Genomic DNA, 72,089 nt, shown 5'->3' on the forward strand with positions numbered 1-72,089 from the left:
TTTTGAGATGCCAAGTGCCACAACTCCCACAATTACGACAGAATCCGGAATTGTGCCCTGCCCAAAAAAAACCCCCTTCATACTGTGGGAGGAGATAAGGTCCTCATGGCGCACAAGTGATAGGGAAAGGCAGTGTTGATTGCTCCTCTCTTGGGAAAAGACAAACATATTTGTGGGATTCTCTTCCCTCAAGGACATGGGTGTACTTTGTGGTAGTGTGCAAGCATGGGGAAGCCCTCATCCTTGTTTCTCATTGGGGAAGAATTATGGTATGAGTTGTATCATGAAGGAAGTAATACAGCGGGAATGACCGGACCTGGCAAACAGTGATCCAGGCGATTGTAACAATGACCTAAACCAAGCTGATGTTGGTGTTTGACACTCAAATGTGCTGCTCTTTTGTCCTGAACATCCATCTTGACTTATTATGGTGCCCAAGCCATAGCCTGTTTTTATATTATATTTATATATAAATATTAGAAGGCATAGGACAGAAGAATAATAACTATCTGTTAAGGGATGGGGATAGCAGTCAGTGAGAATGTACAAATCTGTATGTTGGGTATAAAGATGATTTAAGTATGTAATATAATCTATGTTGCTAAGAAGGGGTTTCAGTGAAGAGAATTAGATACAAAAATGATGTCTAGAAGATGTATAAATGTATTAAATTCTGTCGGACCCGAATATGATGCAAATAGTGTGGAATTAGGCATGGAGATTCTATTGGATCTGGCTGATATGGAATCAATTTTCCCATAGCAGCCCAAGGGCTTTATGTTATATTAGGTGTTATGCTTTGTATTTGTAGCTAGAAAGGTGCTGATGAAACACCAGAGTCTTGGCTACTGCTGAGCACTGCTTTCACATATCAAGGCTGTCTCCAAATCCCACACTCCCCAAAGACCAGTAGGCTGGGAGTGCACAAGAGGTTGGAATAGGACAAAGCCAGGACAGCTGACCCAAGTCGATCAAAGGGAAATTCCGTACCAAATTATGTCATGTCCAGCAATAAAAGCTAAAGGAGAGGGTCATTCATCGTCAAAGGAGGGGGAACTCATTATTAAGGCATTTGTCTTGTGTTTTTTCCATTCTAAGAAGCACAAATTTTTGTGCTTATTCTTCAGTTCAAATCTTCCTTCTTACTGCTGTCATTATCCCATATGGATCCAATCATGATATACAAGATATTAGACATTCAAAGACTTCTGTTAGTACACATAAATTTTCTTCTGCTGAAATCACATACAGGTTCTGAACCCCTTTTGGAAAGATTGATTTGCTCATAAATTCAGGAGTTCATGTATTATATTTAGCATGATGGGGACAGAGTAGGATGTCTTTTCCCTTTTGAATGAAATTTAGATAAATAACACTCATAGTTTATGAACAAACAAGAAATACTTTAACAACCATGCAAATAACTGAGAACCATTCTCATAGAAGTCAAAAGAGAAACTTTGTATTGCCTAAATTATTATGGAATTGCAGCTGAATCATATACAAAGTATTTAAATGGCAAGGGAATAACAGAAAAAAATGAAAAACAGTTGATAATATCTGAAAGAAATTCAGTTTCATATCCGAAAGAAGCCAGGAATGATGAGGTAGTCAAGAAATACGGCATTTTTTGCTCTTGAGAAAAAAGGTAAGCAATGAGAACAATCATCAGCTTCTGACTCACCACAGAGAAGAGAGAACATTTTGTTTCTTACTGTAAAGATAAAACTCACTGCTATATCTTGTATGTGATATTGGAATTTTCCAGTATCATGAAGCCAAATATCTGCAAACAGGGGGACTGTGACTATCCAGGGAAATACTGAGAACATTTTCTAGATGGAGTCAGTCACTAGAAGGAGTCACACAGGAATAATGTGGAAGGTGACCTGCTACAATGACTGGGAAGAAACATCTGAAGAGAAAATTTGAGGTAAACTCTAAACTGTTGCACTACCTTTGCATAATCTCTTATGAATTTTTGGAGACAAAATCCTGTTAAGAAGCATTGCCAAGTCTGTCTCACACATGGCCTGCTTTGACAGGTTTCTGTTCTTGAAGGTCTGACCTTCCTTAAGGTTTCCATTTCTAAAAACAGCAGGAACAAAGCAAGAACAGAAACTTTCTGGTAGCAAAAGGAACAACTGAGAACTAAAACATGCATTCAGTTGCTGTAGGAGATTGCTCATGTGCCATAAGTTCTCTGCGATTGTGAATCTCATAGGTATGGCTGTGCAAGTGAATTTTTGTGGAGGAAATATTCACATTTGGAGCTCCAGTTTACATTTCATCATTTCATTAATTTTGCTTGTCTCAAGAATTCTGACTATATACAAAAATGGAAATCCTGATTTATGATACACAATTTTGGCCACAGTCCCCTGCCCTCATGAAGTATTTAAATTCTATATGTATTATTTTTTTTTTTAATAATCTCTAAAAGATTGTTCTAGTCTAATATGAGATGGCAGAACTTGCTTTATAAGTGAGTGGTCAACAACTGGGAGTCTTTTATTGATATCTTTGTACACAAAATATTTACTAGTTAATTTTTCACATCAGTCCCTTCACCTCAAATATACTCTGTTACTCCATGCTTATAAAACAGAGAAAAATATTTCGGGGATATTCTAAAAAATGTATTTTAACAGCCCTTTCATAGTATATGAAGTAGAAAAACCAGTACTGGGGAAACTCAGTAGATTAAAAGTTGCTGAACACACAGATTTTAAATTTACTAGAATTAAGCATTAATCACATTCAAAACAAGTTTTAGTGTATCTTTTGGTCTCCCACATGATATAAAATAAAGTTCAGGAAATGATCTAGATTCCCGCAGTAAAATTTTCAGATTAACATCTTCAGCCATTATACCCTGTTTTAAGGCTGCCAAAGCAATTCTTTGGCATTTGAGCAAAAACTGTTCTTTGTTTAAAAGACAGAATTATTAAATTACCTTTAGTAATTGAAAAGGAAGAATACATGAGTTATAGGAAGTCTAAGCAAAAGTAAAATCATATGATCACATTCAGTAAAATAAACTTACTTGATAAATACCATATGTGTGAGTTCTGTTGACCTTAACTTTTGTTGAGTTAGCATTAAAACTACAGGACCACAATTCTCTATTTATAGCTAGACAGATTCACAACTGTCTACACTATCCAAGACTGCAAAAATCTTTATCAATATGTTAAATTTTAGAACAAAGTATCTTTTGTCCTATCATTGTATAAATATTTTTCTATCGTTTCAAATTTAAATATTGCTTGCATCCTATGAAAGTCAATCAAATAATTTCAGTGTTCCTACTTTTCAAGTAATTTGCTTGATTTATGATACATTGCTGACAGAGTTGACAGAGTACTTCAGAATATTAGCAGCATAAAAACGATAATGTATACATGCTAATGTCTGCTGAAAAATTAAATTAAGGCAAAATAAAACACTCTTGTGCTCCATGATGTGGTTTTTATATAGGCATGTATTTGGGAAATCCGATTCAGCGCAAATCTCCAAATACTCTATATTTTTAAATAGCTTTACAAATTATTTCAGACGTGTTGAAAACAACAGCTCACACCCAGAACTGAATAAGTCCTTCTCTATCATTGACAGTACTATCATCTATCATTGAGAGAGGTGCCTGTTATTACAGGCATCTCTGCATTGTACTTAGCCAATATATCCTAAAACTAGTTAGAATTTTTGTCACAAAACATTATTTTTCTGATGGCTATTTGTGACTTTCTAATTTCCTTCCTTTATGAATTTATTATGCAATATATACTAATTTATTTTTGTGTTGATATTTGGCCTTGGTGTAAAGAGCTAGCACCCTTTGGGTTTATGCCTTTGATGTACATAATATACAAGAATTACCTTCCTTTTCAACTTTTATTTTTCAAAAGTATTGAATCCAATTAATTTATTCACATAAAACAGACTATCAACTCCTCAGAACTTTTTATACTCCGAAATCACACAGGGAAGGTGTGGCCCTTTTGAGATCAGTTAATACAGCATAGTTCGTCTCCTCTCACCTGATTCCAACTGAGAAGTTCCCACATACAGCAAAATACATTTAGCTTCTTCTGGTAAATTTTTTATTTTCATTCTTGAGAACTTGTGCTTTCAAGACTTTTTGCCCTCAGTGTGCAATATTCCAATCATTCACTGGTGTGAGGCCTTCGACTTAATGAAGTTAGAAAATTGAAGCAATATATTCTATTCTTTATGCCAAGGCTATTAATAAAAGATGTCCACTATATATGCCAGCAACATCACTAGTTAGCCACCCAGCATCTGATATGTCCATTTTCAATACTTTCCATGACAGTTTTCTCTTTAGTAAGCTCCTCACATTTTCTTTCTCATCTGTCTTCCTTGGGTAACAGCCTTTCTCTAAATGAAGTAGAATAAATGCTTTTCTGCTCTGTAAAAAGACTAATTACATGGTTTGGGTTTTTTTCTCGAAAATCAGATATGGGAGAAGATATTAAATTGGTTTGATTTTTGGTAAGCTAACATTGGTTTAAATCTCCTTTATTGTTCACACAATTTTTAAATAATTGGTTTTTTCAGCAATGTATTCAAAAACTTTTTATCTTTCTGAAACTGCTTTTATTGGCCTGTAGAAGCTTAAATTAACATATACACATAGATGCAATTTGAATTCACCAGTGAAGAGGATCCTTCAGACTTGTTATATTTACCAAAGAAGTCAGAAGTTTTGCTACTGGAAAAGGGATTTCCTTTTTCTGTCCTTTCAGAGGTCCAGGGTATAGGATTCTCCCCCCTCCACATCCTTTGGATTTTTGATCTGTGTGGGATAAGATATTTCCCAAGTTTCACTCTCCTGATTTATCTTGTCTTTTCCTCATTGGTCAGAATCCTTGTATTTACTAATAAAAAATAGAAGTATGAACTTAATTTTTTATCTGGAAATTTCTGATTGGTTCTCATTGAAGTTTCTGAGTTGTTTTTCCTCATGATATCTCTTTTTTTTCGGTTGCTTGAACTGAAAACTTTTCTGCAAGGAGGTCTGTAAGCTTTTGAAACAGAGGAAATCCAGCACATAAGTTATATGGTAGAAGGAAGAAATAGGAAATAAATATTTTCCAAATATTTTAAATTTAATTAAATGAGACATAACTGGGTTTATCATGAGAATTTTTCTGTGTGCTTCCATCTCAAATTTGTGACTGAGCGAGCAGGATCAATTCCTTAAAATAAAGAGTATGCTTCCACATCAGGTAGGTGCTCACTGCTCATGCTAGAAGTTTAGCATCATGCATGATGCTAAACCATTGTTATTGAACACATATTTGTCTCTTGAGGTTGACCATTGGGGAACTACCTTATGTCACCTACAAATCAATGTTCAGGATTTCAATCAATGTGTCTTCATCTGTTCGTGGATAATCTAAGTAGAAGTGTAATCAATGTAGTAGGACTTAGGGAAATCCATCTAAGGTCATTCAAGTCAATATCTACAATTCACTAGAGGTATAATTTATATGTAAACTTTAAAGGCTTATAATGACTGTTTTTAGCAAAATTTTATCTCGAGTTGACTAGTAGAAAATACACTTCTTTCTAATACTAATTATTTAAAATTGCACTGAATTTACTAACATGTTTTCATGTTCATTAACAGAAGACTTTTTGTAGATGAGGTTTTGTATTTTTTATATTGGTTTTGAGTTATATATAGCATATTTTGTTTTAACTTTAAACTCTCATGTCCCAGAATGAAAGTGGACACACATATTCCAAAACTGCCTTAATATTTTCAGGGGGCAAAAAAAAATTAAAAATAAGGATGCAATTAGTATAATATGAGGATAAAGTTCTTGGCTTGCCTTAGAGCAAGGAAATCATGTCTTCAGGTAATATTTTTCTTGCACTCATTTCTTTTTATGACCAGAAAAAGTTAACAAGATTCTACTTGAAAAAATTAAGTTCTGAAGTAGAAGGAAAAAGAGGTACTACATTTCCTTCTTTTCTCATGAGCTAAAAAAAAGGGGAAGATTTGAAAAAAAGAGGTTAAAATCTATCATTTAAAACAAAAAACTTCTCTGGGGAATATAAGATAACTGGCAGTTTACAAATTTGGTTTTCAACAGCTTATCTCCCAATGTTTCTGCAGACTTTCCCATATGCTCAAATTTCATACCCTACTTTCCCCCACCCTTTAAGTATAATACTAGTTCAGCATGCCTTCCTTCTTGTTCTTTTTCCACAAGCTCCCTAGGGACTTACATATTTAAATCTGAAATTCATAGAAGAGGCCATTTGGAACATCTGGCCTGGCCACTTGTCTATTGGAAGCAAGTACATCAAGCTCTGAATCTGTAAAAAGATTTTGTATAGCTTTTAGAAAAATATCTAATCTCATCCTCAAGTCTTTCAGTAAAGTGAATTACTGTATCAATCTATTAACCATGATGAGATCTTACTTCTAGGTCTTCCTGAGAAATTTCTCAGTTAATTATCATAAGAAATAATAAGCAGGGGTGCCATGTACTGCAAAGTAGTTTAAAAGACTAGCTTACACCTTTCAAGTTGTTTTTGACCCAATTTGAACCTCACAAAAAAATAACTTCAATATGATGAAAGTTTTTTACCACCCAGTAATCATTTTTATTGATTTTTCTTCTGCCTTCCAAAGGTTTTACAGAAATTGCCTTAGGAAAAAAAAGCTGTTTTCTGTATTATACCATTTTCATAGTGTTTAAATCCCTTTTTTCCCCCCAAATTCATATTGAGTGTAAGAGATTTCCCCTAACTTCATTTTCCTAGCTGAGTTTCAACCGTTTATTTTCCTGAAGACTGAAGGTATTTCTGTGATCCACAACTTCAATAAACACAGCTAGTAAACTCCAAGCTCTATGCATGTTCCATTGGATTTTCACAGCAGATATTTACATTTTAAAACTACTTTTCTCTTCAGCCCATTTCAACTAATTACTGCATCACTAAGGTTATAAATTCAATTGTTCTTGTTACTATTTTTTCTTTCTCCAATGTAAATCTTTTCTGTGGTTTGTAAGTAAGGGATACTTCTACAAGACAAGCATATTGAGCTGATGTATGGCTCGGGGCAATTCATCTACATTTTTCTGATACTATAAATCCATATTTACATCAATTGAAGAAAGGTCAGCAGAGCTGCTTACAAAGTTTGACTTGCTGCAGTCGGTATTCATTCAAGACACAGCTAGAATTGTTATCTGTCTTCTGCATAACTCACTTTATCAACTTGGCTGGCAGCTAATATTTTCAATGATAAAGATTTTTAAAAGCAAAGTTTTTACCAGGAAATTATTTTTTTTTTCTCCTTTAAATGAATATTTTTTCTTCTGTTTGTGCATTGCCTTATTTTCTGGATGTTTTTCATATTCCTATCATGCACCTAGTTTTCTTACTTTCCTCAGAGAACAGCTGTATTTTTTAGTAATCCTGACATCTGAAGAAGGAAATTCTTACCAAAGTGATCATCTGCCAAAAATGAAGCATATCCTGTAAGAATTAGCCCAGCAGTGTGCCTTCAGAAGTGATGTGTAGTTCATGTTCCTAATGGTGCAATAGTTCCTGGCTTACTCCTGATAGACTTTTCTACACATTATTTCTACAGGAGATAAAAAATATGGAATAAGTTTTTCTTGAGTAGATTTTTCTTTGAACGACATTAAGTTGCTTTATTTTCTCATGAATAGACACATTGCAGGCATCATAATGGAAGACATTTTATGAGTAAAAAGAGGGCAATTGGGACACTGGATTTACTCAAAAGTACTGACTTGTAGCAATAACTCATAACTACCCTGCTTTATTGACCACAACTGAAGATGACTTAGAACTCTCTCTACTGTTATAAAGGGATCTCAATATGTGAATAACTTTGAACTAAACTAATTTTTTCTCAATAGAAGCATTGCTGACTTGAGCTCATGAAAATACTTTTCTCCATAATGTCAGAAAGGTGGTTTTTCAACCTGCAGGAAGCCAAAAAAAGGGCTGCATTTCTTCATGTGTTCTGGTTCCTATGGATGCAAATAGAAATTGAGGGGTTTTTAATCTGCTGTAAATGGGTAGTGTTGTTGTATCAGGATAATCAAAGGACACCAATTGTTTTGAAAAAAACATTGTTTTGAAAAACCAGTTGTTTTGAAAAAATGGTCTAATAAACTGAGCATGTTACTTCTAATTAGATAGGGTTTATCTCACAAAACATTGATTTCTGCAGCAATAACAAATATTGAGTTTAAAACCAATAAAAACTTGCATTACACTAAAATAGAGATATACTATACATCTTATGCTTTAAAAAATAATTTTAAAATAATTTATTATTGAGATGAGCTCATTTTCTATTTCCACCCCTTCTGAAAGTATTTGGAACTGCTTTCTTCCTGAAGTATTTAAAAAATTAAAGTTTTTGGTTTTGATAAAAACTGAAAAAAATGTATAATTTATACACTTTGTGATATAGAGGTATGTTTTGTTTGAAAATTTTGTCTTATTTTTTGCATTATTTATTGTCTGGCAAAATCTTGTACACTGAGGTTTTTTGTTAAATACAGGGACAAGACAAGGAAGCAAATTTCCTTTAAAGCAGTTTCACATATTGCCACTTGTCTATGAACTCAATGCAGTCTGACTCAAATGCCTTCTCACATTTTGTAAAGATCATAGATTAAAACTTAATTTGATATGGCAAGATCCATAAAGAAGAATCATCTTTTTAATGGCCCCTTCAATTTTGAATTACACTTCAAAGTAAAATTTTAGGTTAGTAAAGAGGAAAAAATATACTTGTAGGCCCCAACTTAGTATCTAATTGCACAGGACAGAATTAAAAAATTATATTTTGCCATTTTCATAGTATAAAATCATTCTAAGTCAAGAACAATAACAAATTTTAAAGGATTCATTTTTCAATAGAAAAAATACAATAAGCATTTTTGTATGATAGCTTGCGGTCTATCTAGAAAGGACTTTTGTGGATTAAAACATAGTGAAACTTGCTTTGAATTACCCTATATTTCTTTAAAAATACGATAGCTCCGTTAGGATTTCACTTTCAGTTTTAGAGCTGCTTTGAATGTTAACACTGACATCTATTATAAGAGAACTGAATATCTAAAAAGGGAATTGTATGAATAGCAATGTCACTGGCAAGATTTCACACCAGAACTAGATAGGTAATGACTTTTCTGAAAAAGGAAAAAGTGAAAAAAAATCACAATACAGTTAAGGTTTCCAGCCTTTTTACCTGCTATACCTGCTTCTGTTGATAGACTTTTTGATCATCAGATGATAAAAGCAAATAAATGAGAGGCCTTTCTTATGCAATTTCTCTTCTTGAGTGTAAATGGATATCAGATGGGACCCTAGTCTTTTTGCATAATTAGTGCTCCACAGCCTTCTCTCTTTCTAGCACCCACTCAATGTTACAGTAGTTTCATATTAAGTTGAAGAATATGCCTGAAAGCAAGATGATAGCTCCAGCTAAACAAACTTGAGGAGGCAGTAATAATCACAAAGAAAGAAAAAACAGGAATGAGATCCTATTAGGGTTTAATGAATACTGGGAGTCAAACAGAAGTAAAAAAAAATCAGTAATTTTTATCCATGAGACAGTATGAAGATTAAACTCTGTGCTTTCTAATTACTGGGTGAAATTCCTGTTCCACAGAAATCAGAGTCCAACAAAAATTTAAATAGCCATTTCAGTCAATAAGGAACATCTGCACGAGATACAGCAGACTTATCAAGGAATTACTATTTTCCAGTTCCATGTTCCTCTGCTCAGCAAAAATATCATACACAAATTGAATATGAGGGAAGAAAATAAGTATATTATCAATTTTTCATGTATGGAAGCAGAACTCTTTTTCAATAAATATCTTCAACAATTTTTTTTGGCATCTGAACTACTTCACCTGAAAATATTTCACTTCACTTTTCCCTGAAACACTTCTGTTTTCTTAGTTTCAATGTCTCCAAATATCTTTTGTTTCCAAAAATTGTTTCACTTGTTGAGTTGTAGATAGAAATTTTATAGATAGAAATAGACATTTATTCACAAGTGAATTTTAAAATTAGAAACATGGCACTACTTCAGTACACTTTGGAAGTGAAAGAGAATAAGTGAAGCCTGGGTAGCACAACAATAAAGTAATGTAAGAAGACTTGAATCAACTGAAGAGGCTTTTGGTAGGATGTTCACACTGGTATGTCCCTTGAGAAGGGGAATCTTCCCTCTTCCATGTCAACAACACCTAGGGAATTAGTTTAAAGGCAGTGGATGCATAGGCAATTGTCACCAGATATTTGTCTCAGACAAAAGGGCCAACTATCTCAATGAGTTGAGTTTATACAAAGACATTAAGGACTGTCCAAAGGAGGGCCACGCGGATGGTGAAGGGCCTTGAGGTGAAGCTGTATGAAGAGTGGCTGAGGTCACTTGGTCTGTTCAGCCTGAAGAAGAGAAGACTGAGGGGAAACCTCATCACAGTTACAACTTCCTTGTGAGGGGAGGAGGAGGGGCAGGTACTGATCTGTTGTGATCAGTGACAGGATTAGAGGAAATACATGAAGCTGAGTCATGGGAGGTTTAGGGTTGGGTATGAGGAAAAAGGTTGTTCACCCAGACGGTGGTTGAGTACTGAACAGGTTCCCCAGGGAAGTGGTCATGGCACCAAGACTGACAGAAACATTTAGACAACACTCTCAGGCACATTGGGGTGTCCTGCGCAGGGCCAGGAGTTGAAATTGGTGATGCTGATGGGTCTCTTCCAAATAAGTATATTCTATGATTCTACAGTTTATCATGTTTTCAAGTGAAATATCAGAATCAGTCATTGTCACTATTCCCTGAGAGGATGTGAACAAAAACAATGCCTCTCAACTTAAGGATATGTATGGAAAAGTCAGCGGGAAAACATCTGGCATATCCATGCAATAGAACATAAATTTTTTACACCAGGCAAGTCCAAGCCACCATCCTAGCTAGGATCAGTACCCAGTAAGGAAAACATGTATTGGTTCATTGACACTTTACCAAATACTGTTAATCTGACAGGCCTTTCAAACTGTGAATAATAGTCATGACTCCTTGACGTGGCATCAGGAAATCAGCATCCCAAAGGGATAAATTATATTTGCTTCTGTTTCCTAGTGATCTGCTGAAGGAGCAGATCCTGGATTCCTGAGAGCCTTTCTCACAGCATCAAAAGCAGAAAGCTGAAAAATCTGTTTTCAGTTGCCTGACCTTTGGAGGAAAGAGGTCAGAATAAGTCTGTGTTTAAATTTCCCAGACAGGGGAGGAGTGACAAGATTGGTAAGGGTTTTAGAAGTCTCGGTTCTGCAAATGTTAGGAAGTTGTCTGGTTTGCATTATGGTGACCACTACATAGAACTCCAATTTTTGTTGACTTTTTTTCCCCTGGAAAAATTGTTGCTTTCTGCTGAGAAATTGTGGAGAAATAAATGAAATCTGAGTAGGAGGAGATGTGTGTGTGAGAAAGACTGACACTGTGAACATTTTCACAGTGGAGGCCTAATAAAAGGGAGATTTGGTGCACAGCTGATCTGAAATCATGCCACATTCTGATGCCAGATTTTGAAGCTTACATTTTGTATTCAGAAATTACTGACTTCTTTCTTAATCTGTGATGTAAACATAATTTGGTCCTACCCACGGATGCTGCTGATACATCCTTTAAGCATTTGGGACATTTATATTGAGGAGAGATTTGCTTGAGGCTGTCACAGGAAAGCCCTAGATATGAGTTGAGCATTTGGGGCTAACCTCATAAACGTTGTCTAGAGACTTTTTCTTTCCTTTTTCCCTAGCAATATAAGATGAAGCAAGGTCAAGGAGGTTGTCAAAAGGTTGCAGTACAGTGAACCTCTTACAGTGGTGGCCATTATGTTACCTGCTGTGAACAAGTGAAAAAGCATAAATACATTTAAAGGCTGATCTTGAAAGAATTGGTATTAGGATAGCCTGAGAGCTTCTCTATATAAAGTAAATTTGTTTCTTATTGAAAAAAAAAGGTAGCTTAGATGCACTCTACAGTAGAACTCCTTCTCAGGCCTCAACTCCACGTTTGCTAGAATTTTATTTTTTTTTTTATTTTTCCTTCTGAACAGATGAATTTTGGTCTTGACCAAGGTTACTTGGAGCCTGCTCTTGTTCTGCCTCACGTTTTCTGTGATGGCCCTGATTTCATCTTTGTTCTTTTAGTTGCTCACATCCCAGTAAGTTTATGTCTACTGCAGTTTCCAAGTTAAAAACATCAGCATTACTGCGAAATATTCACTCATTCCAAAATAATGTATTTGTAACTGAAATTAATTTTTTCTCTCTTCCTTTTATATCCTTTCCTTTCTTTGATGTTGGCAGACAAAACCTTTCTTGTGTCAGTAATTAACATGCCTCATTTATAGTACTCTTCCTCTTCTCTCTTCCTTGGAAGCCACATTTGGGCAGGTTTTAAGCAGATCTCATTTTCTATGGATACCCTTTAGCTTTTAATATTTTCTTTCAAAAGTTGTAAAAGAGAAGTTTAGTCAAATTGCCTAATGGGCTGGAACAATATTTAATAGTGACCCTTTTCTATGTGTTTTCCTGTAATGAGAATCATTACACTTTTGGGTGAAGTACTAAAGTTGTCACTAAACTAATATGTGATTTCTCTAAGGGAAAACTCCTGGCAAGTTCTTTCAAGCTCAATATTTTTTTATATCCAAGTACACTGTAGAGTAGAGATCTGTTAATTGAAGGTCTCATGCCTCTGAATGCATGGCAATTCATGAGCAGCTCAACTTTTCAGCAGTAAAAATTTATTACCCATTATTTACACTTGTTAATAGAAAGCCAATTCAGATCAGAAGGTTCAAGGACACTTTGAAAACTCCTCTGAAAATGTGATATTGTGAAAAAAATTTAGGTGAGTCTTTAGATAGTGTGGATTTATTGACAATGAAATTTAAGCATTGACATAATAACATGAAACATGGCAACTTGCACAGACGTGTAGCTCATCTGTTTTCACATAATGAAATTCTATGCAGTAATTTATCTGCAAATGTATCCACAAAAATGTAGCTCCAGTTGTAAGTTCTACTTTTGGTTTTAGCTAAAATGCCATATTAGGTGGAGAACAGAAGGAAATATTTTGTTTTGGATCATGTGTGCAGCTGCCTTGGTAGCAAGCGGACTTACGCCTGCAAAAAGTAACCTCTGTATATGGTTTATAACAACTTCCTTTGGACTGAAGCATCAGCCTGACCTCTCAAGGGCCAGGTTCTGGCATGTTTATTTTCATTGAGTAGTGTGTATCCTGTCCCCAACAGTGAGCTCAGAGGATGCTGATGACTAGGACAGAGAAGTAGCCATGTATTCAGACCAGGAACCAAGCCAGAGTTACTAAATCTTGTATCCTAGTTGATATTCTCAAGGGCAGTCATCACCAACAGTAGTCTCTGAATTCACTAGAGCTTAAGATTGCTTAACAGCTACAGGAAATCATGCCATGTAAATTTAACTGCCAAAAAAGGCCTTTAGAAACCTGATGTTAGGTACTCACAATTAAAAAATCTGACCATAAAAACTATTTTGATCCAGGATAAATTCTGGTAAATCTGAATGATTTCTTACACATAAGTTGCCTTTTCTTGTTTTTTAATGTACATTGAAAGGAAAAATTTAGCTGGTTTATTTCCAGATATTGAATAATGCCTTTTCTACTTGGACTCTAAATAAAAATATTGTGTTTTTCATGGCTTTGGAGATAAACCTTGTGCATTTTAACTGTAGAAACTGAATCATCAATTGTTTAAATGAGCCTGCTGCTCACATGTGTTGTTTGTTTTGGTTTGTTTCATTTTTCACTGGCAAGGAACAAGGGGGCTTTCAGTGCACTAAGCTGTGCAGCCTTCTTACCTTTCTTCCTAATAAAAACTTAACACAATAGCAGGAAGAAAAAAAGTGAAAATTAATATTAATTATAAAGTCGACTTCAGAATTTCTACTCAAGTATATAAATGTTCTGAAAGGGTCAGAGGTAAGGGTAAATATTCTACCTTAGGACTTATATTTTCATATTGTTGGTTAGTGGGTATATGGCAGGAAACAAAGAGGAAGAGACTGATTATCAGAAAGGAAAGAGCATTTTAATATTTCTTCTTGAATTTTTGAATCCATAAGTGTTCTCTACAAACAGGTTGTATTATCAACTGCTCATTGGCTCAACAAAGCAACGACAAAATGCCAGCTGCAGGAGCTATCCTGGCTTTCCTGCAGCATATTTCTGTCCACAGAGGTGATGGAAAGATCTCTGCAAAATTAGAGTTGCTGATGGCAGTGTCGGCTCTGGTCATTACCTACATCTGTGCTGTCCAAGCCTTGCAGAGTTAGTGAACTTAAGCCATGTAGAAACTGAAATTAAAGGCACCACTAACATGCTTCGTCAGCAAGAGCAGCTCCAGCCATGACCAGTGTTAGCTGTACTCCATACTAGAAGAGATAATATCCAGTTTGTCATTGATTTACTAAATCAACAAAATATATGAAGACAATTGTAGCGGGTTGAGTTTGAAACCGGGCGGAAACACCAATTAAATGTAGTGGTTTTGATTCAAAATATTCATTATTTACTTATTTTCCTTCTGTGAGATAAGAATTAGGAGAAAAGCAAAGCAGGCACAAACCTTAAACAGTTGCAGTACAATGAAAGAGCTTTATTACCAACAGAATTAAGAGTAAAGAGAAAACAACAAAACAAAATTAAAGTAAATTCCCCCCCCTCCCTCTTTCCAGCACTTCTCTCCTTTTATCCAGCTCACACAAGGGATAACAGAACATGGGATGTTAGTCAGTGTTGCAGTTCTTGAAAAGTCTCTCTCTTATGCTTAAGGAAAAAAGGTTTTCCTTCAGTTGCACGTGGTTCCCAAACTGCCACCAATAGCAGACCCGCCCGGAAACAAACAGTCTGCTGTGTGTAGAACATCTCTCCCATGAAGAATTTCACAGTTCTTTCACACTACAGAACATGGGCCATCACATGGGGTTATTCATCTTTTTAAGGATAAGTTATTTTGGCCTGCACACAGAGGCTTTTCTTCGCCACAAGTCTCTAACAGCCTCTTACTACTTCTATATAGCCTGGCATAGGCACTCTTCACAAACTTCATAGGCACACGTTGATTCTCCACCCCCCCCCCATGTTCTTCAAATGGATTAAAGAGACAAACAGTTTGTGGTATTACAGTTTCTTACCACGGCATGCAAGAAGGTTTCTTTTAAGCTGCGCGCCAGAATCGCGGCACCGCCCTCTTTTCTCCCGTCGCCACGCTCAGCTCCGTCCCACGTGACTCACTTCTCTCTCTCTCTGACTCTGAAGCCGCCGTGTTGAAGGGTGTTCTTGTTCAGGCTTTACGGTGGGGAAAGCCTCGCTCCCTTTGTGCTTCTGGCTGCATGGTGTCCTCTTCAGTTCAGCACGGAGTGTGCTGGCTGCAGACAGGAGGCTCTGCTGGCTCCGCATGGAGAGGAGAGGGACCCGCCTGTCCCCAGAAGCCGCGCTGGATGGGTTTAGCTGTGAGCAGTCCATGGCTGGTTTTAGCTGCCTGTGGCTCTGGGACAGTCCCCCTCAGTGACCCAGGGTCCGTGCCGCAGCGTTGGGAAAGGGGGAAAGGGGCAGTGGCCCCGGCCCGGCCCAGCGGGGCCGGGAGGCTCGGAGCCCCCCCACCTTCCAGCAGGTGAGCTCCGACCAAAAAGGGAAGTCCCGCCTTTCGGTGCGGTTTAAATATGTAAATTGTGAGAAGCGTAATTGGTCTTAAAGACTGTCCATCAACTCAGGGTCAACCCAACACAACAATTCAGTTACATATTATTTCCCACTTGCCTGTACTAATGGAAACATATTGTGACTAGTGAGCAAGAAATTTTCAACACTGTTGATTTGATTTTTTGCTGTCCTCTAACTTTATAGTGGGGATTGGCATCCTCGTGTTTTACTGCACTTGAAGCCAAGATCAAATAAAGTTTCAAGTTTATTTCCTAAAGGTCTGGCTGTTTTTGAGATGTCAGGGAATCCTGATTGCTGTGAAATGAGGGTGAGGTGAGGCAGTTTTCCGAAGGGCAGGTCAAATCTGATTGTTGAAATTCAAAGCTCTAACAGGCAACTCCAGGTATAAATCACAGAAAAAACATGAGCCAGTAACCCAAAAAGTCTATAGAACAACCAGCAAGTTTCAGAAAAAAGAGTTTGTAGAGAGCTTTTTTCTGAATGACCTTTGATTCCCAACTGTATTGGGAATAGTCTAGGTGGGATCTGAGCGAGGAGTTGAAAGAGCCCTCACCTGACTTTAAGGTGAGAATGCTTATATAGGCACATAGAGACATAGTATCTACCTTGGGGGAATGCATGTGTTAGAAGCATTACATTTGAACTGTTTAAATCCTCCCTCTGAGTTCATCATTATGAAGCAGAATAAACCTTCTAAACTGCTTGTCTTTCACTGAAAGTACAAACAAAATTGTTCACTTTTGTACCTTCATTAAATGCAGTTGTTCTGGAAATCAACATCCTCCTGAGATATCAAATGTGCAGATGCCACTTGTGTGACAAAGTAGATAAGTAAAACATTTTTTCTACCACACAGTTTCATATGCTCAAGTTTCCCAGTTGTAAGGAGGAATGATGATAGTTTCTGTTTATTTTGCATTTGCTAGATATTTGGGGAAGGACTTTTTTCTGGTTTTGCTGACGCACAATCCTTGCAAAAGCTGTGTTCTACAAAGTGTGACTTGATTAAGAAAAATTTCCAAAAACCCTCATGAAGAAAAACAAATTATTCATTTTATTAGTAATCATACTGATTCTTTTCTGATGTTCAACTTAAAATGTAGTTTCCTGTTGATTTCTTTTTGCACCTACTTTTATTAGTTTTCTTTGTCAGCTACTTTAAAGTATGGTATGTGTTATCTAAGATTATAACCAGCGAAAGGTAGGAACAAAATTACATTTTCTGTTCTTTCTTCTCACTTTCTTTCAGAGAAAAGCTGACTTAAAAACTAAGTGCAATTTTCACCTTCTTGGTTTTGGCTAAACTGCAGAACTATGCAAGTCCAGCCTTCCGCCCTGTTCCCTTGCATGCCAGCTTACTGGAGACACTATTTTCCCTTCCTTCCTGTTTTGGTGATTAAGTTTGTTCCAGTGAAATTCAAGGCACACTGAAGAAAAATTTGTACCCTGATCTTATCCTGATGTGCATTCAGGATGCAGATAAAATATGTCAACACAAACAGGTTGAGAAGTTCAGCTGAATCACACCTGATTCAGATATCCATAATTCAGACAGTAAATATGCTTAATACACAGCCTTATGAAACGCATGGTGTCCTGGTACCTGAAAAAACTTGAATTAATGAGTATCTATGAGTAATGCAGCCTCCTAAATACAACAGTACTCTCTAGCAATGTCCTGAGGCTGTTTGGTACTGCAGAGTTGTTCTCAATTGATTGAGGATTGCTTAGGTAACTCCTCCAGGGAACAAAATTAGAATACTGCAACCCCACAACTTTAATTAAAGCCAGTGCTGAGAAAGAGAGAACCATAAGTGTTTTCCCATCAGTCTACCACCTTTCCTTCACTATGTCTGCTCTACTTCTCTCTATATAAATATTACTATGTTAAAAAAATAAATAGAAAAGACTGACTATTCCTGTCTTACTTTTTGTAACCAACTAAATGTTTTTTTGTCAGGGCAAGTGAGATCAAGCCATGAAAGCTGTTAGTTAAATACAGGGTCTGCACAGAAAAATGCTAGTCTCTAACTTTGTATGTTTTTATATCTCTTGTAAACGTGACATTTGTAAGTGGTACTGACGGAAACCGCATACTAAGTTCATGATCTTGAAACATAATTCCCTTTTACTGTAAACAGCTCCATGTGCTGATTCTGAAAGGAAAAAGAGGTGAAAACTAAATATATCTCTCAATCTTCCCCAAAGCATGTATATAAAAAGCCTAAAAGTAGTATATGACAAACAATGAAGAAATCATGCAATGTGATAAGATACCATTATGCTAATATCTAGATAAATTGCATTATATAGAGCAGATATTCCTTTCTAAAAAAAAAGAATGTCTGGGAGACTTAGACAACTAAATGTGTATTTTTGTTTTTTCTTGATTTGCTGCTCTTTGATTTGGTAAATTTTTGGGATCTCCTTTACCTGTATGTGGTATTAAAATCTAGGCTGGTCAGATTAGTCTATCAGATGTCAAGGAGGCTTATACATGTAAGTATCACTGTCTTTTTACCTTGAAACCATACCCTTTGACAATAGAAATCTTTTAGGAGGAAGAAAAGTTTAGACTTCTTCAGCAGTCTTAATGGCTTTTTCATTAATTTTCCTTAAAGTACAGTTTGAGACATTTTTGTCATACATTGTAAAGAGAATTAAGTTTTTTTTTCTAACTGTCTCACCTCTGCTTAAGCTGGGTTTTTTGTGTTTTTTTGGGGTTTTTTTTTGTCATCCTAAGCTTATTGATATCAGGAAAGCCTTGCTATATCTAGTGGCTGATGATTCCTACTATTTATTTGAACAGCGTATTAGAGACAGATGATGAAAAATACTGCAAGATTTCCTGATCAGGAGAAAAGGATGAATATTACTTTGGTTCTTCCCTGTGGAAATACTGATATTTAGAGAGCTCTCTGTGCAATAAATGTAGAAGATAGGAAAATCTCTTAGTAGAACATGAAAGCCTTTAAAATTGAAAAAGAAACCTCCTTTTAATTAATTGTTCTGTGGCCGGTCACATCGGGGCAGCTCTTTGTCCGTCTTTGTCTCTTTTACTCCCCTCCACCCCCCCTTTCTTGTAATAAAAGAATAACTAAATTAAGAGAAGGACTTTGACAAAATATGGAAGGGTAGAGGTCCTTCTGGGTATCTTGTGAGAAACCAGGTAAGAAAAATCCTGCAAGGAGTCCTGGGTTTCTAAAATGGATCAAAACTATTGGCTCTGGTTTAGTCCTTGCCACTACGATGACTGAGTGTATGGCCGCTCCTGAGAAGGCAACATCCTACTGGGTGTCAGTAAGGCAGTGAGATCTGAGCTGCTGCAGTCTTGCCCTATAAATAGCATAACTGACTACTCATTCTCAGATGAATCCAAATGGTATTTAAAAATCAAGGTTGACTTTTAATGATGAGTTGTGGTTGCCAAATATATCTGGTGTGGCCTGCCCTTTTATCTCTTCCTGTCTCTTCTACAGAATTCTTCCTGTTATACATTTTTTCCCTATTTTTTTACACACTCATTTGCTAGTGAAATCTCTCATTACTATTTCACTTTTGTTGATATTTTGGTTAGGTTGTTATAACATGCATACTCAATCCACTCTTTACATAAAAGGGTCTTGTTTAAATACAAGCCAAAATTGTGCATTGAATAATTTACATACTTTTAAAAGAGCAGAAGAAAAAACTAGACAATAATATTACTGCTGACAAAATTGTATGTAGACTGCTAGTGAAAAACATTGCTGTGACAGCACTCAGTGTTTAGTTAAAAGCCCCCAAATTGTTTTGCTAATGGTCTTGCTATCCACAAGGGATCGCATATGCCAGACAATAGTAGTTCCCCCTGTAGCTCTTTTTAATGATGGCCTCTTATATGAATATGCCCCCTAATCAGAAAAGCTTTTAGATAGATTAGATTGGATACTGATTACAACTGGAGAGGCTGCTAAAATTTCCATGGAAATTCTTATTTATGCTTGTAGTACTGTAACTGGGCATAGACCTGCTACATCTGTGGGGCTCTGGGTTCCAGGTATCCAGACTCTGCTGCATCAACAGTTTTCAGTTTAAAAAATCTGCTAGCAGAGGTAGAAATAAACTCAAAATTGATTAATCACCTGAGAATTTATCCAGCTTCTTGAGTGTATTTTACCACAAGTACTGATTTCCATACTGTGTCTCAAAATACCAAATTTTGTAGCTTCTAAGCCATACATTCCACCAATGTCTTGAGGTGGATTTTCTTTACATAAAAAGTCTGAGAATTGTTTCTAAATTCTCTTACTTTCCTTTGTGTACAACTGTCCTTACTTCAGGAAGGATCATGTAACAACTCTGGTACAGTGTATGTTCCCTTAAATTATTTGGAATGTTCATGACCATCTGTAGGGAAGATATATGAACTCCAAAAATTTATATCATTAAAAAGTAAGACAGTGTTGATGTTTGCTATGAAGAAAGATGGAGTCTTTATGCAATAATGCCTAATCTCTTCAGTCAATTAAAATTCAGAACTCCACATATTTAATAATGTAAACTATGCTCATTTCAAAATGCTGTTTTGTTCAGAGCTCAAACATCTTTTTCTGACTGCAGGGACATGGTTTCTTTTTTAAAAATTTTCATTATTTTAAAGAAACATAGATTTTGGAATCAAGATTAAAAACAATACTTAAATACTAATGAAGTTGCTGAAAGAAAACTGCAAAATCTATCTTTCAAATCTTCGTGGTCAACTTGTAGCCAAATCCATTGCTGTTACACATGTTCACAGAGATCATCTAAACAGTTAAAGGAAGAGACAGTTCTGTGAGAAAAAAAAAGGTTATTTAATAATAAATAGGCAGCAGAAAGGTTCTTTGACTTTCTGGGAATCAGATCGTTCTGAAGGATTGTGAAGAAGAAGGAATGGAGTGGAAATTTCAATATTCTTTCTATCTTCTGAATAACAGAAAAGAGTAGTAAGAGGATTCTAGAAATGAACTGCTGGATAAAAAGAAAGACTAGTATTTTTGGACCACTTTCAACAAGAAGAAGCATCTGTGAGATCTGGAAGATCTCCCCAGCCTGATAAGGACAGTGTTAACTTTTCTGCAAGTACAGAATGTGGAAAGAAGGTAAAATATAAAAATTCCTTAGCATCAAGATATCAAGAAGAAAATTAATTGAAGCACTGTAGGAAATTGTATAAAGAAATCCTGGACTGTCTATACTAGCGTAAAGAACCTTGGCAACAGTAAAGAATATTACATTATTAGTCAACTCTTGAGTAATTTTTATTAATATGATATCATTGACATTTTCTTGAAAGATTAGAGACATGAAATCACTTGTTTCAAAGTGTCTAAGGAGGATGGTGGCACAATGTGTTAAAAAGGTACCTTCTGGCTATATCTGTACTAATAAATGCAACAACACTGGGAAACTATTGCATGTTGGGACTTCATTATGCATACTGTTAAAAACTAAGAAAAATCCCGGGCATGGTTTTGGCCTTCATCAACCAGTATTTTTTCAAACAATTCCCTGCCACATTATGGGTGTTAACATTGGACGGGGACCATTCCAAATAGGCAGTTTGTATTTGGAGGTTAAAACAAATTAATAACAAGAATATGGGACCCTAGGAATATGGTGGGGGGCAGGAAGCAAATTTGGGGTTTTTTTCTAAACTTAAGTAATACGTGGTAAAGCTCTCATTCTTTCACTGTTAAAATGCAAGAAAAATATAAATTATTTTCATATCATAAGACTATATCTGAGAATAACTTTTATTAGACTCATATTGATACACAAGAGAAAATTATCAAAGAACTTGTGCTTATTTAGGAATCCCTTGTTTTGCAAAAAAGAGACAATTTTTATAACTCACAAGATATACATTGCCACAAGCTTCTCCCAAGTTATCAGAGAGATATCAGCTGGGAAATAATAAATTGAAAATATGAGAATGATAACTGAGAGAACTTAAAGAATGTTTCACTATGTGTGCCAAAACAATAATCACACAGTCAAGAATTGATATGACAAGGATGAATGAAAAAACCCTAGGTTTTTTAATTTCTAAAGGGCAATGATGAAAACAAAAGAAGCTGATGTGAGTGACCAAACCAAAAATGCATATAAACCATAGAAAACTGAGAAGGGAAGCAAATGGACAAAAGACATGCATCCATCAAACTTTAAGGACAACACGAAAGGATTTTTTAACTGTTCCAGTCTAGCTCAGCAAGAGTGGATGTGGCCAAGAACCTGATGGTATTCAATACCAGCTTACATCATTGCCAGGGGCCAGGGGAAAGGGACTCTGTCCCCTCTGCAAAGAAAGGATGTTCCTTTTCCTGTCAGAGGAAAGCGTGGTGAGCAATGGGTCTGTGCACCATTGTTTTTCATTGTCCCAGGATTGTTGAGCATTTTGCATGTAAATCACACTCTCTTTGTACAATTTTGTTATTAATACTGGTGCTGTTATTGTTTGCTTTATCATCATATTTCTGTGTCCAGAAAATTGTTCTTAACCCACGATCTCTCCCTTTTTGTTCCCCACTGGAGGGGGGGCAAGGGGAGTGTTTTGTGGTTTTCTTTCTAGTAGAAGTACTAAATGGGGGAATGCCATTCCTAAATCATGACACAGCACAAGGAAAAAAGAAGCTACTAACTGATGCCAGTACATTTATTAGTAGAAAAAGGATGGAATTATTAGAAATATTAAAGCAACAGAATCAGAAATGCTGAGGGAATGTATAATAAATATATCAACGTAGCGGGTTCAGTTTAAAACCGGGCAGAAACAGCAATTTTGTGTAGTGGTTTGGTCCAAAATACTCATTACTGTTTACCTTCTGTGAGATAAGAATTAGGAGAAAAGCAGAGCAGGCACCAAACTTGAAAGAATATAAAGAAGTTTATTAACAGACCTAAAAGAGGAGGGGAAAAAAAATCATACCACACCTTCAGAACACTTCTCCTCCCCTCCCTACCTTTCTCCCTTCTCCCACTGACAATGTAAGAAGACAACCCTTGAGATGGTCAGTCTGTTTACCACTTCCATAATAACCTTGTTCAGTCCATTTAGGAAGAGGAGTCTCTCTTGCCCATGCTATGAAAACATTATCACAACGAGACAGCCGCCTGGGTTGGTTCTCTGCTTGCATGTGAGTCCCTTCCCACGACTTGCAGCTTTTCCCACAACTGCTTTCAAGGGTCCACTCTTGAATTACTGGGGTACAATTTTAAGGTTGAGCTGTTCAGAAACCAAAGTTCTCTTCACCCATCTCTGGGAGCATTTAATCTCTAAGAATAGAGGCCCTCCTCCTTCCCTGGGAGCAAAGGGTCCTCCTCATCTTCATCTCTAGGACTATCTCTGGGAGCATCTCTAGGAACTGTGGTTTTCTCCTTTTCCATTTGGAGCAGAAGTCCTCATTGCTTCCATCTCCCCCTGTTCAAACTTCTCATCAAATTACAGCTGCTTCAGCATCTGCCTATCTCAGCACAGGTGCTTTTGCTCACAAGTATAAGTTGAACGCTCCACCCTCCATGCCTTCATGAAATTACAACAGGTACTCTGATACAGCATAGCTTTACAACAGAATTTCAGCTTTAAGCATCTCCTCTTTCTTCTCCCTCAGGTTTTCAGCTCTTCACAGCACTAAAAGGGTTAATCTCACCCAGGCCCCGCAGCTGGAATTTCGCTTATCGCTGTTGGTCACACGATTTTTTGCTGAACAGTGGTGCAGCTTCAGCTGAATCTTGGCCACACTGGAGAGGGGGAGCCGGGCTGCTCCGGCTGCACAGAGCAGGGCTGTGGGGGGGGAGGTTGTTCCGCGGGTGGAACAGGGCCCATCGGCTCCAGGATGGCCATGGCCCGGCCCAGCCTGGCCGAGCAGGGCCTGGGCCGGGCCTGCCGGCCCCCGCACGGGGCCCGCAGCCACCTGTCCCAGTGCTGGAAACGAGAGAGAGCTCTGCCTGGGATTTGTCCATTCTTAAATGTGGGCCACAGAGGCAGTCACAATTTTAAGTGGCTTAAAGAATTGTCCAGATTCAAACTGGCCAGCTGATAGGTTCTGTCAGGTCATAGAGGATGCTGTAGCACTCCTTTGCAAGAACATCACTTCTGAGACTATGCTTTGCTAACCCATGACAATCAATAGGGGGAAAATTCAACATATAGTGGTTTTGGCAAATGAGTTTTATCATGACATTTCTATTCCAATAAAATTCTTAAAAACTCCTACAGGAGCTGAATACTTCTAAAATGATTGGGAACTGGTAGTCTGGATCTAAGAGTTTTGGAAGCGCTATCAGACATTAAAGAATATCAGAATCACAGAGTCACAGAATATTCAAGGAGAAGAAGATTGAAGGTTGGAAGAAACCTTCAAGATCATCTGTCCAACGACCAACCCAGCACCAGAATAATCACCCCCAAACCATATCCCCAAATGCCACATCCAGGCACCTCTTAAACACATCCAGAGATGGTGACTCCACCACCTCCCTGGGCACCTTATTCAAATGCCTGAGCACTATTTCAGTGAAAATTTTTTAATAAGTATCCTGTCATAATATCTTAAACTCTGGCAAAGTGGAAAAATGAAATTGTTGCTGTTAAAATACACAGTTATTGTGTAGCGTGGCATTGTGCAGACCACAGATCACTAATACAAATTGATTGGGCCACTTAAGTTCAGGATGAGATGCTTTTAAAAAGACCAAGTACAAATAATTGATTTTGGAACAAGAGAAACCACATTTGGAGAATATAGATGCTCAGAAGATGCTGACTCTTTTTATTTTTTTAGGTTAGTGGTTAGAAACAAGGTTTAGAGAGATAGAGGTTGTACGTGTGGCAGTCTTCTTATTAATGCCAATAAGGCTAATTAACCATTTAGGATGTAGATAGCAATATAAGGTAGTAGCAATGAGCTTATATGAACAGTGCTTGGCACTGGTGTGATGTTTCCTTGAATTCTGTTTCCAGTCCTGATGTCCACATTTCAAAAAGGATATGTTTACCCTACTGAGAGTCCCATCAAATGCTAGAAAGAATTAAATAAAAGCCTTATATTAAGAAAGCTGAAGAGCTCCCCTTGAGTAATTATTAGGTAAAAATTGCAGTAATTCAGTCACAATCTAAATGTACCAGCATCAGGATCCAAAATTGATTATATGGTGCCTCAACCCATTAAAAAAGTTTTAATGACTGAAACTGGAAACTACACTAATTCAGTTGAGAGCTGTGGCTTCTATGACAGCAAGTTTAGCCAGCATCTGACACTTCAGTAAGTCAGTGGCAGCTATTTCACACCTGGAATCTTTGAAAGAGAGTTTGGATAGGGACTTTCTTTCTGTAACAATTTCTGCAATTTTACCACTGCTTCAAACAGCTTATCTTTTGCACGGTGTCAAATTAGCATGACATGAAGAGAGGAGCTGTAACCTTCTGCACAGTAGCTCTCAGATTGCTAAGATTTAAAAGACATAAGGAAAAACATCTCTTGCATCTTTGACCTTTATCTTACTCTCATCCTATTTCTAAGCATTCACTATTGCCTGTTGTCACAAACAGGACACAGCTAGACTGGTTGTCAGTCCAACCCAGTATAGTTCATACATTCTTACTATATTGGCAATTCTTCCTTGAATTCCTATGAATGTCAACAGAGATTATATTCCATTACACATAATTGTTGTCTTTCGCATGCTTAAGTAGAAAAAAATAGTGTCAGCTACTCAGAAAATTGTATAGCTCTTTTAATAGCTGTATCTGTAATTATATACTGATGCCAGATTACCGCAGGAACAACTAATGGAAGCAACTATGTAACACCACACAGACTACACACCTATATTTTAACTGAAGTGTATTAATCTCATTAACTATTTGGGGCTCTGTTCAACAGAGTTAAACACAGCACCTACATGTTTCAGTTAATGCAGATTTCATCAAGGCTTTAATCATTTACTCCTTTCTAGGTTTCTCACCTGATCTTTTAGAGCGTGAGCTATTGGAGTCTTATGCCCAATATACTATATATGAGTCTTATAAGGCTTGATAAATATGAAGCTGCCTCTTACAAAAATGGCATTTTTCCAGTGGCGGAGATTACTTTAGAAGACATCTTGAGCTTTTCAGTAAATTGGTTGCAAATCATTTTGATGTTTAGAGTGCTGGTTGCAGGTATAGTGTCAGGTTCTGACAAGGCAGAAAGTGCTGTGGCATTATCAGTAAGCCATGGAAATAATCCTGAAAAGGAATGCTGCATTACTTAAATGGAAAAAGTGCTGTTGAGACTTTCACAATCTGTTCACAGAGGGCTTATAAATAGAGAGGTGAAATCAGCTGAAAAAAGCTATTCAGTAAGAAGTATACACACATGCCTCCTGCCTGAAAGTATGTTCAGGTGTTCTGTCAGCCAAGTAACAGACAGATTTTTAAAAGAAAACAGAGAAGCAGTGTTTCTGAACTAACTGTAGAAAATTCCCAGAGAAGAATTTGAGCAGGGTTTTGAGTTAGAATGAAGTACCAGGCGGGGACCTAACTGAGGGTGGGCCACCTGATGGTCTTTTCTCAGCATCCATGCATCCAGAGGATAGGACTGCAATCTTACGCCCACCCCCTGGACCAGTGGATACCTGCCTGACTTGTATTCCATGCACATGCAGCAGTAATCTTCTATACTTCCAGTCAATCTCTATAAGTGAAGTGAAGTTTACCCTGGGCACCACATCTTTTCAAACACCATGCCAACACAGTAATACACCTATTCACCCCATGTTCTCATGATAAATGCCTACTGTCATTCTGGTGACCATTCTGACAACAGTCAGTAAAAAGTTTCTAACCTTCCCATCTAGCATCTGGAGAAACAAATATTTATTAAATTTGATGAAAACAAATCAGAGACTCATAGACTCAGAGACTCATAGACTCACAGAGTCATAGACTCATAAAATCATAGAATCATATAATGGCTTGTGTTGGAAGAGACCATCTAGTTCCAATCCCTCTGCCAAGGGCAGACACTAGAAAAGGTTGCTCAAAGCCTCATCTAACCCAACCTTCAACACTTCCAGAGATGAGGCATCCACAACTTCTCTGGGCAACCTCTTCCAGTGTCTCACCACCCTCACAGTAAAGATTTTTTTCCTAATATCTAATGTAAACCTTCTATCTTGCAGTTTAAACCAATTCTCCCTTGATCTGTCACTACATGCAGTTGTGAATGGTCTCTCTCCATCTTTCTTATAGGATTCCTTCCGGTACTGGAGGGCTGAAGGTTACAAAACTAGACTCTATGCTATGAAAATTCCAGATGTATACATTTTATTCACTGGCACTTGTGGCCAATTTATTAATTTTATGATATTGACCAATGAAAAACACTTGGTAAAATCCAGATTGGGGTTTTTCACTGTGTTCACTTTCTGTGAGAATAAAGATGGCAGCTACTGGCAATCTGTAAACACATTTAAAATCAATGAAACTATTCATTAAGCTCAAAACCCAACAAGATTCAGTACATAATATACATGCATGCCCCATCACACTAACCAAAAAAACCCAACAAATGATAATCTATTTATGAAGTGCTTCATAATCAATTAGATTTTTGTAATTATAAAGAGAACAACAAAAACCCCCAAGAGATTGCAAAAACTGTCTTAAAATTAAGCTAGGCTTTGGTTCTGGCAGCAGGTTGGTGTGCAGATAGATGACAGTGTTTTGTGCAGCCCCTAGGGTGAGAAAGTATGGCTACTGCATTGGGATCTTGGGATCCTGCGAGTGCCTGTGCCCTCTGAGCTGACCCGGGTCTGCAGCTGACCCATGCCCTGTCAGCACCATGCCTATGCCAGACCCTGGCTCCTTAGCATTTTTTACTCATCCATAAAATGCGCATTTGTACCTGTCACAGGAGCTTCTTCCTCATTGATGGACCAGCTGATAACAGCACCCTTACTATCCAAGCTTGATGACTGAAGAAGAAAGCAAAAGTCAAGAGAAATTTTGGGTGGCAGAGCCTAAAAAGGATGCCTGCTGACTGATGCATGTCAAACTGATGTTTCTTAGGAAACGAAGGTAACACCGTACTACTCAGTTCATTTTAGAATATATTGTCTCTCCAGATAAAGTCTCTTCCAACACAAATCTTTCTATGATTCTATGAAAACAAAGGTAAAAAAAAGGAAAAAATAAATTAATTCACCAGTCAGGTATACTCGTGGAGTGGGTCTGCTTTTAGCCGTTATATAGGGTTTTTCCACTGGTCATTTCCTCAGTTATCAAAGTTGAGGGCTTACCTCGAGCATAACTGTGCACTCTGACTCTTCTAAGAAACAATTTTTTGGGTACTGCCCTCTAATTGACTGCAACTTCATTCAATAACGATTGTGCCAAAATTCACTGTTAAACACACTTTTTTATCCTTCACCATCATCTTTCTAAGAACGCATATTGTTTTTCATTTTGAACCTCATTAAAATACAAATAAATCATAAGAGGAAAGAAAATATAGGGAAAGAAAATAGGATAAATATGTAGATATGCACTATTATTATCTCTGTGCTATCTCTTTCCTCCACAAGGCTATCTGTTTGACACATGTAATAATGCAAATGTGCTTGAATAGTTTCTTCAGCTTTGTGTTGTAGCTTTCACATTTCCTCAGTAAATTGAAATTAACTTATATTTTTAGCATGGTTGTGTTCTTGATTATTGGAACCAACACTTAAATTTATTATATGATTTATAAGTTATGTATCAGAAGAATTGTACAAATCTTTTATTAATTTCTGTAGCCCTCATTTTTGTCTTTTCAAGACAAAACATGGCATTAATGCAAACAGAATGGAATATGGGAAAGGTAAGTTTATACTGTTTAACAGCAGTTTTTCTAATATTGTATCTCTTAGAAAGCTCCTTCAAAATTTTGACTGTCCAAACCACATAAGAATCTGATTTTATGACTGTGGTTGACTCCAACAATGCTAAATTCTTAATACAGGTTTAGAGGCATAGAGAAAGGAATATGAAAAAGGACATAAATCTACAGAGCTAATTACATACTGATAACCTAAGGGCCACATTTTTTGATAGCCTACTGTCAAAGAAATAGTAAGAGTACTATTTCTGCAGACACTGACTTACTACAGAAGAAAACAGGCTATTTCAGTTGCAAGGGACTTTACTACAATCATCTAGTCCAACAGTAGACATATACTTGCAGCACAAAACAGGGACTATTTAAGGGACACTGATTGTCTTTTCCATAAAGCCTGTAGCTGTGCACTGTTTTCCCAAAGAGTGAAGCTGGCTGCAGAGCTTCCTGCCCATACCGTCCTTCTCATTGAGGAGGCTGTGCACTTGCACCCCTGTTTTTTATCTGGCTGCCTTCAGGACGGACTGTAAATCAGATCAGTGAAATATCCTGAACTAAAAAAGTAGTTTGGAAGTGGCTTTCCAAGTCATATTCCTCATTTGGCTTATGGCACAACTGAAAAAAAACCAGCTGCATCAGTGCAACTGAAATCAGTGAATTGCAGCAGAGGAGCTGGACACAAAAAAACAGGGAAAGAGAAAGAAACTGTCTTTGTACAGCTTTTATTCCTGGTGGAAATATATCATAGAGTGGTTATCCTGCCCCAGGGAGAGGGATGTGGCAGGAAACAAACAGCCTAGCAGCGCAGGCTCACTGTGCTACATCCACACTCAGGACAGGAATTCTTGCTTCCCAGCAATGCAGTAGTATTTCCTTCCTGTACACGCCCATTTAACCATCATAGGTGTATTAAAAGGTAGAGCAGGTGGGGGTTTTTCAATGCTCATTTTGACTTTTCTGAATTAGTTGAGATGCTGGTTTAATTTGCTGAGAAAAAGAAACTTTGTTCCATCTTTTGAAAAGCAGCACTGAAGCTTTTATTCATCTGCTTTTCATCCAGTGTTCTTTTCTGGCCTCCTTTCTGTTTCCTGCCACACAATGCAGTATTATTATGAAAGCATTTAAAGTAATGACAACTATATTAAGAACACATCACTTTGGAAAAAATTAACCATTTTTCTATGTGTAGGCAAAAAAGGAACAGAAATTCGCTTGAATTATGAAGGCCACACACACACCCTGGGCAAGTGTTGCTTGATCTCTGAAAATTATCTAGTTGAGCCACAGCTGGAGACAGTCACACGTAGCTCACTCAGAGTGCCTATGACGCCATTTCTTGTTCTCCACTCCCACACGTTTTTTTAGCCAGATTGCTAAAACAAGAACCTTACAGGATATTGAACACTGGTAAAAGATAGGTACTTAGATATCAAAGTTAATATGATAATCCATCAAGTCTTCCTATGCACACTCCACAGAGGAACAGAGAAATGCTTCTTCAGAGTTGTATAAATTAGGATCTTGATGTGTATGATTTAAATCTCACTTTGGTGAAGCCCTTTTTTTCCTTTCCAGTGGAGACTCGAGGGAAATTGAACAACTAATGTAGAAACAGTCATTACCTTGCTAAAGATAGACCTTGTTTGAGGAGTGTACGTGGGCATGCACATAGGCACAATTTTAAGTACATGGGTAGCCACCGAAGCATTTTTAAATGCATTAAAGCATGTCTGAGCATCTTGTTAGGTTGTGTCCAGTGAACCAAACTCAGGCACTAAGAATTTTGCAAGTTATTTTATCTGGGCACCCAAGTGACTTTGGGAAGTGCACCAGTAACATAGGCTTCTGCTTCTCTGTATTCAGCTTGAAAACGTGGTTCTAATGTCTGATCTCAGGCCAAGAGAATTTGATGGAAGTTTATACTTTGAAATTGAATTCTTATGAAGCAACTCTTATATTGCTTGCCCAGCTATGGGTCAATAAAATGGCCAAGGAATGTAGGACAGCTTTCAAAAACATTATGCAAAAAAAAAAGATAAGAACTATAGAGAGAAAATAAAACCTAAGAATTTGGAAAAAGGTCTTTCAGGTTTAAATATTGTGCCATATATTTGGCTCTGTGAAGTTTATAAATATTTACTACTGTATTAAAAATAGTTAGACTTTAGTATAAATACAACAGGTGTTGAATTGAAACTAGGACCAATCAGATCAGATATTTAATATAATTAACAAAAGAGGATATGAGCTACTGTCCCTGTGTCATAGAATTATACCTCTCCGCCATGACTCATTCTGAATTTTTAAGAGATAAACAAGTCAAGAGAAAAATTGAAAAATGCTTTTTTAAAAAGGAAGATGTGTCTTAACTTTCTTGTTATTAATCTTTCATATCCTTATACTATTTGTTACATGCTCTAGCACACATAAATATAACTCAAGGCATACAACACTTTCTTGTATAATGCATATAATGAGTCTTTAAAGTAAGAATCAATCTGTTTGAATACAAGGCAGCAGATGTGTATTCACTAAGATGAAAGAAAGACTTCTCTCACAAGTGCATAGAAAATTTATGCTTGTAATTCCTCCTAGAGGATGGAGAAGAAATATCCATGAACAGAAGGCACAATACGGTATGATCTAATGGATCAACCTAATTCTGAAACCCAAGAACTTCTGTGCTCATCCAGGTATTTCTGTCAATGTTTTGAGACCTTTTTTTCTCTAATTCTGTCCCTCAGTCTTCCCAGCTGTAAATCCTGTTCACTCCGATGCTTTTAAATTTCAATATATAAAATGTATAAGATTAGGAGCTAAAATAGTGTGTTATTTTTCTAATCTAGGATTCAGACTGCAAAGAAGCAACGTGGAATGTACATGAGTTGTGCTGAGCACATGAAAACATCCTCATATACCTAAACTAATTTATATTTTGAGAGATTATTATGGTGGATGGTTTCACCCATTTCTTAGTAATTGCAAAATACATAAGTGAATGTATAATAAAAATAATAATGAATAATATGACAAATAACCACATCATGAATGGTTCCTTTCCTTGTGCATCCATCCATTAAATGCAAGGTAACGATGTAGCATATTTGTCTTAATTTCCTATGCTTTAGTGACTTTCTGTGAAATTTGAGAGATGAGATTAGATCATACACACTGTGTACAAATGGGGGCTGAATCTCCTTTCAGGGAGCATTAACTCTATCGGATAAACTTTCCAATCTCTAGGACCCACAGGTACTCTAGGTTGAGGCTTCTTCTGTTTAGGAGCTCTTCCCCTTCACATGGAAACAGTCACCTTCCACCAGGAGCCTTGCATTTGACTTCAGTGAGGTGAGGATTTCAACTTAGTGTGTACTTATAATTCACTACTGAAAATAAGAGTTTGGATGGAAAGTCACTTATGTGGTTTTTATACATGGATGTGTAGCATTTTGTGAAAAAATGCTCTTTTCACTCATCTTTTGGTAATGAAACGAGACACAATCAGAATCTGATCTGAATCTGATCTGAGCTCTTCCACTTAACCTCAAGGAAAAACTGACGTTTTACAAACATTTACATCTTCAAAATATAAAAAAAAGTCACTATTAATGACAGATCAATATGCTTGCTTTAGATCTTTTGACAAGTAATTGCCCCCCCATACATCCCGCCAACTCTTTGCTTCAACTTCCTCCACCTCTTCTGCCACATTTTAGAATTTGAAATTAAAAGCATAAATTATATGTTTTAGCTTGGAGCTAAAAAATGATTCTGTCTCTGAATGTTCTTTTAGAACCACAGCCAGCCAAAACTAATTCAGCACAGTCTCACTGAAGTGCTTGGAGCAGTCTGTCTAAACAGCACAGGCCTTCTTAATTTACCCAATGCTCACACTGCCTCCGATTAGGATGAAAGTGACTGTGCCATTGAAGAAAAAAGTAACTTGACTCTTTCAAGCAGCAGTTGAGAGAGTATGAAAACTTGCACAGATCAGGCTTTTAGACTCAGGTCAGCTCCACACCTTTAACCTTCCTGAGAGCCTAAAAATATATGTGAGGGAACAGGAAATCTTCCCTGTTTGTATAGCCGCTGGACATCAGATGCTGTGTCTGCCCTTGTGCAGACCTGGCTTTTATAAGATATCAGTCACAAACCAGATTATTTTAGCAGACTGGCTCCTTGCAGTCCATTTTGAGTCATCTCCCTGACCAAGCTAGAGGATATCTGAACTCTTCCATGCTCTGCTTGTGCTGTCATTAACTCTTCAAAAGCAGACAGTGGCAGGGATCTCCCAGGAAAGCACAGGAAAGCTTCCTGCATGCAGCCACGTAAGGCTCTGTACCAGAGCAATCCTTTGCAGGAGGAGACGGTTCGGCTTTTGCTCACATGTGTGGTTCTCTTTTCACACTTCTAACGAAAATCTATGCATGTAGAATTTCAACTTGAGATCTAAGGTGCTGGAATATGGTACTAAGGCACAGACAGGAGGTGCTGGAATGATGATTGCTTGTGCTTGTCAGTTATAGCTACAGCCATAATGGTGCATTGGATGAGTCAAGAAAAAAAGACTATACAAATATAGAATTACAGTTTCTAGTACAAGTTGACTGCATCAATGGGAAAAAGTAGGGTTGCATTTTCTGACCTTGGGGTTCTTGAATTTTGCAAATTTAATAATATTCTTTTGTTTAGAATACAAAAAAATTACTATGTCATATTATTTTCTGCAAGCTGTGTAAACAAATTTGTCATGACAACCACTTTATATTTGTAATCTATGTGATTAATGCTTTCTTGGCCCACCAGTATATAAAAATCAAAATTAAAGTATTTTGTTCTTAAATTATGTTCATTCTGCAGCAAAAAACCCAATAATTTGAGGTGTTCTGCTTAAGTTATTGTGTGTGAAACAAAAAAAATTAGAAAGAAATATGACTTATTTTTTATCTTCAAAAGAGTTTGGTTTAAGTGTGACATAAAAGCTTCATTGGTATTTATTTAATCTGATTTGTTTTCCCTGCTACTAAATCTAATTTTATAAAATTGTAGAAGGGGTAAATAGATCTCAGAGATTTAAAACCTCAAAACAATAGTGAAAATACATGAATCTTTTATGGTTAATCATATTCTTCTTGAATAATATGGCTTTTAAGAATGTTGGTGAACTTAGAGATAAGTAGCTGAAATACTAGAGTCTCTGTTCTGTTACCAGGTTTTTCACAAAATTGTTTATTTTTTTGATTCAATTTACTTTAATATACCTAAACAGTTGAACCAAATTTGACCTATTAGGGAAACTGCAAAAATAATTATTTATGATGATAATAATACATAAACAATAATGAGGGGAAATTACTTTGTATTTTATCAATGTGCTGGAGAGAAATTCCATCAACAGAAATGTCTGTGCTTTTTGAGATACTTCTGTTTCTTCTCTCTTACGTTCCCATGGAAGCATTAGTCTGTAATGAAAATGGAGAAGAGAAAGGATGTAATTTAAATCTTCACAAGAGAGTCAATTTAAAATACAAAAAGTTCACAAATCAAGAGTATTAAAACAGTTATTGAATTTAAATATTAATAAGATGGGAGGAATTGATGGACTGGAACCAGAGCTACTTAAAATTGAGCACATTATATAGCTAAACCATTAGTTGAAATAGGAAATCTAATTTTCTTACAACTAATGTACCTAGAAATTGGAAATACACAGTTGTGTCTGTAATTCATAAAAGTGGGGAATAACTTCTCTCTTCCATTACACTTAACTCAGTGAGTGCCATGTGCACTTCATATCTTCTTTCTGACACTGTGATAAAGGTCAATATTAGACACAAAAGAACCTCCAAATAATCTACTATCTATGAACTGCCTATCATAAATACATACACAAAATTGAAATGAGGAGCCTGGCCCTATACAGCTGAAATCAAGTTGGCTATAAATTACATTGCAGAATTCCTTTGACTTTCCTGTCACATCACTAACAATGTTACTATGACAGAAAAGATTTAGTCTCAGCATTTCCTTCAGCAGAATTGTGAAAGTTTCATGTCATTCCACTGTGTCACTACATAAAATTATTTCATTACAATTTTTGTGGGACAGGGCTGAAATTTTTACTGTGACAGTGAAACAGATAAGAAGGCATATAACAGAGAAATGTCACAAAGGTACTATGAACATATGTTTTCTGTAGTCTAGTTCCATGACTTCAGATTCATGACGGTTGTTTTCAGTTTTGGTTTTCCTTGGTGGATTTTTGCTTTGTTTTGGGGTTTTTTTAAGTTTCCTCAAAAAACAGACTACAGAATAGTGTTTCACCTTCTTTTAGGGCAGTATCAAGCACTGAGAATTATTTTTCAACACACAGCTAAAAAATAGATTTGCATAATATGAAAAAAGCCTGTATGTCTATTAAAAGCTCATTTTAGAACAGACCTATGGCAAGAGTACGAGTGTCTACAAGTGCATGTAAATAGCTCTCAAGAATATATAAGCAATTTTTGTATTTATTTGACCATCAAAACATACTATTGCACACTGGAATATACAGCAAGATTTTCAGTGAGAGCTGCTGGACTTATTCTGCCTGATGTGGCAGTAATTATTTACATTTATGGGGATCCATGCAGTGTCCCAGCTACCTAAGTATTTGAATATCTGGGCTGAGAATGTTTGTTATTCCTGACGTCTTTCACAACCTTACTTCACATCTGGATAAGGAAACCAGACTTACCTCAGGATGAGTCACTCATCCACTCACAGGATATGACAATATTGCTCATCTGCTTTTTCTTCTTTCTGTTATTTTTTTTTCCCTTCTTATTGAGTTAATTAGTGTTGTAGGATCTAAAGGGCATGAGCAAAATAATGCATGAAGCACTGCAATGGGCTGCTGCCCATTGCTTCCTAGGGATCAGAGAAATCCAGTCTCCAAGGTGAGCAGCTCTGGTACTGGCACAATTCACAGCAGAGCACTCCAGGGTGGTGCAAGGGGCTTTCCCAAACCAGAGGAACCACTGGAGAAACTGAGAGAGCCTCCAGGAGCCCATAGCTCATGCAACAACTCCTCTTCTTTGAGCATATGCACAGGATAACAATCTCACATGAAATGGTATAGTGCTGTATTTACCCACAGTAGTATAGTCAGGGTTGCCTTCCCGTTAGAGCAGAGCTGTGTCAGCCCCTGGGAGTCAAAGTGACTATGCTTGCAGTGCTGACAAAGGCAATTCACTTGCTGGTGTTTGGCTTTGGCATTCTGTGAAGTCCAGGGTCTGACTGAAGGCTTTGGTGAAGTCTACACCAAAGTTTACACTATGCAAAAGTGCTGGGTATTCAACTCATTCTTCCCCCGCCCCCCATCATCTTGGACATAGTTCTCAGGTTTGGTAGAAGCACATACTAGTACAAGCATGGGCAGCCTTATTTAAAACTGCATTGGATCGTAGTTTCAACACTGTGAACTTTTCTTTTGCTATGAACTTGCATATGTCTCTTTATATCTCTTTATATTTCCATTGTGACCCATTGAGTCTGGTTATTTGTTATCTAAAGTCTCTGGTGTGCCTAAATCTATGTTGTTTCAATTTTAATTTTTTTGTGTTGCAATATTTAGACAAATTTTCCTCATTAATGCTTTTGATATTTGCATCATCATCAGATATTCTTTTTTTTTTTTTGGTTATTACAAGTGTATATTTGACTTCTAACATAGGGAGAGGATAAGGGTGAAAAAATGTGTGAAATAATGAATACTTATGTCCAAAACATAAAGTCAGAATGAATATTGCTATCATTTGACTATATGATAATGCAGCAGATGACAAGATTAATATTAATTAGCCTACAATTAGAACAGCCTACACTCCTAAATAAACCACTTTGAAAGACAAATGAAATTAAGTAAACACACAGACTATGATGAATTCATGTTCACCCAAAAATCAGAATAGATGGAGTGTTCTCAGAAGGTAATAACATGGAAAAAAAATAATAAAAAGTTTGAGATAAAAAACTGGAAGCATCCTGAGCATCCATGACTCTGGACAGTGATCAAATAAAAATCTCTAAAGTTAAAATTTAAAATTACTATTCCTTAACAGATATAAAACATCACTTATGGCTCCTGTGAAACTATAGCGCATAACTGAGGAATTAATTTACCAAGGCCACCTGGAATGATAGTTTCAAAACTGGGATTCAGTAAGAGAGTCCCTTGGGTAGAGTAGCAAATGCACTTCGGTCTTAAAAGGTCCATGTATTCCATGGATAATCTAGCCGCTTGTCTTTAAAAGATAGCAAGACATGATAAGACATCCGAAAATATAATTAGGTGTGTATCATGGAAAATAAAATATGACAATTTTACATCCTGACTCATTAAAGAAATGGGAATTACAAAAGCAGAAACAAAAGTAGAGTGGGAATAAAATTATAAGGCTGACTGGATGTTTGGTTGTTTTTCCTTTAGACTTCTCTCATTGTACACTGTGGTGGGAGGACCTTGACTGGATGCCAGGTGCCCACCAAGTTCTTTTATCACTCTTCCCCTCAGCAAGAGGGTGGGAAGTAAATAAGATGGAAAAAACTCAAGGGTTGAGAAAAAGGCAATTTAATAAAGAAAAAGCAAAATCTGTACACAATATATTGCAAAGGAAAGCAGAAGAGTTATTCTCTACTTCCCCTTAGCAGACAATGTCCAGCTGCTTTGCAGTATTAGGGATTAAGAACATGTAGCAGACACTCTGGAAGGCAAATGTCATAATAATAAAACACAAACACATCCTCTCCCTCCCTCCCCTACCCCACACCTTCTCTTAGCATTTTTTGCTGATCACATCAGTATGAAATATCCCTTTGGCCAGTTTGGGTCAGTTGTCCTGGTTGTGCCCCCTCACAAGTTCTTGCCCACCCTCATCCTACTGGTGTTGGGGGGATGTTGGAGAGACAGCCTGGATGCTGTGTGGGAAAAGTGCTCAGCAGTAGACAACAGTCATGTGTCAGCAGCTTTCTAGCTAGAGATGCCAAGATCTCCACTATGAAGGCTGCTATGGGAGAAATCAGCAAAACTCAATATATTCACCATGAACCTTTTATTTTAACATGTGGGTGAATTTCCTACACCTCAGATGACTCTATGTTCCTTTCAAGTAACGCTGTGAAATAATCTTGGTTTTATTACCCTGTGGAACCCATTTGAATTGGAAGGCAATTAGCTTTAGAGTAGATGCTGTGGAAAGTACTACATTTTTAAAAATTAAGAGCATCTATCAAGTCTGGGAACTGAAGAAAGCTCTTGTTGACCAGCTGTGTCAGTCAAGAACAAAGTATGATATACACAGTCTGGTTTAGTCTCAAGTTAAAGTTTTGTATTTTATCCCTTAGCAACAGAAAGACTTCACTTCTTAGGATAAAATACTGGCAAGAAGCTAAACATTTATAATTTACAAGCATGGTGATAATTTGAGGCTTAAATATCAAAGGACAGATCAACAAACAGAAAATATAAGCAAACAAGCTCATTCTAGCCTCAGTTCTCTGAGATGAGCCAGATCATGACAGCTCTGTGAGGATGGGGACTGATTCCTCTCAAGAGAAAACACAGGCACATGAGTAGCAGCTCTAGCTTGGTTGTGGTTCTTGGCATTTGTGCTAAGCAGAAAAACACACACACACACACACACACAAACACACACACAGACACACAGCAAGTGCCCTGCTGCAGCAGAAGACAGCTCTCTGCTAATATGGTCCTCTGGGTCCAGCTGCATCAACTTCATTACATAACTGACTAAGTGGGGCTATGTATTAATTGTATCTCTCATGTGTCTATCATCGTTCATGGAGGTAGCACTGCTACACTGAGTGTGAGAGCATGTGTTAACATCTTCAGCAAAGAACTCATCAGCCAGTAGGAGAATCATCAAAGTAGCTACAGGATGAAGTCTTATTTACTTGAACTGTGGAAGCTCATACCCACATGACAGCTCAGATGACAGTCATACCATATGAGTCAGGCAGGCAAGAAGTATGTCTCTGGTACTCAGATGATTTTAATTGCAATAGAGAATCTGTAATGAGCCCTGCTGACCTTTAATTTTTTGTCTCTAGCAGAGTGATTAGTGACATGGGCAGGGTTCGACTGTGCAGCCAAAAGTAATTAATTTTATTTTGCCAGTTGTGGGAAATTTTAAAATCAGAGAGAATGTGTGTGTCACTTCTGATGCATGCAAAGGTAGTGAAGGATAAAGAGAAGATGGGGGGAGGGAAGGAATTAATGGCAAAACCAGTGTTACAGAAAAGCAGATCAGACAGACTGTAGGCATTTCAGTCCCATTTATATTGCTTGGAGTACTGACTATTTGCAATTAGCAAGACAAAATCTGCTGAACATGAAAGTCAGTTGAACAGGGAATAGGTTGTTTATCATATTAGTAAAGAATTCTTCTATTTACTTTTCCAACTTTCCATTATTATAGCATCTTTCCTTTTTATTTATAAGAAGCTGAAGAGGTCTGAATTGAAACATAATTGGTTATGGCTGATAGCCACCTGACAAAGTTAATTGTTCATTGTCTGTGCATTGCAGTCCTGTGAGAGAATCCTATGTCTGTACAAATCAGTTGGAGGCAACTGTCTCATAAAAAGTCAGAATAAATATTTATACATCCCTAAACAGAGTTGTGATAGATTATTGGGTTTTTGGAGGGAAAGGGCAAAGTATAGTACTAATCTGCTATTCATGAATGACAAGGCTTCTTCACCATTGAACTCACTACGAATCAAAGGGTACAAGCATTAAGGAGCTGAATTCACAGATGATTCTGCAGGTACTAATTATTTTCAAACACATTCTACTTTAATAAACCACTGGTGCTGAGTGGATTATTCCAGGTCTTGAAAGACTGGGATTATTGTATTTCTGGTTTTTAATTCCAAAATTCATTCCTCTCCTTACATTTTGAAATAAAGATATTTTTAAGTATTTATAATCATGGATTTTATGCCTTCAGATAACAAAATTTTCTTTCAATCTTCAATCTCAAAAAATTTAAAAGGCTCACATTTTCAAGGTATTTAAACACTGAATACTTACAGGACATTTGAAAGGAGCAAATTAAGACTTCACTAAAATCCATCCAAATAAAGTTCCCATGAAAGTAGGCGAAACCTTCCATAGGATGCAGGATATTATCAGATCCACATATTGTCTTATTAGCATTCAAAAGCACAGACTTAAATACTTGTTTGGCAATTCTTTAATCAAAAACATTTGAAAATACTATCTTTTTTTCTGCATTAGTTTACCTGTGGTGAATCACAAGACATAAATGAAGTAATAGAGACAAGCTCTTAGCCTTAGTGGTGAAGCAAACTTCAAAGAGGTTGAGAAATCCCTGTTTAGCAAGGCTCTTGACACATCGTTTTACTCTGCCTGCAGAAATTTCTGTTCTCACTCCCTTACCAGCTCTTTGTCACTGTCCCTTTCCACACAGGTTACTGCCCCTGGAAATTGACCACTCATTTGAACCTTCCTGCTAAGCTTCAGTTCAAATAAGGTTGGGAAGGTTAAAATGTTGGCAACTGGAGGCAGGCTGGAACAAAACAGTATTTTTTTGCCTGCACAGCTGCAGTCAGAGGGGGATGTGTGAACAAGCCTTAAGGCTCCACAGCTGCTTCACAGAGTTATAGCAGCCTGGTCTTCTGGTCTTCTCCTGCTAACACAGATAGATGCTATTGCACAAGAGAAACAGTGGGTGAGAAGGCAATAATGTGTGTAGCACTTCTCCCTCTCCCTGATTCCCACGAAATCCCTTAGTTCTCCCTGAGCAGGGACTTTATGCTAAATCCACTGTGCAGATACCACCTGACAATTCAGAAGTCAGGCTGAGTTTATGAACTGCCTATAAAAAACTATGAATTTAAGAAGAAATATTTTCTTGCTGAAGAACACAATTGCTGAAGTACAAATCTCCATGAATGTCTCACAGATACTTCAACATTGTTGTTCTTCAGCACTGTTGTAAGAAATGTATAGAAATGTGTCTCAAGCTTACAGGTAGAACCTTGAAAACATGGCCAAAAAGCTTTGAAATCACATACTTAAGAAAAATTACTATAACTAATGGTTTTAAATTTGCCTTCACTCCCCCCACTCCCCAACAATGGACTTCTATAATACTTCAAGGTTTAGAGTTTGCAATATTATAATAATAGGAAAATGACTCCACGTACTTTAATTTTCTGCCTTAGTTTAATTTGGAAGTAGATTCTAAACAAAGAAAATCCCTGACATGCACATTATGTTGAACAGCAGTAAATTGTTTTAGAGAAAGAAGCATAAAACCCACCTCTGGTCTTGTTTAATTTGTGCCTGTCTGTATTCTTAGTGAAATCAGTGAAAGAACACTGAGATAAAACAAAAAAAACCCAAGTAAGTAATTTCATTATGCAAAATATACAGCTAGGCACAAATAAGAAAGTGATTGAAATAGCATGAAACTAATTTTTTTTCCTCTAACATTTTTGGGACATTTTCATTGAAATGGCTGAAAAAGCATGGATCAGTTTAAAACCTTAGCTGACTCTAGACACCGAAATCTTTAAAATTCTGCCATTGCTGCAATCAGGTCAGTGTTTCAACAATGTTATTTTGTGAAAAAAACTTGCAACCACACTGAGAAGAGTGAAAAGGCTAGAGAGATATGTCTATTTCTAATATTGACTCAGCTCTCTCTTTCTCTTAGGGACAATCTTGAAAGATCAACTGTTCAGCATACTTTCTAGTCAAACTGAGTGATTTTGCACTATATTTAAATTGTCTCCTATGACAGAAATCAAAGGAATATTAACAGCATGGAAATTCCTTTCATAGGAAAGTACAAAGTTTTAATATGTATACTTGTTCACAGCCATTAAAATCTAACTTCTTTCACACAAACCAAAACAGTAGAAGCTTAACACTCAAAAATACGGACGGTGTCTGAATCCCTCATTCAGGATTGACTGTTGTTAACAAATTTACTGTCAAGCAGAAATTTTAGAAATGAACCCTCTATTCAAAGTAAATATAGTTTTACAAGACTCTGAACTGCTGTTCTTACTAATTTCTTTCCTCTATAACTCTGTTGAAACCAGAATTACATTCTGTTTACACAGTTCAAGTGGAATTATAATCATAATTTCTGAAAAGACATATAGCAAAAAAATCTTATAGATGAAAAAAAATTATCTCCTAGCATATGGTCTTAGACTGAAGGAGTGTGAATAAAGCTAAGTATAAACCAGCTGACTTCTGTATTTCAGAGTAATTTTTAACAATGTATAACTTCTTCCAAGCTTCTCACAAGATTTTCAGAAAATTTTCTAGAGTAGAGGCAAATATTTTCTCTTTCTGTCAGGACTTCCAACTCAGTTGCCTGGGAAAAAAGTTAGAGTGAAATATCGTTGCTTTAGGTTGTTTAAAGATCCTGAGCAGTTCCTGCCAGGCATATTGCTATATCAGTGAACTTTCTACAAAGAAGAAATGTTCACTCAAAATACGTAAAACATTTGATAACATAATGGCTGTGTTCCTGACTGTGAAATTCACAAAGGTTTCCTATTATTACAGGAGCAAACTTTTTTTGAGATCTTGTCCTTTATGCTGGTTTTGGCTGGGGTAGAGTTAATTTTCTTCCTAACAGCTGGTATGGGGTTATGTTTTGGATTTGTGATAAAAGCAGTGTTGACAGCACACCAATGCTTTGGCTGTGGCTGTGCTTTCACAGAGTCAAGATCTCTTCTGCTTCTCACACTCCCTGCCAATGAGTAGGCTGGGGGTGCACACGGAGCTCTGTGGGGACACAGCTGGGACAACTGATCCCAACTGGCCAAAGGGATGGATATTCCAGACCAAGTGGTGTCAATGCTCAGCATAGAAACTAGAGGGAAGGTTGGCCAAGGGCCTCTGCTCAGGGACTGGCTGGGCATTGGTTGGTGGAGAGCAATTGTTTCTTTTGGGTTTTTTTCTCACTTTTTAAAATTCATTTTTCTTTAAATATTCATTAATATTATATTATAATTCAATTATTAAACTGTTCTTATCTTAACCCATGAGTTATTGTCTCTTATTTACCCTTCCAATCCTCTTCCCCCATCCTGCTGGGTTTGAGGGGAGTGAGTGGCTGTGTGGCATTCCATTTCCAGCTGATATTAAACCAGAACATCCTCATTCCTTTTTTTCTCCCCTGACTGCCTCCTTCAGCTTTGCAATATAGGTTTTGCTGTGAAGTTGCTACTGACCTAGCATCCATCGTGGAGGATTGATGTGTATACTTAAGAGCTCTGGAGGAGTAGAAAAGACTAAAGTGGTTCCTCTTTCCAATGAGATAAGGCACCATGCAAGCTCACACCAGCATTTTATATTTGCTTTTTAGTTTTACTGTTTGAGGATCAGAACTGCAGCTATTACAGAATTGTCAACAGGATGTTGGATCATGCAGAAAATAACCCCACAGTTTAGGTTCTAAATCTAAATCCCAGCTAAACTCAGCCAAATGGAGGAAACTTCAACAATGAAATACTCCTTCTTTACAACAGTGTTTCTAGTTCTATTTTTTCTAGTAGTTAATGATGAAAATGATGGATCAGGACCATAAGATCAAAATATGCGGGAGAATGGAAATGCAGGAATTCCAGACAAAGGGTTAGCAACAGTCAGCTTACTGCTGTTATGAGTTACTACCATCTAGTAACAGAGCTCTAGTAAGTCCATATTCAGAGTGACAGCTGAGAAATAAATCTCATTAATAGAAACCACCATGATGGAAGGAAGGAGGGAGAGACTTCAAGAGGTATCTGATTTTCTTTGATATGTATTTTTTTAAATTTCAATTTTAGTATTTGGTTTGGTTTTCTTTTGCTTTTACTGGATCCTTAATTAACATTCTACCTTCTATCATGGTCTGTTAAATGTTTTGCTTTAAACATTTACATATGTGCTAAAGAAACTTTCTACATTATTTGCAGTACTCAAAGTCTCTAAAAATATACAAATTTGAGCCTTGTAGTAACAAAAGGGACATTTTTGTCACTATTACTATTTTCCCTAAAAATGTAGTCAATGCAAAAATCAAGCCCACTCAGGGTTCTATTGGCAAAGGATGGGAGGAAGGAGCTAAGAAAGAATATAATGATTGGTAAAATAAGCCAAATCACAGGCAGAAGAGATTCTGAAGGGTTGTATTAGGAAAAATTTTAGAAAACTTTTGAAATAACACCTTTTTTTCTTTTAACATATTCTTTTTTACATACAGACATTTTCTAGTTGAAGTAGCCTTCAAGGAGTATAGATGGTGTTGTTCACAGTCTGACAGTCAGTTACTACGCTCCCAGTTAGCTCCTGTACTCACCATATCTCTCTTGGCACCACGGCAAGGCCTACTAGAGTTTATAGACAGAAATACTGTCCAAGCAGTTCTTAACTACTGTCAATTAATGTGCTTTATAAAGATTAAAATTAGTGGAAACTACTTTTGTAAATATTTAAATTATTTAACATTTTTAAAATCAATGTGGGTTTACTACCTTCTTCAAAGGTTTATATGCTTTCAGTGAATTTATTGATTTGTGCAAGTGTACTTCAGACATAGGGATCTGTTAATCCAGCAAGTTCAAAATGAAAAAAAAAATAAAATTAGGCCATAAAAACCTTAGTTTAATGAAGTAGCATACAAGACCTAAGAGCTGGTATTATTGCTCCCAAAATCCCAAAACTTAAGAGCTGAGTTTTGCATGAGTTTTCTTAATGCTTTTGTTTTGCACAGATGATATTAAAATAAACTTTCTATTCAGTTGTGTGCACTGGGGTTTTATGTGGGGCAACTAGAAAATCCAGCCCAGTAAATTGTATCTCGAGTTTTTTAAAATGAACTGCATACACTTCAAGTAACTGATAAAGTAGAAGGATTAGAATGACGATAAATTTAGTCTTTCACCAGACTTCTTTTTTCTGAAGAGTTTGATATGTAAAATGTGTTTATTAAAAGTCACAATGGGCACAGAAGTTGCTGCATTACTTTAATCTTAAATTATTGTGAATTCTTTGAGATTAGCTCAGTTGATTAAGGCCTGGTGCTAATAATGCTAGAGTCGTGGCCTCAATCCCCTCATGTGGGCCATTCAGTGAAGAGTCGGACTTGATGATCCTTGCCAATCCCTTCCAACTCAGAATATTCTGTGAATAGGATTCATGTTACTTAGGAGTAAACACAACCCAAAATTTCTTATACAGAACTCCATATGTCTAATTTTTAATGAAAAATATTAATTTTAAATAAATCTTAAATATGGTAGAATCTATCTATAACCCTGTTTTATTTAATTTTGGTTCATATGAATAATTATATTGTTAATTTATCACAATTATTTCAAAATTTTTATTTGTCAAAGAAATCAATATAAAGCAGAGCAATTACAGTTAACGTTCATATCTGAAATCCTTTATTTGATCCGAAATTTTTAAAAAGTGTAAATGAACCAGGTTCTTTCATTCAGTCAATTTTGGGAGTTTTTTTGGGAGTGTCTAAATTCCTTTGTTTTCCTTGGAAAGCCAATTTAATATACTTTGCACAGTTTCTTCACATAGCTATGAATGTATAATGCATTGCTTAAATGTCACTGGAAATACTACTGATTGAAAATAAAGAACTTCTGGTACAATAAAACGTGGTTTCTTCAAACGATATTGCTTTCTCTCTCAGTGATATCAGTTTTACTGGAAGTTCACTCTCCGATGAGCTCTGACAAAGATATATGTCATATTAGATGATGAAAAGAATTCGTCATTGGTTAAGAGTCATTTGGTGGTCAACATGCCACTTGCCCTCAAAATTGAGTTCAACCAGAATTTAAGTGGTGTGTGGGGCCTCTTACTAACACTGTACAACTGAGAGAAACGGAACAGGCTAGGAAACAAAGATGGCTTTTATTCTCAGATGGCAGAGGGAAAGCTGCTGCAGAGCTCAGGTGGGTTGAGCTACTCGGTCTTACACAGCCAACAACCTGCTTGTGCTGCTATCATCTGCTCATTGCAGTCAGTTCCACCACTGAACAACTGGTGATTACAAGCAAAAGAGTCTAACTAAGACAGCACAAAGCTTTCTTAATCCCAATAATTAATTTTTTCAGATTTTTTTATCAATATAATGATCTATTAGTTGTCCTTGACTTACAGCAGATATCCAACAAATGCAGGTATAAAAAAGGTCTGTGAAACTTGCAGCCACAGGGGTTCCATTGATTTTCATTACATAAGTTGCCATAAAAAAGAAATCTTTATATATCACCAAAAGGAGATTTCAGAACTAAGAGAAAATCAAATTCATTACACATGGATAACTTAACAGCATGCTACCTCTTTCCCATTTCAGTTCATTACTGTATGAAAGCCATGAGAAATACTAGATGTTTTTGCTCTTTTATAAAAAAACTAAAGGAAAAAAGAACAAAGGTAGATTTGTTAGGTGGACTTTTCAATGTAAAAAGATCCTGAGAAAATAGGTCCTGTTTACTCTAGCAAAAATAATAATTGGGGTAAATTTAGAGGCCTGGAGTCAGAATTGGGACTTATTAAAAAAGTATGTCTGGGGAGATCTGTAACATTTTTTAAAATGGTGAACTCAGCAAATGAAGCAAATTTTAATATCAAAACAGAAAAAAAAAGCTAGTAAAAAATTCTCATGGGCTGGTGGATTTCATAATGTGAATACTTGGATGACACTAAAATATCCTTGTATGATAAGGACCTTAAAAAATGAAGATGGTTCAAAACCTTATATTGATCCTATTCTTCAGTGTCCGATCATAGTTGTCATTCCACGAATTGCTACTGTAGGAAGGGCAGATCTCAGGGTATAGATTCTACAGACCCCATCATTCTCAGCATTGAGGGACACTGAAAACAGAAAACAAATAAAGTGAGGTAACTTAAAATTACTTTTAAAACAGAAGATATACAAAATTCCTCTCTCCTGCTTATGAAAAGGAAAGCAAACTACAATTTGAAAAAATAAAATGCAACAGACAATATCCAGCCTAACAAGACATAGGGGGCATAGCCTTGGTAGGTATTCCTGTATAGATACAAACTCTTTAAGCCAAGTTTACTGTGCTGTTGAGGTCATGATGGTAATATCCAATCATTTAGAGGGTTTTACTGTCTGCTTGCAATTTATTATCATGTCCTTTTCCTGTAAAATAGCAGTGACTGATTCATGTGTATCCATATGCATGGATGAGCAATTTGGGGACAGCCTAGATGACTGAGCAGAGACACTCAGATGACTGTAGAGTAAAGATTAGAGGTCACTGCAAGGAAAGAGCAGGAACAGCGGTGTCTGAAAGACCACGTGAGGAACTCAGGAAGCAAATACAGCCATGCTCTGGGGGTGTGGGTTCCTTCTTAGTGATGAGGATGCTGTGTTCACAGGAGTAAGGATGCATGTAGATATACGTGTGACTAGAATGAAAGGACCAAACAATAAGAATACTATTAATCAGGAAGATAAGCAGTTGTTACTAAAACTCCTTTTTGAATTTGTGTTTCCATTCTGTTTTACTCTGTTGCTGTGAGACTAATGTTAAAATTTACATTTTCTTATTTAAATTTTATTTAGACCTTCCCTTTGAATTTAAAATCTTTTAGTTCTTTGTGTAGCTAGGAGTTTCTATTTTCTCCTCAAAGAGATGACTGATACAGAATGTCTCTTTTCTTATGTCTCTTTCCACTTAGCAATTAAAACACACTTTATTAGTGATCATCTGACACTTCCATTTCATCTTTAAAATGTTCTTTTTATATTCTCAGCATATGCTTGCTGCTCTTTACAGTCTCTTCAATACCAGTATAAATATCATATCTCAGTAAATAACAGACCCAGATGAATAGTGGTTTGGTAACTTTTATCACTGAAAGTGTTCACTTGTGGACCCCATTGACAATGCCACAATGTTACAGTGGAGAAACGAACAGATGAACAGATGTTGGCAAAAATGTTTATGAATCTTACCAAAGAAATTTAATTTCACATAAAGAATCATAACAGAATCAGAATCTCTTTTATATGTACTCCTATTTTCTTAGTCACACAGTCATTCAGTTCAGGATAAGAAAATCATTAACAGACAGGCTATTGAAGATGTTTGAGTATGTAGATATATGTTAAAACCCCTTTTGGAATTTGAAAGTAATGCCTGGGAACTCAGCTCAGTTACTGCTGAAGACCCATGTATGGTCAAGACATACTTTCACTTACTTCCATCACTTCCCTTTCAAAAGACTGAGCTTTTCTGACTTAATTAATTTTCTTTTTCGTAGGATATCACAGTGGAAATATCAATCAGGTTAATGAAGATGAACCTTGAAGAGCCAGTACCCATGACATTGGGATTAGTCCTATTATGGTCTCTGTCTTCAAAAGTATTTTTAAAAAAAGCAAGCGGACTAATCCATTCAAAGATGACTACCTGTAAACTGGTATTTCATGTGTAGTTAATATATATTAAAATCTACTCAAATGGTTTATGATTCTTGCTGCAGTTTACTGTAAGGTACTGCATAGCCAATGACGAAATTGTTTAGTTTTTTTTTTATTTCCTCTATATTCTTTGATTCTGAGTTATTTTCCCTCTTTATACCTGTAACTTGTGTGCTGGTAAATGCTTTAAACTTTTTATGGTACTGCGTGGACAATGGATATGTTTTTTAGCTGCTCCAGGTAGTGTATAGACTCTTTAAAACTGCAGTTCAGATAACATATAAAAAGATCATACAGAACTCATACAAAGGTTCATAAGTAAGGAAATAAAAAGGTATCTAGAGAAAGAAACTCGGAGTTTCCTGGGTTTGTTGGTTCTTTTCTCACTAAGAGATACAATATTTAGAAACAAGATTTACAGTGTGCATGATTAAAAAGGGAGATACCTATCAGTCTGGAATCAAAGCCAAAAGATGAAAAGAAACCTGAAAATTTCCCAGTACTGAGAAAATCCTTTACTTTCCTAATAGCAAACCTAAGGCTGATAAAATCTGCCAGATCAACATCCCTGGAAGTGAATGTCCTCCTGTAACAGAAATGTCAGATGCACTGAACTGAAAGTGATGCAACCAAGAAAGGACAGCTATCTTGCTTCCCATCTGTTATGTGAGCAGGCCTGCTCACTTGCATCTAACTTGAGAAGTGTTACCCCTGGGTCTTGCATTGTAGGCTTATTTTCATTGTCATTGAACTTTGAGTTGGCTATTGCCATAAAATGAATCTATAAATTTTGTTTCTTTCCAGAAATAGAACCAGAACTTGAGCCTGTAGTTTGAAAGATGAAAGCTTGTGCCACTCTAAAAGGTCTTACTAGAATGCTTCCTCCTTGAGCTTTCTCTTCTATAATTTTAGTTTAAATTAACTACTATTAGAGAACTTGAGGCATAGCTCTCTCAAAAAATAAGAAATGTATGCTATAAAAGGTGAAAGACCATCTAGAGTTTAGATTGATATTAAAAGACTGATTAACAGCATAGTGTTTAAAACTGAAGAAGATCATCTCGGGCCAAGCCATTTGGGAAATGCATTCCATTATGTGAATAGGCATTTCAGTGCTTCAGAAGATCTTTGTCTTTCTCATTTCTCTCCATCTTGCTCTTTTAATTTGTGTTTTGTAGCTATCTATCTTCAGCTTAAAGTTATGTTGCTGTCCGTTCTAAATCTTACGCCTTCAGCTCCTTTCATTATATAAACTTTAGTAACTGTCCCTCCTAGCTACTTTTGAACTGGTCTCTGCTTTGAGGTACATGACCTAGTTTTAACTACTTATAAAGGAACTCAAAGAAAAATATCAGCCACTGTGAAAAAAAAAAAAAAGGATATAAAAGAATAAACATACCCCTAACTAAACTACTCAACAAACAAAACCAGTGAAATTCCCCTCTAAAATCCTAAACCTTTATTGCTCCTGTAGGTATCATGAATCTCTGATCGTTTCTTCTTCTTTTCAGGCAACAGTCAATAGAATGGAAGAAAATTTCATGTTGTTATAGGTTTTTAATTAACTATGCTACAGAAATTTTTGCAGAACTGAGGGCATCGTCAAGAAATTAATAATTGATGTGGCTGTTCTGCTCTGCTGTGCTTGTTAATATTCACTAATGGCCACTTTCAAAATTATAAAACAGGAAAAGTGTGAAAGAATAAAAACAAAGAAGTGATAAAGAAGTACCTGAAAGTATACAGTTGAAAAAATGTAGTAGAGGGGAAAGAATAGATGTAGAATAAATCCACAAGAAAATAGAAGTAAAAGAGTAGATAAACAAAGTGGAAAGATTTGTATAATTATTAAATAGAGTGGGAGAGAGAAAGATATTTCTATCTTTAAACAAAAGGAGAAAAACAAATGCAGAAAAACAAAAGCATCGATAAATTCAGTAATTTCTTTGGAATATTAGAACACTGGATGCAATCCTTCTGTAAGAGACGGTAGTTGCGAGATTCTGCATAAATATCTGACCTTTTTATTGACTATGCAACAGAGTATTGAACAATCTATTTATAGAAGTATTCCGTTTTAAATAAGAACTTAGGGGTTTTTTTGTCAGTAGTGTAATTCAGGACTGTATCTTGCACCAGACACATTAAGCAGCAATAGTTAAGACTCCTGGCCAGACAACACTCCTATTTTTATTAGAACCTATGGCATTCTCTTCTAGCTTCATGTTCTGTAACATCTAGTCAAGTCTTACTGTGCTCGTTATTTTTAAACCTAGGTTCAAATTATTAAAATTTAGTTATCAAATCCCTCTTGCGTGTGGTAGAAATAATTAATCTCAGAGTCTCTGTCCTGCCACAGATGCTTTGGTAAGTATAGGCAGGTCTACTCTGTTGTCATATTTGCACAGATTAAAATCTGGAGAAAGTAAGCAAAGTGCAGTTATCATGTACATAAATAAATCAGGATCTAGACTTAGATAAGTAAATCAAATGATGTTTTTTAATGAGCAGAAGGAGAAAATTGTGTTTCAATATAAAGCAAAACTAAATAAACTTTGAACATTTGGCTTAAATCATACGTATACTTTATACAAGATCAGTTCACATTGGTGAATTTCAACCAAGAAGCATTTCTCTTGAGAAATTTTAGTGAATCCCCATTTGCAAAGGAACAACACTGAGAACCAAATCCTGCTTTCCTTACTAACATTTATAGTTTTGTTTGCAGTGTCCGTGGGAGTGGAATCAGACCAGACGCCATATCTGTGGTGGGTTTTTTTGTCCCAGGTTTGTAATGAGTCCGTTCTGTTTCTATGTGTGAACGTAGGAGTTTAACTGTGTAGCTGCAATTAACTGTGATGAACAAACTGGAAATTAAATCTCCTTTGGGATCTCTATTAGGTAAATTTAAAAACTCGAACACATAAGAGCAGTATGAATTCAGCAGAGGAATATGCACTACCTTTCAAAATTTGTTTGCAACACATGCCATGCTCAGGAAAATAGGTTAAAATTCTTTCCCTCTCTGTCTTTTGATATACCACCATGACAGACATATTTATTAAATCTATGTATTTTATTCCAGTGAGTATAGATTTCTTTTTTATTATTATTATTTATAAATTTTAGTTATTTATGTATTGATAAAACTGACTGTCTTGATTTGTTTGTAACCTTGACAGTGTCTGCAGATACTCTATCCTAGGCATTATCTTCAGTTTGGCTGTTTTTCAAAGGCATCTAAAACAAGGAGAAGCATGTGTCCCATTTGACTGCTGGGTTAGTAAATTTGGAATGTGCATTATAAACTCAATGCCATGTACATGTAATTGAGAAGAATAAATGCAAATGCTAGCTTTGAAGTTTGATAAAAATTATGTTTTTCCACATGTATGCACATAAATCAATCCATATTTCTCTCACACCTTTGTCACTGGGTTTTTTTTTTAATAGGAACTAGATCTGTGATAAATAGCCTCCTCATAAAGAAATATTCCACCGAGGTAATAATTATATTGCAGAGTACAATATGTACTGCACAATTTGTAATATGCATTCACTTAAGGCTATCGATTTTTAAAAGTAATTTATATATTTTCCTAACATTCTGGCTGAGAAGCTCTCCAAATAAATTCCCTAAAATATAGTCTCGAATGTTTTAACATATAAGCCTGATTGTTTCCATTTCCAATAAAGATGTGGAAATTCTTGAAGATTTGGTGGAAATTGAAGCATGGCTGTATTGGACAAGGAGCTGGTCATTGAATCTTGGCTTTCTCATCTTCCAGGTGACAATGAGAGAGAGAGGGGACAATGTTGTCTGAACGTGTATTTCTCTTCAGTTAACAACAATTGAGACAAAATATCTATATTGATTTTTCTTTCTACTGTGTGTCTTGTAGCTATTTGTACTAAATTCATAGAATCACAGAACGACTGAATATCCTGAGCTAGAAAGGACCCACAAGCATCATACAAGCCCAGCTCCTGACCCTGGACAGAACAGAACTAAGAGTCACACCATGGGCCTCACAGGGTTGTCCAAACACTTCTTGAGCTCTTTCAGGCTTGGTGCTGTGACCACTTCCCTGAGGAGCCTGTTCCAGAGCCCAGGCATGTTCTGGGTGTAAATCCTTTTCTAATTTCCAGCCTAAACCGCCCCTTGACATAGCTTGATGCCATTCCCTTGGGTCCTGTCACTTGTCACCCCTGAGATCAGTGTCTTCCCCTCCTTTTCCCCTCATGAGGAACTTGCAGACTGCAATGAGGTCTCCTCTCAGTCTCTTTTTTTCCAGGCTGAACAGATCAAGTGACCACAGCCACTCCTCATTCAGCTTCCCCTCAAGTTGCTTTACCCTCTTCATTCCCCTCCTGTGGTCCCCTTAGCAGTTTTACTTTTCTTATATTGTGGCCTCCAAACTGCCCTCAGGACTCAAGGTGAGGCCACCTCAGTGCAGAGCAGAGCAGGACAATCCCCTCCCTTGCCCAGCTGGTGATGCTCTGCCTGATGCCCCCCAGGACACGCTTGGCCCTCCTGGCTGCCAGGGCACTGCTGACTCACATTCAGCTTTCTATTGACCAGGGACCCCCAGGTCCCTTTCCCTGGCACTGCTTTCCTCATCTCATTTCGCAGTCTGTCTGTACATCCAGGGTTGCCCTATTCCTGGTGCAGAATCCAGCACTTTTCCTTGTTGAATTTCATATGGTTGGTGATTTCCCAGCCCTCTGATTTGTCCAGTTCTCTCTGCAGGACCTCCCCACCTTCAAGGGAGCCGACAGCTCCTCCCAATTCAGTATTATTGGCAGACTTACATAGTATCCCATTGAGTTCTGCATCCAAGTCATTCATGAAGATGTTGAAGAGCACAGGGCCTAAGATGGAGCCCCATCAACCCCACCAGTGACAGTTCACCAGCCTGATGTCACCCCATTCACTGTAACCTTTTGTGTCCGACCTGTGAGCCAGTTGCCGGCCAGTGAGCCATCACGCACCCATCATATGATGTGTTTATCCAGCTGTATGCTGGCCCTTTTATCCAGAATGGTTTTGTGAGAGACAGTATCAAAAGCTTTCCTGAAAATCAAGAAGGTTATATCAAGTGGCTTCCCTTGATCAACTGGGTAGGTTACCCTGTCATAAAAGGAAATCAGGTTTGACAAGCAGGACTTTCCACTGATAAAGCCATGGTGACAGTGACCAGTGACTGTGTCTCCACTGCAATAAAAGTTTGAGACTCCCGAGACTGTAGCCTTTTATGAGAACAACGTATAAGTCTCTCACTCATTCTCAAGAATACCACGCAGATTGTCCACTTCCTTCCATAGTTCCTTCACCAGCAATTGACAACAGCATATCTTCTACAAAAGGAATCATTGTCAGCCCTGGTCTCATGGAGACCTTGACAGAGACTGAAAATAGTTCATGCCTCAAACATTGATATAAAGTTTTGCTCATTGTAAAGAAGCTACAACCAGAGAAGCTTCCCTGAAGAGTGGGACTTTGGACTGAACGTCAAACTGCTGGTTAGATAAAGGGAAGAGTTCAGGCGTCTCAGGCTGAGGGAATGGTATGTATCCACAAAAGGCCAAAGTCACCAGCTGTGCTGAGAACCATCCCTGGCTGAGTCTGGGGGGGAGGGGGGAGGGGAGAGCACAGCTCACCGAAGCCAGGTTTACACAGACTCCCCCCCCCCCAACTGAGGGGGGAGGAGGAGGTTTAGGGTACGTCACGTAACCTCTGGTCAGAGGCACTGAATACCCATCCTCTGTTACACAAACCGGCCCAGCTGTGGAACCCCCAACACCACAGGCCACATCCACAGGACTTTCATGTGAGAGGCAGCTAAGGAAGAGTCATAATCCACCAAAGACCCCCAAAGTGCTCCCCAAAGTCTTTGCACCACAGCATTTCATGTGATGCAGCAGATCCAGAGTCTGCTGTACAAGACGCCCGCCATCCCCCACGGGGACACGCCTGGACATTGCCATCTGGATTGAGGGTATATGAACCCATGGGATTCTATGCTTTTTGGGGTGACCTTCACCACCAAGAAGACCAGCTGGAGAGGATCAACGGAATATCGTTGGGATCCATGGAGTGGTGATATTTTCCTTATTCTGTCTCTGTCACTCCCTTTCTGTCCCCCCCAAATATTTCCTATTTCTTTCTTTCTTTTTCTCTCTTTCATATTTACTGTCAAATAAAACCCATACTATTGTCATTGGAATATGGTCTCGTTTACACTTTAATTTGGGCAGAGGCATTTCTAAGAACTTTAATAATTGGATCTTAACAGACCTGAAGAGCTACATCTGCCATCAGAAGGTGTGTCCGGCTGGAGGCCTCTGATATGGCTACGGCAGTGACTCCAGCAGCTATGTTTTTATACAATGGAGAATTACTTACCGAAGATGTAATAACTGCATTTCTTCTAATCTTCTACGCTGTTCACATCACAATAATCACAGATACCTATTAAACCTCAACTTTCATTAACTGTGGACATTTACTTTCCGCCTTTCCATACCAAACTTTCTAATGAATAGTATATGCTATTTTTGAAATAGATTATGAATATTATTTGGGAAAAGTTACAGGAAATAAATGCTATTATTTGATCAGCAAGATCACAAAAAAGTACTGCATTTTTACATTAGTTTGAGTACTGGAAATAAAATGCTAAATGCACAAATACGCCAACAAAGCTCTCTATTTCACTTAAAAGTTTTAAAGGAAAATGTCCTTGCATGATCAAATGTCACCAACATTGCCATTACTTACTACAACAAAATTAATTTGGTAGTCTAATTCAGCAATGGTGCAGGATAAAAGCTGATGAGTTAAGTAGTTTAATGGAACTTTACTTCTTGAAGGAGATCAGAATTTATCAAATATACTTTGTTTCCTAGATCATGTCTTCTAAAGTCTTTTCTTCTCTGTGTCTCTCTCTCTGACAGAAAAGGAAGAAGTGTGACAGAAGAGTTAATCCATTCATGAGTCATATGTGACAGACAAGAATGAAATCCAAGAATAAATTATAATAATTACATAAACTCTGCATCCTTAAAAGCCAAGACAATTAACATGCAAAATGTGGTAACCTCCTGCCAAGACAATTAACATGCAAAATCATGGTCATTAAGGCCAGCACCAAGGGCAGATGTTATTGGAGAAAGGGATTCTTGCTTGTGATGTTAAAATATGAAGGTGAAACAAGAAAATGGACAATAAATTTTTTTTATTTTTTAGCACAGATTTGCAGGGTAAATACAAGCAATGGGAGAGGCATAATGGGTAATACTTAGGCCTCGTTGGAACAGAACTGGTTGTTGGTGTTTAAAAATGAGCTTGCTAACACAAAGGTTTTACAAGATTTGAGTCAAAGGAGAGAAAAATAGTATTCCAGGTATTTGAAAGCAAGAAGATTATTTCTTGGACTGACTGACTAGAAAAAAGTGTCAAAGAGATGAAAAGGAGTCTAAAATCACATGATGATATAACATGTCTGATTTTTTCTGGTTTAAATTTCTCTAAGTACTGTACATGCTATATTATGCAAATTTTCTCTTATTTGAATCTGATTAAATCTGTTAATAAATCCTGGTTTTAGTTATGCCACTTGAATCATTGGATTTCTCAGAAATGTTACACAGACTGTTCCATAGAGATGAAAAAATGTTTAAGGTTTAGGATGATATCATGAAGGGAAAGCATCTGTAACTGTGTGGCATTCTCAGAAGAGATTCAGAAGTTATCTCCTGGAAGGTAAGATATTAAGGAGAAATTATAAATGCTGCAGTTTCCTGTCCAGGTTTTCTAAGCTTATCAGGTTAAAAGGACAAGTCACTGGCTGTCAGATACCAAGGGGTTTCCCCACCTCCTCCTTTTTAAGATATCTTTCTTTCCCTTGCCTACTTTGATAAGTGTGAAAGAAAAGTGGAAAATGAACAAATATATACAGCACAACCAAAAGTGGAAAAATGAGGAAAGGCAAAGAAAGAGACGGAAAAAAGTAAGGCCAACAGTGATAAAAAATGGGACATGGAGGGCAAGACAGGACAGAAAGCTGAGGATGAGGTAACTGAAATATGGCATGACTTTGCAACCATTTGTATCATCAAGCAATCCACTATTCTATTAAATTAAGCTTAGTTGCTTGCTATGCTACATGGTTCTCTGAATTAAAATTTTCTTGTTGTGACAATAGAATGTCCTGCATACTGAAAAAAGTCTCCCTGGACTACACGCTATCCAGGATCACTGACCCGTCAAGTCTGTACTTTACAGTTCTGCACTGATAAGAGATGGTGTTCTCTTTGAGTGTTCATCTTAACCATTCCCATGCCTGCAGAGTTTCGTAAGTGTGCATAATACACAGTTTCTGTTATGATCATCCATGTAGAGCAGAATAGCACGTTTTCCATTTATTCTCACCTCAAAAAATGCAAATCTTATTGGGTCTCATGCATGACACAAGTCTCTATGAGTAGCCAGAAGTCTTTGCTTCAACGAAACTTTATCAGACAGCTGTCAACTTTTGTCTCATTCTATTATTGTTACTGATTGTCAGGTTGCCTCTTGAAGAAATACACCAAGGTGAGTATGTATTGCATGAGCTTCAAAACACCTGTGTCTGCCTTGAAGTTAAGGTTAACAGAGAAACACCCACTCTGCAGAGAGGAGTATGACCTCTGTCTTATCCATGGTGCATAAGAAACTCTCACCAGCATGCCTGATTTGTCATAAGCACCTGTATTGCAAGTGCAACCTGTTTACATTTCTACCCGGCATTCTTCATTCTCTTCATTGTCACTCAAATTAACACGGGTGTTTCTTCAAGCTGCTGGAGTAATTGACCAGAGTAAAATACAATCTTCTTCTCCAAACTTCTGGAATATTGAACAAAATTCAGTGCCCTGATTAATTCATAGACTATTTTTACACACTTTTGGGGGATTAACATTGACCTCTCTCCAAGTGCTTCACAACACTTGTTCTATGATCTTCAGAAGCACTGAGTTGTCTGCTTCTAAAATAATTTCCTTGTTGTTTTCTGGCTGTTACTCTGTTTCCTTCCTCTGTCTTTTCTGTAATTCTAATTTTTATTCCAGTGCTTGAATGTCATCAATGAACTGTTTATTCCCTTTTTTTGACATCATTAACAAAGAAACTAAGAAAGGTTTAGTCGAAGGTGAGGCATTTCTTCCTCGCCCAATACTGTAATCTTTAACATTGCACTTTGTTTATGATATTCTACACATCTTTTAATCAATATAATAATGTTTCTAAGTATCAAAAGTGATTTGAATTATTTTTTCAGGTATTATTTCATTATTCACTTCATCAAGAGATTTTCTAAAGTATTTCACATGTAGTGCTTTATTTCGGATAGTGATTTTGTAATTCTGTTTTAGAAAATGGTGAAGTTATAGGAGTAAAATAATATCTACTTCCTTTATAGATGTAAAATGCTTTTTAATATAGCAGAACTGCCACATAGCAAAGCTAGTTGGGCTTGCATTCAGCAGGATGTGAGGCTGGCTCACTGACAGATGAAAAAATATAGTAAAAAGAGGAAAAAATAAAAAGCAGGATGGAAAAAAAAAACATGCCAAAGTGAATAAGAAGCATTTTGAACTATGGTAAAAGAGTACCTATACTAATACCTCCTCCTGACAGTAGTCAAAAAGAGGAAAAAATTCAATAAGATCTACCAACTATATCCCCTTTCCTCTACCTTCTCCTGCACTGACTTCATGCTTGGAGCAATATATGGTTCAGTGAGCTCCCATACCAGAGATTGACAGACATTACTTTTACAAATTTAACAGACTTCTTCAGCATTAAATGTTACAGTAAACTGGTTAGGTATTGCGCATGTACCAGTACTGGATATTGCTTGTGACAATACTTCTTCCAGAACTTTATCCCTTCATTTATGTTTCTGCATTTCTCATTGTAAGAGTCAGTGAACAGACTGTCACTGATAACCTTTTCTATGTCATTCATGGTTTATACCATGACTGCACCATAACTCCCCTCAGCTACTGTTTTGGGTTTTCTTCCAGGTTGTAAACTCACTTATTTTTTCTTGTAAGGAAGTTATTCCCTACCTCTCCTCACCTCCACCTCATCCAATTCCTTTTCAGATGAAACTGACAGCTGCACATAGACTTGAAGGCACAGGGACAGTATGGGTTTAAATAGTCTCCAGAGGGATGTTTCCTACTTAATTCTCTGTGTACATCCTAATATTCATTTTGACTCTGTGATGGCTGTGAGCATTCAGATCATGTTTTTGTAGTCTGCGGACTGATATATTTATCTGCAAAAAAATCCAAGATATCTTGAGATAAGAGCTCATCTGAAAAACCATCATTTTTTCACTTTGTGGAGGGTTATTTTTTAACTTTTACATGTGGGTCATTTACATTTATAAACAGTGAATTTATCTTTCATTTTGTTTTGACAAAGATCCCTTACTGTCTTTACCATAAAACAAAGACACTCTTTGAGCTTCTCTGCAGTGGTTACTAGTTCAAAGAATTCCCTTAACTTTTCTTCTACATCATTCATTTCTTTGGCAAGTGTGGATGATAAAGCAAATATGTACATGACCAACACAGAAAGCAAGAAAACAGTAAAATGAGAAAGGAATTAAAAACAGAGGAAAAGGAACCTATAAAATCTGAAATTGCCTGGACTACTTGAATGGCAGTCACAATAATTTCCATAGCAAGATGTAAACCCCACATTCTCCAGTTAGCTCAGATCTCTTGCCCTAAAGAGAAACAGTGGAAGGCTAACACGCCCATTTGGATTTCTGGATTTTGAATTAATAAGGTATTTGGCTGCTGGATATCAGTTGCAAATAATGATCCATTTCCCAAGCATTATACCTTTCTTGCTTTCTGGATAAAAATCTATTTTCTGAGGTAAGCGTGACTTTTATTTTTCCTATCTGTATGGTGAGAGAATGCCTGGAGGTGGAGAGTTCCTCATGCAGATGGAGATGAGTGTGCTGAGTCACTATCCTTTGGTGTGTGACAGACTTCCTGCAAAAAGTTAGAGAAGGCTTCAGTCTCTCTTCTGTACCCCAAGTACAGAATTAAAATATCTCTCCTTCTTGTTAAAGTACTTCTGGTGTGATTTCTAACTTTGAAATAAGTCTTTTAAAAGAGCTGAACTTGATCAGTTTAAATACTTTTTACATGGACTTAGTTATGGTGTTAGGCCTCTTTTTCATTGTTTCATTAGTGGCTAAACTACATATATAAACTTCCATCTAGATATAACATCATTTTGTTCTGAATATGCCTTTTTAGAATGTTTACTTGATATTTGCTAGATAAGTCCTTTAACTAATCTAATTCGAGGAAAATCTTCATCAAAAGGTCATTTTTTAATGCTGAAAACATCACCATGATTTTTTTCTTAAATTATCTTCTTTTGCCTTCTCAGAGTTTTGGTATAATGACCCAGATCTACTTTGTACTCTTTGGGTCCTTTTCTGCTAGGGGTATTTGAACGCTAGATATGATATTTATCAGTAAACACAAATTGGGGGATGGCAGCAGGAGGATCTCTCTGGTTACAACTGGTAGGTTTGAGCTCCAGACTCCAGTGTGGCAGAGACTAACTTGCTCCTGAGGCACTAGCAGTGCACAAGAATGTTTGCAGACATTCAGGGGACAGAGAAATGTGCAGTCAGTGACCCGCAGCCACTCATTTACTTCCTATATACTCAACTCTGACTTCTCTGATTTGCGTAGAGACAGCAAGACCATTCCCTGATAGACAACTAATCCTCTGTACCATTATCAGATAGATTACTTGATTGCTACTGTAATATGCCTTCTCTTTTCCTATCCCTATCCTCTCCATGATTATTCCGTGGATTTTTCCCTTTATTGAAGGTCCTACTTTTACATCAACATTGTAACAAATCTTATGCCTTCAGTTCAGCTATTGCATTTTCCCTTTCATGTTTTCTCCAGTTTCCTACTTCCTTTTTGCTGCTTTGCTTCATGTAACTATTTCTTTACTGAGGGTTATTTAACTATTAGTGGAGATTTTCCATGGAGTCTCTGTCTTCTTAAGTGATGCTGGGGTCAAAATTACAAGGAAGACTGTGCAATTGAAGAAATAATTTCACAGTGAGCACTCAGTCATAATTATTGTAGTAGAAGCATTTGGTTTTGGGGTTTTTCTTTATTAAAATATGATTTTTATGTATGACTTTGCAGATATAATTTAACTGACATAAATTCTTGGTGATAGCTTTAATGGATATTATACAAAATCCTCAGATAAACGTATTATACAGGACAATAGAATCATACAACAGGACAGATCCCTCTTTCATAGTGCTTTTTAAACAAATAGTCAACTGGCAGGTAGAGGGAAACATTTAAAAATAGACATTATATTGGAAGAAGATAATAATTTTTTCTCTATATTAATTAAATTATCCTAAACCCAAGTCTTATTATTATCTTAATAATAATATAATAATAATAATATATTTTAAAATATATTTGATAATAAATAATAATAACCCAAGCTTTATAATTATCCTAAACCAGCCTTGATCTTGCACCATCCAACCTTGATCTTGCACCATCTTTGTATATTCAGATTCTCTTCACTATTTCCCTTTTTTTCCCACCAGATAATGAAGAGGTACTGTTGTTGTCCTTTGAAATATATAGAGATGAGACTGTTATCATAAGCTTAGTGCAATTTTATTTTTAAAACCCCAAGCAAAATAAACTCCTCAGTCTAAGAAAGTATGATTATTTTAATTGGTCAGTCTCATGCTATAGAGAGGTTCTGTTATGGTAAATTGAAATAAACTTTTGTTAGCTTGCATGCTGTATTTTTAAGTACTAAATGATTTTCACAAGTTGACTGTCAAACTGTAGACAATATTGCCTGAACATGGCTGGATAATTTAGTGTGCTTATGATAACTCTCTTACTTTGTTTAGTGATTTTTGTCTTTCTTAATAAATGCATGTTTTGCAGTGATCTATTGAAAAAAATGGGCTCTTAAGTCTCCAAGAAGCATTCCAAAACAAAAGCCTTTGGTGTGCTTAGGAATTGATGCTCATTTTCCTGAAGTATAATAGATGAAGTTGCTTTAGTTTCTTATTTATCCTTACAAAGTGCAAACACTGTGTACATCTCATCTGTGTCAGATCATATCCTCTTCATTCAGAATGCATAATCTGTTTTACTTGGCTCTTGTTTCTGAAGTGAACAGAAGATCTAGCATAGCATAATCTCATTTGAATTAACATCAACAGTTCCAAATGCTTCATTATTTTTCACATAGCTATGAAGACTTGCAATAGCAGTGATCTCAACTCAAAAAATCTCAGCTTTTTTTTTGGTTAAATTATGTGTACAATTATTCACACAGTAGAAAGATGTGGAATGAACTAAGGTGAAAGTACACAACATCGTCACAGTAACTGTGAATAACATCTACAAAAGCAGCTCATCTGGACTGACACTTCCAATATTAATGTTGCATGAAAATGCACGTCCTGTATATTACTTTTCCATTTGGCCTGTGCTAATGTAAATATATTACATGATTCCAAAGTTCTTAATTCATCACAGGACACTTACTTTTTGCTTTTCTTTGTCTTGCCAATTTACTAAGGAAGAAGTTTTGTATTTTCCAAAAAGACTAGGATAAGAAGGATGTCTTTGAATTAATTCCATTTGTATGGAAATTGATTCTGATTGCACTACTTGAGATAGATGTAAAAGTTCAGTGGGACATTTAGAAAAAAAAAAGTAATTTAAAATATTAGCAGTGAAGCCTTGGTCTTGATGAACTTTGTTTCCAGCATGGATCAGTATTTCATTAGCACCTTGTCCTCAGGGCAAAATTTAAGGCTGACTAGATTAACAGGAGCTACCCACATGCACCCAAGGAATCAAACTATATGAATTTGTCAGTGACAAATTGTTTGAAACCAATTAAATATCCTTCTCTGACAGGTACCAGATGTCAGGAAGGGAAGAGGCTGCTTAGGGAAATTGCAAGTGTTAATGGCATAGTTAAAATCGTGCTAAACAAACAGTTTTATTTTGGGGCTATGGGAGTGGTGTGTATGTGTGGCTGGAAGTCTTTCCAGGATTTCCTCCCTCTTCAAGAGCTTTATTATATTTTTACAAATATCATCTCTTCAGCTTTGGAGCAATAGCAAAGAACACTTACAAAATATAGAAAAGGAAACTTTTCTTTTTTGTTTCTCTTTCTGTTTACTGCATTTTCCCTTTATTTATCTTCTTGCTTTCACTTTTTTTCTCCTCTTACTCTGTATCTCTTTATTTTATAAACCTGATTTATTTTATGGGGAGGAAAAATCTTGACATTGATCACTTTTTCCTGAGTCTCACCCAGGAAGTGTGTTCATTTATTATGTGAATAGTTTTTGGATGAATTCTGGACCATTGGCATTACTGTGGCACATAAAACACACACAAGCCGTAATATAAGATATTTTCTAAAATTTGCAGGTTTTGCACAGCAAAAGGTCTTTTTAAATTTCTTTTGCCAACTGCAGTGTTGCTTGGACTGGGGAAAAAAACCCCAAACAAGTAAAAATAACCCAAGTTTTTGAACCCACCTGAAAGGCACGACTTATGATATAATTAACCTTGAGTTTTAGAAATACGTAAATCTAAATTATGTCAGTGGCTTGAAAGTCACGCAGATTAAAATATAAGCAGAAATAGATTTTATTTGCCTTCAGAGTTGGGAATCTGTGTTCTTAAATAATTTTAATAATTGCAGTTTTTAAAATGTAGACTATATAGCGATCAATTTGTGTCATGGAAACATACTATTCAGGCACAAAACTGTTTTGTTTGTTCTCAGGCACAATGACTAATTTAAAACATGTGTAGGGTGTTTCACTTCCCCAACACATTCACCTAAAAGAAAATATTTATGTTATCTTTACAGCCTGGTAATTGTCCTCGGAATGTGTGATTCATTCTTAATGTTGAGATTCAGTGGACCAGGTTACGATAAATATATGTTATCTGAAACTTTTTGGATGAAAGCATAGCTTACTGTTTTCTCTTAATTGTCCACTTAGTAGGATTTAGGAAGGATTTGACTGCAATTTGTCCAGTCATCTCATAGAGTGTGAGGGAGGGGGATTCTGAGAAAGGATGACATCCATCTTATAATCAGTGAAAAGTGCAGGAACAGAAAGCAGGTTACTGCTCACATGAAGAGGAGTAAGAGCAATGATTCCTGCATGGTATTGTTGAGGTAATTGTTTGGGTAATTATTACTATATTTTTCAGTTAAGAATTATTATTGTGCTCAAAAGTTAGAACAGTTTGGCTGAAGCTGCTTTTCAAGTCCAAAGTTCATCAGCATTTGTGTAAAGTACTGCTGTCCTGTGAGAGACACAGTGTGACAGTCAGAAGTCACAGCTCATCACAGGAACACATCGCACTGATGTCATCTGCTGGGCAGCAGGAGCCTATCCCAGCACTAGGGCTTCCTCGGGGACAGGAAAGGAGCCAACTACAACACTTTTGCTGACAGCAATCCAAGCATTATTTTACTCTTCCATCTGTTTCTCTCTCTCTCTAGTCTATTATTTCTGTTCCATACAGAGAAAAGTCTTCTTCGTTGTCTGTATATCACTAACAGCTCTGCACAGAAAGGCTATCAAAATGCCATTCTGCTGTGTGTCTTTAAATACACAATGAGGAGGTGCTAGAGTGAAAGGAAGCCATGGATTTTCTTTTTTGTTGTTGTTGTTGGAATAGACAAAGAAGTGCACTCTTTTCATTAAGTACAGAAGAAACTGTTCTGTTCCATATAAAATAAGTGCATAAAAATAACAAAGGCATGTCCACTGATAAAACCTTCCAATTTGGAATCTGAATTCCTGGTGGAGGAAAGAAAAAAGATCATTCATTCTCATTTCTTTTTGGCTTGTATTTTCCAGCTCATTGGCCTGCTAAATGTGAGCCCCTAGGCCAAACTTGGTGCAAGTTTACATACAATTCTCATTGAATTTGTGTAATATATCTCTAAAATAATTTATAGTGGTTTGAGCATCACTAGGCTAGAACTGTCTAACATAGCAGGTGAACAAGGAACCTATAGAGCACCACTGACCTATATTATTTTCCAACTCTGAGTGACTGAAGGAATTCTCTAGCCACTCTATTGTCTGGTAAATTGAACACTTTATGTAATTTTTCTAATTACTAGCTAAAATGTAAGCCTGTCAATGATTGACAACTATTATTCATTCCAAATGTACTTTTATATAAACTGAGAGTAATAAAGGGGGAAAAAAGCATAAGACAGAAGAACACTAACCAGATTTATTTTAATATATAAAATTCCTAAGAAGAGAAAAAGTGACTGTATTTGCCCCCAAATATATGTTAAATAGAACACATTACTGAACTGTAGGCAATACAGTCCTGAAAAATCACGTCTAAATCCATGAAAGAAGAGCTAGAAACTCATCTTCTGTATTCCTCCCAATGGAGGTTTAATAACCTGTTTCTGCAAGAACATTATACAAAAGAAACAACCCAAATGTATTTGGAAGCAAACACAATGGAGGAAATGTTGTTATGAGAAGCTATGAAAACCATGCTGAAAAGCTATGTAATATTGTATTCAAATCACAGGAGGAAAAAAAACATCAAAACAAAGTAAATTAGAAAAGAAACTAAAAGCAGGAACCCAGAGAACTCTTCCAGAATACAGTCAGAAAATGCTCTAATTGACAATTACTGGTCAACACACAGAGAAATAAATCCTTACAATTTTATATCTAAAGCAAAAACTGCTATTTTCAAATCAGTGATGAAGAATAAGCTTGGAGAAGTACTTGACTCATCAAACATTTTCAGCCTGGTTATTGTTGTGTGTCTTAAAATACCAGCAGTGCAACCATAATTACTAAATTTCAGGAAATAACGAAAGAATGCTGCAATTTCTGGGAGAAACTTGATGCAATTAAATGCAATTCAGAGAAGTTCATGATGGCTGGGCCAAGGGTTTAAAGTTGTTGATTTTTCCAAAACCTGAGTTGCTTAAAACTCCACTGTGACCATATTAGTTTGAGCCATCCATTAAAAACATCAATGGATGAAGTGCTTGGCATCTGGATGGACTGAAGCAGTCAGTCTAACTAACTAACTAACTAAAAAAGGTTAATTTAATCCTCTTTCACAGCAAATTTAAAGGTGACTAATTAGATATTCCAGCTGTTGTGTTTTCTATGCAACAGCAAAGAGCAACTTTGCAAGAGCAAAATATGTTTTTTCTCTTTGTATCTTTTGCTTAAATGGAAGAAATCGATGATGAGAGAATATAAATTTTTGTTTGATAGAGAGTTAAAAAAAAGAAAGAGGAAAATTACTAGCATTCTGATTGCTTTTTTGAGGGTTTCTCGAACTACTCTTACAACAGGCAACAGCGGTAGCAGAACAGGTTCCTTTATGTGAGTCCAGCCTATTTATCCCTGGCAAAGGGAAAGGGTGGATAACAGAATCATCCAAACACAACGGATGGGGGATATATTAAATCACCCATTTCCTGTGCTGCTTTTCATCCATCCTTAAATGATCAAGTACCTTTTATCTCATACCACAACATTCCAAGACATGCGTCCCCAACAGAGTTTGCAGACTTTCCCTGATGTTTTTCACTACTAAATGACCCTAGACCTCCCTAGTATCATAACCTTCTCTTCTACAACAATATCATCTAGAACCATTAGTTTGGGACTTTTGCTATCCCCACATTCAGGGGTCATCACCCTTCTTCTGTGAGGGGTAAATGCACTTCACCATTCACCTGACAGAGACATCCTTCTTCAGAAACTGATATGGCTAAGTGAAGCATTAAAGGCTTTGTTAGCAATGTAATATAGCCCATATTCATTTTTATTAAAATTTGTAACACTACAAACTAGCTGGTCTTGTTTTCATTGTACCCATTCCTGTTGGTTTAGGTCGTTATAATAGGTTCTCCTATTACACTATGACTGGAGGTCTGTTATCCTAAGAGTCTTCTTGTATAGTCTTAAGGAGATAAAAACAACTTCTAGTAAAAGTAATTAATTATAATTCCAGCTGTTAACAATACTGTTTAATAGCAAAAAGTGTTACAATGCTAGTATTAGTGACAGCCTTCAGGTGTGCCTTCGGTGTGTGAGTGAAGGTATGTGCTGCAAAAGCTGAATGACACGCTAGCCACTACCTATCAGTGTTAAACGGGTGTTAAAAGGAAAGGAATATTTTATGAGATGGGTACAGCTACTGTGGAGAAATAGCTGTGAGAGACACAAGAGGGTTTGCCCTGTGGCAGCCTAAACTGATCTCAGTGCTGCCTGCCAGAGTTTCACTCTCCTTCCATCCGGCCTTCTTGGGCCAGCTCCAGCTGAGCTGACACAGAGTGCTGAATCATCAGAAAACACTTGCCTATATTGTCAGGTCTGTTTTGTGCTGACTTACTGTGCTGAACACAGGGTCTGGCAGGCATCGGAGCCAGCACAGGGAAGAGACTGGAATGCATAGGCGGGGGCGACAAAATGAAATGGCGCTAGAGAAACCAGCAATTAGACTGGGTTTCAAGTCACTAAAATTGCAGCTTATGCTGCATCTAAAAATAGTCAGCAATTGTGTATCCTGCGGGCCGAGTATATCACTACACTGACTGGTGTAAGACAAGAATTTGTCAGAAACAAAATACTGACTTGCCGAAACAAAATATGGAAGATGAGAAAACCAGGAAAATAACTGTACCTGAAACAAGGGTCACCGAAATCTAGTCCAACTAGATTTAAAATATTTAAAATATGCACATAAGCATATTTTAAAATTAATTTGTTGTTTTCCTGGTTGTTCTAGGTAACCAGAACTGCTGTATGTTCTTTGTCAACACAAACTAGGCAAAAACTATAGCTCTATCTGGCACCAATTTCATCTTCTGTTGGAAATTGTTTTGCAGTATGCAAAGTGATGCTAAACATCAGCTATATGACAAGGCTGAGAGTAATAAACCATAATACTATTTAAAACAGTCTTGATTAAAATATTTACCCAGTATTACTATTTCACTGTATTGTCTTCCAAGGCACTGAAAAAATCCTTGTGCTGAGGGTGGGCATGACTTCCTTACAGCATATACCTGCAGCTGAGCAGGAGCAATCCTCCTTTTCCTTCATGCTGGAGACACCCTATCCCTTACCTCTCACACCTGCACTACTTGATAAAAGTTTTCTCACCTCTGACCTCATGAACTTGAATTTGTCACACATCTCCTATAGTCCCTGCAATGACAGTGCTATGTTGGAATGTTCTGGTTTCATACTATATACATGCCGGGTTCTTTTTAGTCTCTCTTGTTTTTTGCTTGGTTGTGAATTGGTGATTATAATAAGCTTTATTTAAACCATCATTCTCCAGTGGCATACACAAAACACCTCTTCCCTTCAAAGAACAAGTTGGTTTACTATGACAGGCCAGATTCCAATGTAAGGATCGCTTCTTTACAGGGACTCACAGTGGTAGAGACAGACAAATCAGCAGGAGACTCACTGTCACCTAAATATAGGATATAAAAATATCCTATATTTAAGGAATAATATAGTTATTCCATAAATACAGGATAATACACTTATCTGTTTAATGCACTTGTATCAATTTGAAAAGAGTTTGTAATACTGTTTTCTTTTCCAGGCTGTAGTACAATGCTCTGTAAGGTGGAAAACAAACCAAAACAAACCCCAAAACCCTGGGAAGCCGACTGTAACATTAAACCCTACAGCTCTAATTACCAAACAACCTTGTCTGCCTCAGGAGCAAATTCAATACACTTCAACAAAATATCAATATTTTTATTAGCAATCTCTTTAAACAAAGCAAAATGTTCTGCACTTATGATCTAAGAATGGCTAAAAAGGGCAAAGGAAACAAAAACATCAGAACAACAAAAATGCATTTGCTTTTTTGAGATAAAAGTAAAGTAAACCTTTTCCAAATGTGCTTCAGATAATATACTTGGTCGAGTCAATCTTGCCCTTTTAGACTTTATCATTAATTATTCAACAGGGCAGTAAAGAAAGTTCCAAGCTTCAAGCAGTGTGATGATTTGGGTTTTATGCAAAATTCAGAGTTTGATTGCAATCCTTTTTACAAGCAGTACCAGCCAAGTTGCCAGGATTCATTTCTAGACTCACACAGCATTTAGCAGAAGCTCAATGGCTGCTGAAGCAGTGAAACTGCTCAGGCATGATCCCTGGATCTTCTCAAATGCAAGTTTTCCTGAAAAATTTGTCAATCCTTTCTTTTTATAAAATACTCTCCCACAGCTGTAGAAAAAGGCTTTTTTTTTTTTTTTCTTGAGAAAAACACTGTACACATGTTGTTGACTTAGACAAATGGTCTTCAGTAGCCCAATTTGCATATCAGTCTGGACACTGTAGAACTTTCTGTAGCAAAGGTGGGATCTCACAAATCTTCCTGGAGACACAGCTCTGAAAAGACAGACCTTACTTTGGAAAAATACCCCAGCATTGTGAAGAAAATGAGAACAGGTCTGGAAGCCACTGTGCATGAAAGTCTCCAAATTCTGTCTGCAGACATTGAGAGAATATTTTCCACCAGGACCAAACATTTTCTGTCCTGAAACCACATGATCTTAAAAGCTGTTTACACCACAGGCTTCCCTAATTTCACACACAACTTACTGGCTTTGCTAGCTATGGGTAATTTGATCACACGAGTTTTATCAGGTGCCCAAATACCGTGAAAGATGACTGAGAGAAGATATTAATGACCCATATAATCAAGAGCATATATCAGAGTACTGGTTTTCAGGATTAATTTCAGCAATCGAAAAATTATTTTTCAGTTAGGGATTCCTTCAAATGTTAAAATCTGCTGGATTTAAGGAGTAAGTAACATTTCTAAATTTTAAAAGTGTTTCTTTTGCAAAACTATCAACTAACATTAGAACAAGTAATTCGTAATTTATAGGTGCTGATGTTTATATGGTTGAAAACACCACATAATATGATTTTTCAGTGATAAAAAGGACATACTAACTTTCAATGTTAAAAAGCACATTAGAAACTATATAACGTCAAGAATATTGTGCTCATGACTGAACCCATATTCTTTATTCATTATCTTTCAGTGATTTCCTCTTACAGCATCATGCAAAGCAACTATGGTATTCCCTTTGCATGCAGACAATTATGCAACAATACAATTCAGCTATGTAGCTATTTTCATAATCGTGTCTAAAAGGTTTGTTTTGCTATTAACTTCCCTTAAATTTAATTGTCTTACAAAGAGTCCAAGATAAAACAATTTCTGAATTTCTCCTTATAATGTATCTCAACAGAAAATAACTCCTGAAATTCTCCTGCAGTAGAAACAATTGCTTCCAGCAGGGATACCAAATGATTCAGGGAACAGCAAAATCCTACAAAAGCTTTTAAGACAGGAAAAATCTAGTTTGATTTTCATTTGTGCCCGCTTAATTTTTACTTCAGTGTTTTACGTCAGCAGGCAAACATAATTCAGTGTTTCCATTTATTAATAAAATCTGTTCACTTTTTAATGAACTAGTTCTTCAGAAGGAAAACAGATTATTAAGTGAAATACTCTTTGCCAACTAAGGTCAATAAAAAAACAGAACTAAGTGGGATACCTTTTACCATAGCAACTAAAGCTGGACTTACCAAACACATCAAAGCTTACATTTGATTAACTGGATTGAAAACAGACCCTGTTTTCCTAAAGAAAAGAAAGGCAGGGAGTAAGATGAGAAAGAATGAGAGTTAAACAGGTGTAACATCATAGGCATTTGTGTCTGGTACATGCTGTTTGGCATGTGATTTTTTGCAGCAGCAGCTGTCATTCTATAAAATTTCAACATCCAAATTACAGCCCTGATAAAGATGAAATGTAAAAATAGGATTGTGCTTAAAACTGCTAATTAGTCCTATATAATATTTTTTTTTTTGTGCCAGGTGTGTGCTAGATAAATATCCCTCACCCTGGTAAAGGTCACCCAATGACAGCTTGGGACATCTGAAGATATTCGTGCTCTGAGATGTCCCAGTGCTTCTACCTTGCCTGAGCCCAATATCATATGAGAGGCGCTGCAGGGGTCAGTCCTAGTTCTTCTAACCTTCCCTGTAGATCTGATATGATTCATTTCCTGCATCAAAGAAATCCTGACTTAAAAAGACAGTTAGGAATTTTAGGACAACCGGGATAAGAGCCTTTTGTCACTAAGTGGGTTAAAATAGGCTGTTTACATAGGATTTGTCAGGATAGTAAAATTATGAGCACAGCAAAAAAAGAAAGCAGAGGGACTGGAGTGCGTGGGTCTGTCTCTTTAGCTTGGAGAATGCCAAAGCAAAATAGATCAAACCCTCACTTTTTGTTATTTTTTCACCTCTTTGTCTGCCCCTCTAACTCCAGGAAAACTTGCCCTGATATCAATGGCAGTATAGCTCTAAGTATCCTAAATTAGCATAGTTGCAAGATTTGGTTTTGCTTTTCGTTCTTTATTTCCACACATGTTTTTATGTAAAATCTAGGCAAATCGCATTGGAAATAATACTGTTGAAACTGTTGGGTTACTTGTTCCTAAGTTGCATCTTGCCCTAAGTCCATTAGTGAAAAAACATTCTGGTCTTTCTTTTTTCCAAATTCATTGTTTTCCTTTTTATTTAAGTCAGTCCTTCTAAGTTCAAGAAGTTCCCTTGTTCTGGGTGCATGTTTGCTGTTATTTTTGCTATATTTTCATTGCCACTGTCCTCTTGGTGTGTTTTTATCTATAAAAATTTCGTAAGATTTTTCAAGATTTTGGTGCAGGCCTGTCTGAGAACACTTAGGAGTTTACTTGCCATTGCCACCATTTGATTCAAACTATTCCACATTTTCCCTAGTTTAAGAAATCTTGTTTAGGCAATCCTGGGACTATCATGCTAGTGTTCTGAACTTTATTGGTTTAGAACCAAATTTTGCATCAATAAATAGGTATGGCAAAATAATAATAGGACAGAATCTTTTTTCCTTTTGAGCTGTCTCAGCTCAGTGTGAGAAATCAGATGTCTGAAAGATGGCCCAAAAACCTTCTCTCAATATACAAGAAGGATTTATAATGAAGAATGAATGATGTCATCTGTCTCCACTTTCCTTGAAAAATAAATAATGTGCCTGGGTGTCCTTTCCTTTGGTTTGTCGTGCAGGTATGTTTCAGTCCTGTATTTTTCCTTTTGTAATCCCCATTCATAGGGACTCTCTATTCACTTTTAACACCCTGAGCCCTGAACAGAGGTCTACAGTGTGTCTGTTGTGGGCAGGTGCAAGCCTGTGCTACACACACAGGGGTAATATACGCTTTCCTCACTTGCTCTTGGAGTTGGTACAAACTCATTCTGTCCATATTTTAAGTCATAGTGGGAAACTGACTCAGAAATAATGAGTCCTGGTGAAAGTCTACTTAGTGCCTACTTACTGTAGGGATGTGGCTTTCAGTAACAAATTTATGTTTACCTATAATTTGCCACTGTGAGACTGTGAGATTTGGAGGAATGAATACATGCTGTACTGTGACTTTGCTGAAACAGTAGCAACAGCATCTTCTAATTCTGAGAGCCAGAGGTTCTACACTTAGTTTCCATCTGCACAAGGGAATCTTATCCTATTCAAATCTTAAAGGTATTCTTAAGTGACAGTACAAAACAGTACTGAATCATTTTCCCAAGGAAACAAATTGGTTGAACTAAACCTCTCCTGCAGGATTCTTTTTAACCCTTCTCCATGATTTGA

The sequence above is a fragment of the Corvus hawaiiensis genome, chromosome 26 (genome assembly GCF_020740725.1).
Source record: "Corvus hawaiiensis isolate bCorHaw1 chromosome 26, bCorHaw1.pri.cur, whole genome shotgun sequence".
Classification (NCBI taxonomy): domain Eukaryota; kingdom Metazoa; phylum Chordata; class Aves; order Passeriformes; family Corvidae; genus Corvus; species Corvus hawaiiensis.